General features: G+C 36.4%; 4 protein-coding genes across 6 annotated transcripts in view; 3 read left to right on the forward strand and 1 right to left on the reverse strand.

The window, feature by feature from the left end:
• The first annotated feature begins 3,729 nt into the window (after positions 1-3,729).
• Positions 3,730-26,448, forward strand: LOC110447281 (solute carrier organic anion transporter family member 2A1-like). The gene is made up of 10 exons (XM_021492858.1): positions 3,730-4,088; positions 8,056-8,829; positions 9,678-9,764; positions 10,788-10,955; positions 11,290-11,454; positions 12,520-12,709; positions 20,118-20,244; positions 21,230-21,393; positions 23,971-24,035; positions 25,991-26,448. Exons 2-10 carry the CDS (start codon positions 8,172-8,174, stop codon positions 26,323-26,325), a joined length of 1,959 nt encoding a protein of 652 aa, XP_021348533.1. The 5' UTR covers positions 3,730-4,088; positions 8,056-8,171; the 3' UTR covers positions 26,326-26,448.
• Positions 26,449-43,945: 17,497 nt separating this feature from the next.
• LOC110447282 (galactoside 2-alpha-L-fucosyltransferase 1-like) lies at positions 43,946-48,687 on the forward strand. 3 transcript variants are annotated; one of them, XM_021492862.1, is made up of 3 exons: positions 43,946-43,964; positions 45,257-45,316; positions 47,604-48,687. In XM_021492862.1, exons 2-3 carry the CDS (start codon positions 45,295-45,297, stop codon positions 48,575-48,577), a joined length of 996 nt encoding a protein of 331 aa, XP_021348537.1. In that variant the 5' UTR covers positions 43,946-43,964; positions 45,257-45,294; the 3' UTR covers positions 48,578-48,687. The 3 variants fall into 3 exon arrangements, with proteins under 3 accessions (XP_021348537.1, XP_021348536.1, XP_021348535.1); XM_021492861.1 differs by lacking the exon at positions 43,946-43,964 and adding an exon at positions 43,972-44,245; XM_021492860.1 differs by lacking the exon at positions 43,946-43,964 and adding an exon at positions 43,972-44,094.
• An 8,418-nt stretch (positions 48,688-57,105) lies between these two features.
• LOC110447284 lies at positions 57,106-59,840 on the forward strand. Its single transcript, XM_021492863.1, has 2 exons — positions 57,106-58,326; positions 59,125-59,840. The coding sequence occupies exons 1-2, from the start codon at positions 57,669-57,671 to the stop codon at positions 59,328-59,330; spliced, it is 864 nt and encodes a 287-aa protein (XP_021348538.1). The 5' UTR covers positions 57,106-57,668; the 3' UTR covers positions 59,331-59,840.
• Positions 59,841-62,824: 2,984 nt separating this feature from the next.
• The window catches only part of LOC110447287 (serine-rich adhesin for platelets-like), a 27,244-nt gene continuing 26,658 nt past the window's right edge, over positions 62,825-63,410 (reverse strand). The window contains exon 13 of the mRNA XM_021492866.1: positions 62,825-63,297. Within this exon, the coding sequence (XP_021348541.1) occupies positions 62,825-63,297 (473 nt within the window). The remainder of the gene's footprint in view (positions 63,298-63,410) is intronic.

Consider the following 63,410-nt stretch of genomic DNA (forward strand, 5'->3'; position numbering starts at 1 on the left):
GTTTGACCATAGAGATAACAGTACAGTTATATAGGTAACCTGGGTTTATTTGACCATAGTGACAACAGTACAGTTATATAGGTATCATGTGTTTATTAGACCATAGAGACAACAGTACGGTTGTATAGGTATCCAGTGTTTATTTGACCATGGTGACAACAGTACAGTTATATAGGTATCATGTGTTTATTAGACCATAGAGACAACAGTACGGTTATATAGGTATCCAGTGTTTATTTGACCTCAGTGACAACAGTACAGTCGTATAGGTATCCAGTGTTTATTTGACCTCAGTGACAACAGTACAGTTGTATAGGCATCCTGGGTTTATTTGACCATAGTGACAACAGTGCAGTTATATAGGTATCCAGTGTGTATTTGACCTCAGTGACAACAGTACAGTTATATAGGTATCCGGTATTTATTTGACCTCAGTGACAACAGTACAGTTGTATAGGTATCCTGGGTTTATTTGACCATAGTGACAACAGTACAGTTGTATAGGACCATAGAGATAACAGTACAGTTATATAGGTATCATGTGTTTATTAGACCATAGAGACAACAGTACGGTTGTATAGGTATCCTGGGTTTATTTGACCATAGTGACAACAGTACAGTTATATAGGTATCGTGTGCTTATTTGAACATGGTGACAACAGTACAGTTGTATAGGTATCCAGTGTTTATTTGACCTCAGTGACAACAGTACAGTTATATAGATATCAAGTGTTTATTTGACCATAGAGATAACAGTACAGTTATATAGGTATCCTGGGTTTATTTGAACATAGTGACAACAGTACAGTTATATAGGTATCGTGTGTTTATTAGACCATAGAGACAACAGTACAGTTGTACAGGTATCCAGTGTTTATTTGACCATGGTTACAACAGTACAGTTATATAGGTATCGTGTGTTTATTTGACCATGGTGATAACAGTACAGTTATATAGGTATCAAGTGTTTATTTGACCATAGAGATAACAGTACCGTTATATAGGTATCCTGGGTTTATTTGACCATAGAGATAACAGTACATTTATATAGGTATCCTGGGTTTATTTGACCATAGTGACAACAGTACAGTTATACAGGTATCGTGTGTTTATTTGACCATAGAGACAATAGTACAGTTATATAGGGATCAATTGTTTATTTGACCATAGAGATGACAGTACAGTTATTTAGGTATCAAGGGTTTATTGACCATAGAGACAGCACTACAGTTATATAGGTACCAAGTGTGTATTTGACCATAGAGATAACAGTACAGTTATATAGGTATCAAGTGTTTATTTGACCATAGAGATAACAGTACAGTTATTTAGGTATCAAGTGTTTATTGACCATAGAGACAGCAGTACAGTTATATAGGTACCAAGTGTTTATTGACCATAGAGACAACAGTACAGTTATATAGGTATCAAGTGTTTATTTGACCATAGAGATAACAGTACATTTATATAGGTATCCTGGGTTTATTTGACCATAGAGATAACAGTACATTTATATAGGTATCCTGGGTTTATTTGACCATAGTGACAACAGTACAGTTATATAGGTATCCAGTGTCTTTTTGACCTCAGTGACAACAGTACAGTTATATAGGTATCCAGTGTCTTTTTGACCTCAGTGACAACAGTACAGTTATATAGGTATCGTGTATTTATTTGACCATAGCGACAACAGTACAGTTATACAGGTATCCAGTGTTTATTTGACCATAGGGACAACAGTACAGTTTTATAGGTATGGTGTGTTTATTTGACCATAGAGACAACAGTACAGTTGTACAGGTATCCAGTGTTTATTTGACTTCAGTGCCAACAGTACAGTTGTATAGGTATCGAGTGTTTATTTGACCATAGTGGCATTTTCCAAGCGGTTTAGTCCACCACAGACAGATCCTGACGGTATCGCTGAGATACAGTAGCTGTTATCTCAAATTTCTCCCGCACGCTAACCATGTTATATACAATGTACCTGTACATTCTTGATCACCATCTATAAGCTTTAGCAAGGAGATATCAGCTTGGAGCATAATGTACGAGTTTTATTAGCGAGGGGACTACGTATAAGAATAGGCTCCTGAATTCGATATAATATACATAAGTGTAAGTCATATTTAATTTTTATGAGTTTATGACCATACTAGCTCTTGCTCCATCTTTTCAGACGGGGAGCGAATTCGATTTAAGACACTATCCCATAATGCAAGTGTGGTACGGCGGGTCGCGGTGGCCAAGTGGTTAAGGCGTCTGATATTCTGCTACCACTAGCCATCCACCACTGGGTCGCGGGTTCGAGACCTACGTGGGGCAGTCGCCAGGTAATGGCCGTTGGTCGGTGGTCTTTCTCCGGGAACTCCGGCTTTCCTCCACCACCAAAACCCGGCACGCCCTTAAATGACCATAGATGTTAATAGGACGTAAAACAAAACCAAACAAAACCAAATTAAAAGTATTCATACGTCACAACTCCTGTAGGTTTGGGAAAAGAATGGGCTTACTGTATCCCACTGCACGCTTTCATGAGAGGCGACTAATGTGGGGCCCGGGAATAATTTGGAATTTTCTTTGATATCTTCTACCAAGTGAGAAAACAAAAAATAAAGATCCCAATTATTGCAATAGGGACAGCAGTTCTAAATTGGTTTCTGCGATGTACCCCAAGTAGAGGACGCCGAAGGAACCTCATCAATTCTAAAGGGCCACCATTAATCGCCTCCTTAGACATGCCTTTATGCTCCCATAGACTGCCCGTACATCTATGACCAGGTATTGACACAGCGTAGTGGAATCGATTTACCGATTTGATTACATATTGTACTAGTCATCGAAACGTCACACATATACATTCATTGGTTGCGAACACTCCATACATGCAAACCGGAAGAAAATATTTAGAAGTTTTCTCCTCTGTGTCTTTGCATTCCCGCTGGTCCTTCTTCATTCAGAACTCCCCATTACGTCCATGTGTCCCCGCCGGTCCTTCACACAGAACTCCTCACTACGCTCTCGTGTCCCCGCCTGTCCTTCATACAGAACTCCCCACCACCATCCCGTGTTCCAGCCCTGCCTTCATTCAGAACTTCTCATTACGTCCTTGTGTCCCCGCCGGGCCTTCATACAAATCTCCTATCACGTCCCTGTTCCTCGCCGGGCCTTCATTCAGAACTTCCTATTACGTCCCTGTTCCCCGCCGGGCCTTCATTTAGAACTTCCTATTACGTCCCTGTTCCCCGCCGCGCCTTCATACAAAACTTTCCATTATGACCGTGTGTCCCCGCCGGTTCTTCATTCCGAACTCCGCATAACGTCCTTGTGTCCCCGCTGGGCCTTCATACAAAACTGCCTATTACGTCACTGTTCCTCGCCGGGCCTTTATTCAGAACTTCCTATTACGTCCCTGTTCCCCGCCGGGCCTTCATTTAGAACTTCCTATTACGTCCCTGTTCCCCGCCGGGCCTTCATTTAGAACTTCCTATTACGTCCCTGTCCCCGTCGGTCCTTCATATTATATGTTATCAAAGCAGTAGAGGTCACTTGTCTCCCCGTCCCGGTATCTTTGTGTTTATTTACATATAGGTGACAAAGTCGAGATCATCGTATCGTAAAGGCACGTGCTACACACTTCAAATGTTAAATGTGTCATAACCTTCATTTTAAAGATGATTTACACAAAACATATCACGAGGCATTAATTCTCGCGTCAACTTACCAAGAGACAACCTCAAATTCACATGGCACGCTGATAATTGTGTTAAGACATATTTGACGAAACAATACACATTGAATATATGTTTTTACTATCTTCGCAAATATAACCCACATTATAAAGTCAACGCCAAGAGAAAAAAGTCGAAAAATAAATATTCGCGAAAATTATTTGATTTGAAGTATGATTTCCAACATGCTGCAGGTCAAAATATAATGTACGCTTGTGTAACATTCGGCGATAATAACTAATACAATTTGTAAGGTCGGACAGACGCTTTAATCAAGACGCGAGTGATTAGATAGGAGCATGGCGTTGATCTGCTAGACATTGGACGTTGAAAACATACAACAGGTTTCTATAGAAGGTGAGTGAACATCTATGATACTTATCAATATTTCAATTTCAACTTCAAACATTTATAACGTTCGTTTGTTTCACGATTGTCATTTTTTTATTATCTGGATGCAAAGTTATCCATGTATCTTTTATGCATTTCTAGATCTAAATAATTACTATGTATATCACAGATTATCAGGGCTCTTCCATCGTTAAAGCACCAAATTCCAACGCATGCGCGTAGCCTCATCATGTCGCGACAAAAAAACAAAAGTCACGTTATTTATTGTACTTATAACGCAGACCTGTACACAATGACAAATACATGTTTATATTCACACATATGTGTATATATAATTATTAACTCGTTTTTTGTCTTCGTATTGTTTTACGGTCTATCGACATTGTTATTCATTTCAAGCCAAATAACACTGTAAAATAAGACGTTCACAAAAAAAAGAAATACATGTACGTCTAAAAATAGATTGGTTTAAAGTTTAAAGGATGTTACACTACGGCAATAGCATATATCATATCTTTCTGTAACGATCGTTTGAGTGTGAATCGTCACTTATCAGTTAAACATTAACTATTCATAGACGGTATATTATAGTCAGCGCATTCAATCATAAAGTGTATGACTGTAAATGACTGATCACAAGCATGGCAGTGAGGTTGGTATTCCTAACGTAAATTGCGCACGTATGTAGTGTGTACATATAAAACGATTAACCCGGTTACATACATGTAAATACAAAAACAGACATGAAATGTATTCTTATCAAAGTTAAAACCATTCTGTTGCAAAATCAGGTTTGAATATGAAACATTGTGCAATTAAATACACGCGTCCTACATTCATGAACCGTATCATTTCCTAATTATTCATTTGTAAGGATGAACACATTTAATTAAAATTAACTTTGTACACGGAAGCATAATTATTTGTCATAGTTGAACATGAAACTACATACGGTTCGGCCTGATAGTTCAGAGGTCAAACTTTACACAACAACCAACATCAATTGAATGGCGTGTACTTTTATGTCGCATTTAATGCTTGACCGCTAAATTAATTCTCATCCGAATAGAAGACATATAAAGTTTTCCCTACTCATCCCAAGATGAAATTCAAAAACATAAACAAAAATTGACTTATATAAACACGCCTTTTTCTGTTAAGGAAACAATCCTCCGTTATCAGGAACATTAAAAAGGCCTACTTCCGAATTCCATGATATTATGTAAAAACCTTATGGTTACCGGTAAGGTTCTTGTCAGAAAAATCTTCTAAACTTGAGCACTTTTAATGTAAGAAATCGAGCGTAAATTATGTGTTGTCTGCAGTGATAAACATGGTTTCTAAGTCGTGATGAACAAGAAGTGTTCAGCTACAGGCTAACCCAAACATGTAACAGGACGTTTCTATATTCGTGCACGTGTATTGTTTTATGTCTTATAGTTACCATACTAATATTGATCCAGATTTTAATATAACATTTATAACTTACAAAGCTGTTGACTAAATCGAGTGGATCCGAATTTAACACTGAAATTAGATAACTCCCAGTAATCTTTATTTGCCTTTCCTTCCATGGTTTATTATGGTTTTCCTGATACAAGACTATAAACTAGGATTTCTATCTTGCAGAAACTTGAGATTTTTTTTAAATGCCTCTCCGAAACCACCATGGATTTTGTGCTTTACAGACCCCCGGGAGCAATATGTTGTGCTAGAATGCAACAAGGCCGACTTTTAAATGTAGCAAGTAAAAGTCCAAATAGGAGCGAGCGCCTCTTCCACATCATATCCGTCATAAAAGGCAATTTTCAATGAATATTTGATATGCATAACAACCATTTCTTTCCAGATGGCAATATGATTAATATTCTTATATTAAGCAGCTGTTACGGCACGATTTCTCCCCCCGACACGATTTCTCACCCGGGTGAGAAAACGTGCTAAAATTGCTACGCTCGCAACACGATTTCGCACGATTTCTCCCCCGGGTGAGAAATCGTGTCGGGGTAAGAAATCGTGCCGTAACAGCAGCTCATTAAATAGCATCTATTTTTTTCATACAAATAATTCGGATTTGCTACAAATCTCAAAGAATTTGCTGCAATAAAGCGATATATTAATTATATATGTGACTCCACGGCAAGCTTTATTGTCTCGGGTGGTTTACTTTGCATAAAACTGGAGCGCAAATATGATGTAATATTCATTAGGAAGTGCCTTTTATTCCCTAACACAGATATTAACACAACCATTTTTTTTACAAACAATGCAAACTCTGTGATTTTATGACAATACCCTACCTTACATCCTAGAGGACAGATGTCAGTTCTGAATCTACAGTCATCCACTCCCTAGCACTTCTGTCACCATGGTAGTGTCACTTAGGTACACACATTTTTTTTTTTTTTTTTTTTTTTTTTTTTGTATTTGTCTTCACAGATACATCATGTAAAATATCATATGAGTATACATATATCATGTAAACATATCCTCTCACAGGAGTCACATCTTTGATTTTTTTCCCTTGATTGGGATGAGTTCTGGAGTTCAGTATTTGAGAATATATTTTTTTAACCAAACATTATACTTATAACTAAACGTCACATACTGTATACATTTTCATCACACCACAACGACATAAACTATTACAAGGCAATATATATATCCATATATATATTCTAATTTTATAATAATTTCTATCTACATTGCTATTTAAGTGAACTTCAATTGAACCAAGTATAAAAATTGCATAGATATTTATTGTATATAAGTCAGCTATTTTTTTAATATCAGGATATGAAATTTGTATAAACATGTATAAAAAAGTATATAAGTAAATCCATTTAAAATAAAATTGTGTATCATAAGTAGGAGTTTTTATTGTAACACATTCCTAATGCCTTACCTATATGGAGCTAAGCCAAGCAGATACAATATGTTTACTGAATACAGTGGAACTTGTTAGTCTGAATACCTTCGTTCTCCAAACAATTTTTGTTTCTGTATACAGCGAAACCTCAGCAATCAGGGTATTTTTTTGCTGTGTTAACCTCATTAGTCTGGACACTTTTAAGTTTCAGTGTACATGGGAACCTCATTAGTTTGGACATTTTATTAGTTTCAGTGTACATGGGAACCTCATTAGTTTGGACATTTCGTTTTCAGTGTACATGGGAACCTCATCAGTTTGAACATTTTGTGTTCAGTGTAGTTTGAACATTTTGTTGTCAGTGTACATGGGAACCTCATTAGTTTGGACACTTTGTTGTCAGTGTACATGGGAACCTCATTAGTTAGAACATTTTGTTGTCAGTGTACATGGGTACCTCTTTAGTTTGAACATTTTGTTGGCAGTGTACATGGGAACCTAATTAGTTTGGACACTTTGTTGTCAGTGTACATGGGAACCTCATTAGTTTGAACATTTTGTGTTCAGTGTTCACGGGGACCTGATTAGTTTGGACACTTTGTTGTCAGTGTACATGGGAACCTTATTAGTTCGAACATTTTGTTGTCAGTGTACATGGGGACCTCATTAGTTTGGACACTTTGTTGTCAGTGTACATGGGAACCTCATTAGTTTGAACATTTTGTGTTCAGTGTACATGGGAACCTAATTAGTCTGGACGCTTTGTTGTCAGTGTACATGGGAACCTCATTAGTTTTGACACTTTCTTTTCAATGTACACGATAACCTCATTAGTTTGAACATTTTGTGTTCAGTGTACATGGGAACCTAATTAGTTTGGATATTTTGTTGTCAGTGAACATGGGAACCTCATTAGTTTTGACACTTTGGTTTATGTGTACATGGGAACCTAATTAGTTTGGACACTTTGTTGTCAGTGTACATGGGAACCTCATTAGTTTTGACACGTTGTTTTCAGTGTACACGTAACATATTGGAATTTCGTTTCAAACATATTTCATGACGTGTTCGAACTTTTAACCGTTTAACTTATTCACTTTTCAGGGTTGTCATGTAAATTTTGTGAAAAAATGACATAACAAGACTCGTTTTTGGATCGACCACACATATAAGGAAAAGCTCTCAAAGTTAAGGACACCGAGAAGGAAAAGTTGTGCGGGATGGCGTCATGTCGACCCAAAAGACTGAACTGTTGTTCAAATCTCGCGGGATTCACGTTCCTTTTCGGGATGACAGCACTGATGACGTCGACATGTAGTACGTATATGTCGTCACAGTTGACAACGCTAGAGAAATATTTCGGATTTTCTAGCTCTCAGAGCGGATTCCTTCTGAGTTGTAATGATATTGGATTTCTCACTACCACGTTGATTGTAAGCCATTTTGCAAGAAAAATCCATATCCCTAGAGTACTAAGTGTGTCGACAATGTTTTTCGGAGTGGCTGCAATCGTTTGTTCGATAGCTTATTTTGGATCAATTTCTGAAAAGAATCGTCCAAGCTTTTTGATAAAATCATCCAATGCTGATATACTTGGCTTAAACACATCGTTGTCAAATATGTCGATGTTCTATGGGCAATCACAACAAATATGCGATGGAAATAGAACCGGAACAGGAAATTTAACTAACGCATGCGCGGACGAAATTTCCACAGAGTCTGGCAAAATCGGCGCACCTAACAGGTTTACGAAGACGGCATTTGCAATCATAGCTGTTGGGTTGATCCTTCAGGGTATAAGTAAATCACCCAGATCGCCTCTGATGTCCACCTATATTGATGATAACGGCACCAAAACTAAAACAGCTCTCTACGTAGGTAAGTAGTGTTGCAATCAGTTGTGTCAGAATTATTTTAACTCCTTTATGCATTCAATTAACCGTTAATTATTCTCCCAAAACGAAATTTTAGGGTTTTACATTTTTAGCTCAAATTTGTATTACGTTTACGGCAGTTTTCTCGCAAAACTATTAGGTAGAATATTACGAAACTTTACATGAGTGTTGGTGAATAGACAGTGGTGTGCAGGTGACTTTCCATTTTTTGATTAGTCATCAAATACGGCTGCCATGGCCTCTGATTGGCCGAAATTTAGATAATGACCGATTTTGCTCACATTTGGTAGATAAATGCATTATGGTATTCTGAACACTACTACAACTTATATAGGCATCATTTGTTACAGCAGGGATAGTTTTGGGGACCTTTGCAATGCCCCCACCCCATTGCACTTGTTAAGGATTGAAATTCATCTTTAAAATATTTACGATGGCACTTTTAGTTATGAAGAGTTGTGTCCCCTATCCTGTTTATCATGTTCCGTCAATATATACATTTGTATGTTCAATGATGCGATGGTACCATCGTGATTATAAAGTAATGCATTTTTATTCGTATATTTGATTTAAAAACAACAAAAAAAATTCATTTTATCGTCCTTTATGCTTTCATTTGGTTCACAATTACTAAAACAAGGATCAAACATGACACCATTGTATGGTACCTGGGTCAGCTACCGAAAATGAATGTCAATTTTTGTTTGTTTGCTTTTGTATTTATTATTTTTTCATTTTGTGTTGTAGTTTTTCAGTCTGCGCACAAAAAGAAAAGTTATTATTTTTTGAGATGCAATTATGTCTAATTCTAAACTGTTGACTTTCATTTAGGAATAATTTCCAGCATGGGCATTTTCGGCCCCGCAATCGCTTTTGGTCTCGGCGGTCTCTTCACCAGGATCTACGTCACGCTTGAAGGTAGGTGACGCACGTGGGGTATGGTGTCACGTGTTATATCTTTGTCAGTTATTCTAGCTTACGTATCCGAGGTATGATGTGACGTAGTATACTTACGTCATATTCGACAGCAGTTACAGTATTAAGAAAGTTGAGAATAGTGAATAGACTATCACTAGTTCTGTTTGTATGGAGAGGGGAAAATGACATGGCCCGAGATACACTGAAATTTTATTACATAGTTCAATACGAAGGTCAGGTTTCTTATATAATCATACTTCGGACTAGATTGTTATACTAAGGATAACTCTGTCTGTCTGTCCGTCCGTCCGGCCGTTCGTCTGTTTGATTGTATGTCTGTCTTTGTCTGTCTCCGTCTAGCTCTCTGTCTCTCCCTTTTTCAATCAAAGCCAATGTAAATATATATCGTGAAAATTATATATTAATATAGTGTAGGGAAAGGGCTTAATATAAGTTGTTAAACTTGTGCCAAACTCCCATTGTATATAAATTACAATAAAATATGTTTAAATCAAAACCATGTTCAATGCACATAAAATAACTGTTTCCGTTGTATCTTTTAATGAATGGTTTCTGTTTTTCAAACATAACTACGCATAAATCAAATTCAGTATAATGTTTTAAATGTAATTTTAACTGCGGTATATTATTTATATAGCATAACATATCATATTGTTCTTCAAAGTCTTAGCTTGTTTTGAACACAAACACGAAATGAAAAAACCTTTTGCGAGCTTTCGAAAACGTCTGTTTCCTTTGTCAAGCAAAGAGTGCAAATGACGGGTGTCTCGACTCTTAACCGCTGAAATCATCAGTTAATTCAGCTGTCAAAAATCAGAGAGACATTTCGCCCAATTGCACTTTAATACTGCAGGCAGTCAGGGGGACATGTTTAACCATTCCGCCCCTTGTTTTCTAAAGCTCCCAAAATAAGTTTTCAATTCCTGTTTGTGTTCAAAACAAACTTCGCTTTATTATTCGTACCGAACTTATGAAACTTATTCCGTCTATTGTATTTTGTAGACGTGCCGATCTCGCCGTATCATCCCCGATGGATAGGAGCTTGGTGGATTGGATTCCTCCTTTTCGGCTGTCTGTCTATTCTTGCTAGTCTTCCGCTGCTATGTTTTCCGCGCAGACTCAGACCACCAGTTGTTTTGAAACACAAGAATACGACGTTTAACTTCAAAGGTAGTTTAAACGGCCCTTTCCGACCCTTTTCATCATCATCATCATCATCATCATCATCATCATCATCATCATCATCATCATCATCATCATCATCATTGATCGTCATCGTCGTCGTCGTCATCGTCGTCGTCGAAATTAAGAGTGTTGTCCCCCTAATATGTTCATCATCAAATGCATATCAAGAATGCGATTTAATAGCAAACACATGAGGCTAATTCTCTTTTTTTAATGTTACATTTATACTTTTTTTTTTTTTTTTACAAAAAATCAAAATCGAGCGGTTTCTTGTTTCATTTTCCCCCATTATTTGCTATTATCACATTTTCTGCTTCAGACTTCATGAAAGACCTCTATGAGCTAATTCGGAACCCGGTGTATATGCTGATGATTCTCTGTGGCTGCTTCGATATTTTTGCGGTGTCGGCCTTCATCTCATTTACGCCGAAATATCTGGAGACTCAGTTTGCACTTCCGGTTTGGCTTGCAAATATATTAATGGGTATGTAATAATGGGTGAAAGCCCTCACTATTTCGGGTTTGCAACGTCCGTCTTTTGTTCGTCGTCGGCACTGATAAAGGGCATACGTATATCCTCTATAATCTTTTCTCTTTTTGCAAACGATTGATAAAGTATGAACAAAGGAAGTGCATGGATTATCTCTCTTCGTGAAAACATTATATGTATGATCATGAAACCGGAAGTTTCCATATTGCCTGTAGACATTTTCTATATTATCATATAACCGGAAGTGCACAGATATTCTCTCCTCTTGTCTATACGATGATATTACCGGAAGTATCCAAATTGTCTCTCTTCTTATATAAATTATCTATATGATGAGATAACCGGAAGTGTCCGATGTGTCTCTCTTCTTGTAGACATAATATATATGATCAAAAACTAGAAAGTCCTAATTATCCCTCTTCGGGTAGAAATGATCAATATAATACTATATTACCAGAAGTCAAAATATTGTCTTCCTTCGTGTAGTCATCGACTAAGTGAGCAAAACAATGGAAATGTCCGTATTGTCTCTCTTCCTGTAGAAATTATATGTATGAGCATGTAACAGGATAGGTCCATATTTTATCTCAAATTGTAGACGTTATTTCAATATAGTAATTAGACTTAATATGTTCAGCTTGTATCATTCTTGAGTACTTTCAATACATTCGTTCTTAACTGGCTTTTTAAATAAGTCGATCATTGAATTAACCGTTTGTTGAAAACCAAGTTTATAAAACAGATCCACTATTTCCTCATAAATACTACAGGTGTCACCACAACCAACCCTTGCCTATGTTTTTGTAATATTCGCAAAGAAAACCACCCCAGCACATCCTATGTAACTACGGTTCGTATTATGAGGGAAACATACTATGGAACTCGTACAGTAAGGTCGATTATGATTTAATATTTCTATTCCCATGAGCTGATCCTCAAATATAAACTACTCGCTGAAGGTCTTCTACGTATTTTATTACTAATATCAACGCATATAAAGTATTAATTTGCTGATTAATATTTGATAATTCTTCAGATATTGTTATATGTATCATTCAGGAATGCTTGGAATTTTGTCTGCTGGAATTGGTACGCTGGTTGGTGGAGTTATAGTGTCAAAGTTCAAGTTTTCACCTTTGACCTGTCTCAAGTGCACTATGGTAACAAACGCAATTTTTGCTCTCGCCAATTCTACCACCTTTTTTCTCGGTTGTTCCAATCCACGGATCGTCAACTACAACAACCAGATGTACGTGAGTTTTATGTTTGTGATGTTGAATGAAACATTTCTACAATTTCAAAAGTTCATGTCCTTAGTGATTTCATTAAAAAAAAAAAAAAAAAACCTCCAACTATTATTATTATAATTATTATTATCATCCTCATCATCCTCATCATGTGATTTCATTAATAATATTTGATGATATGATATACTATGAGAGCGCAATGTGACGTTTTCGACTTTTGACATTTCAAGATAAAGGCATTCAATTATGAAGTTACATCCTCTCTAATATATATATATATATATATATATATATAGATGCCAGGATGACTGTGGCGGTGTTAGCCTACAGAATGGCGGTAAACACGGTGGTAGTATGATCCAAACCATAACGGAGGCTGACAGATCCTTCCCCCAGTCATTAATATGTTTTCCCGGTCACGTTACTTTATCCAAGATGTCGGTTCCCATTCTGTATCTGTATGTGGAAAAGCCCTCCTTTCTAGGAGCACCCGAGCTTATCGCGCAGGTGAAAGGATCCTCTATTTGTTGTCATTAATAGTAATTTCGAGCTGTCGTCTGGGTGTATATTTTAGCTCTGGGAAAGGTTACGGGTTATGTAGAGTTCGCTACAAAGTCACACAGACTATACTTTATACAGCATGCACAGTTCCCATATTTATATATATACAAGCGGGCAGGGGTTAATCACAAACTGCGGAATATGGAGAAGCGCACTTATATAGAAAATAAATATTATCTATATAATCACCACACAATTCTGGACTGCAGGTTGGAGAGACTGGCCGCACACATAACCCTGCGTCACATCACCGTATACTTAGAAGTAGTAGAATTCAAATTCCTTTCTTCTTGTTAGCGGGGAGGTTTTGTAATAGTTTCTATCGTCGGCGATGAAGAGAGGAGCACAGTCTTCTTGAAATAAAGTAGACGTTTCTCATAGTTTCTGTTGCTACAACTGTTGCGTTTCATGCATCGAGTATCATACTGGTGCTGATGTCTACGTTGGTGCATAGGCAATGATTCAACTCATGTTACTGTGACCTGTCGAAGCGTAGAGAGTTGCAAACATTCCAGAATAAAGTGTTCCCTGGTTTCTGCAGCCTGTTTGCAGAGGAGATATGTTCGGTCAATCGCATTCTGATTGAATCCACTCCCACTGCTCTGGAGAGGATACGTTCCAGTGAGTAGTCGGAGTTTGGTGTGCAGACACCAAATATCTCCTTTATCAGACAACACTGTGTCAAGGGCGCGGTTCATCCTCCCTGCTCGAAAGTTCCTGCAGTTAAGGTATTTTAAACAGGTGTAGTAGGCTGATTATTTACAGTACAATAGTACGATACAGGAAAGCCTTATTCAGGCACGTGTTTATCTCTTTATTTACCTTATCTGGTACCCAACTTGGTCTGTGTCTTTTAAAAAGTCCTAACTGGCTTCAGCTGCCGCCTTAGTCCGAATTATTCTGACGTTTTATCGACTTTTTTCATATCGGTCTGTCGTCGATTAACGTCAGAACTCTGGCCCTCTATAATATGCGGGAAATATGCGACCCGCGCCCGGAGCGCACTTCAAACTGATATTTTAGAAACAATTCGTCACTTTCATACACATATCGCACATGGATCGAAAGATCTATTCTTTATTCACTAGGTGGTATCAATAACATGTTTCAAAGATCATTACGAAAAGTATTTTCCAACGTTTTCTATACCAACCCATGTTTTTTATGGAAATTAGGCCATGAGAAATGTCACATGACTTGACGAGATCTCGCGTTACCGAAGGTATTTCCCAACGTTATGACGTAGGCCGGCGATATTTTAGTCACGTGGCATTGGAAGGCGGGGCTATCAAAAAACTAGAGTGAAACAGAGTAAGTTTGAAAAAATATGTTTTTAGTGATTGTATTAGTTGTTTGAGGCATGTTATATATGTTCATCTTGTGCATAAAGAATAGATCTTTCGATCCATGTGCGACATGTGTGTGAAAGTGNCCTTATCTACCCCGAGACTGGTGGAAACTAGCGCCCACTATTATAACACCAGTGTCATTAGAACGCTTATAAAACTCCAAGATATATACAATTTACAAGCGTCTGCTTGACGGCGAAAATAATAAACAAAGTGGAAAACGGACAGTCCGGAACGACAGGTAACACAACTGTGGTTCACCACAGTTACAGGGTGTAGAGATGTTCCTCACTATAATCCTTCACAATATTGAGTAAGGCTTGGAGTCCAGCACAGGTATGATCTATTAGTGTGTCGGCGCATGTTTGAGCGGCACAGTTGATTGTTCCTTTTATTGCTCCGATATTGGATTTGACGATCCGGTCTATCACGTTGTTTATATAGATTTTGTAAAGATCTGTGCTCAGAACTCCTCATTGACGAACTGGATTTGTATATTATTGGATGAACATCCTGCCCTTTTGATAGAGGCCTGTATATTGATGTTGATATCGTGAATTAATTCCCAGGTCCTTCTTTGGATCTCCGTCATGAAGAGCTTCCGGTGCAATATTGGTTGACGGTGTCGAATGCTGCTTTGGAATCCAACAAATGCAATAAAGGTGTTCGATGAGACCTGTTGCTGATTACTGCGCGTAGAATCAATTCACTTCAAAGTGGCGCAACACCCTTAGTGAAGCCTCTTTGGAGAGCATTCTGCTGTGTGTCAAACACCATCTGGTCCCTAATGCGAAGGACTGCTTCCAGGGTTTTCAGGATGACTCGAAGAACAGTGATACATCGGTTGTTCTTTGCCTCCTTTTTCAGCCCTTTCTTCTTGTATATAGGGGTTTATAGGCCAGATTTCAAACTAGGACACTCCCGTTGTAGATGTACAGGTTGAAAAGGATGGTAAGGACATCCACAACCTTGGTATCGTCGTACCTGAGGTGCTCCGTGGACAGATCGAAAACATCTGGAGCCTTTTTGTTGTTCAAGGTTGAGATCGATTCTCCTACCTTCCTTTTGGGGTAATCATTTCATCAGATGTTGCCTGTTGACCTTGGCAGACTGATTTGATGACATCGACGTCGTACTGGATGTTTGCCATGCTCTCCACCACCTGCTGGAATTTTGGTGTAGCTGGGGTTGCCAGTCTTTTGAAGTGATGCTGCCACCCTAAGAGGATATCCGAAGGATTGGTGTATACCGTATCGTCGACAACGAGTTATGTTAGAGTTACTCATGAAGACTTCCTTACTCTGTCTATGAGACTGCAGAATATCCTCTTGCTATCCCTCTGTGTCTGCATGACTTCTTCCAGGAGCTCGTCCCTCCTTTGATGATCTCCATCCTTCTTTGTTTTCAGATCTCTTTCTTAGTGTCTCTTCGCATGTCAGCAATTGGGCCTGTCCTTCCATTGTTAAAGGGCTTCTGTGATAGACACTGTGGCCTTGGTGAAGGCTGGGCTTCATACATGTTTCTTTCTCCTTTAAATCTTGCTTGAATGTGGAGAGACCCATTGCAGCAGCACTCCAGAACAGCTCAACAATACAATCTGTAGTGTGATCAGATCGGAAGATGAAACTCCCAAGTCAATTTTCTCAAGGTTTTGTGAGTACTAACTTAAGTGGATGATGATCGGATGTATTAACAGTAGGTCATCGATTCTCATGATGTGTGGGAGACCGTTGTCCTGGGTATATGTGTGGGAGACCGTTGTCCTGGGTATTTGTGTGGGAGACCGTTGTCCTGGGTATATGTAAGGTGAAACAATATATAGTCTATGGTAGATGTATCCCTGCTATTTGCATGTTCGGAGGTCTCCGACGTACTAGTTGTTTGATACCTACACGAGTCCATAAATCGGTCAAGCTTCTTTTGACGAGACGAAGCCATGGTGAGATCGGCATTCATATCTCCAGCAGTGACTATACCATGTGTTACCTTCTAGTACTTCCTTGTAATACTTCCTGTGGTATGAGTAGGCAGTTGGCAAAACCAAACCCATCTCCGAGCTTTTCGTGTTCCTGCTAGGTATGTACATGTACACACAGATAATCAATAGTGGTATAACGTTTCCTTTAATCTCAATACAATAAATCCGTTCGTTCCCTTCGTCATGATTGGTGACCAGGTGATCGATGTCACTGTTCCACAGGATCCCTTCTCCACCATAGCCCCTGGTCTTTGAGTCTAGGGGATACGGTTATTCTGGTCCATATCTTTACTCGACCAATACAATTTCCGTTTGGTGTTGCCTAGTTTTTGCACTTCGTGGTAGTATAACCAATGCCCCTGTGGGCCTATAACTGAGACTCTACTACAGTCAATGGCGTTATTAACGTTTTTGGAGTTAAATGGTATTATGGGAAGTTTATCTTTTTTTGTTAGCTCCGGTGACTTTTCGTTGGGCTGTCGTCTAAAAAAGGCGGTGTGATCGAATTTTCACAAAGATAGTTTTGGTCCATGCGGAGGTTGGCATTTGACTGCCTGGCGAGTTCCTCAGGATCTCAATGACTCCATATATTGAGTGTTACTTAAAGACATCCACCACCATGTTTAACACCGGAAAACACCGGACATTATGGGGTCATCTTTACTTCCGATATCTATATGGATATGAGTAGGGACGTACCTTGCGAAAATTCAGCTTGATAAACTGTTTTGAACATATTTATGCAAAACCCTAACTACATTGAAACAAGTTGTGCATATTGACAATTTGACGTATACAATACGGCGATTTCGAGATAATTTCCTCTCCGGATTCGACCAGATTTTAGTTACTCATGTCACATGACGTGTACTTCCGGTAAATACCGATAATCTGACAGCAACATTCACAATCACTGGCGTGCGGTTCCTGTCTGCTTGAATGACAATCGGGCACCACTCAGTAGAAATCTCTTTGATGACGGTTATAGAATGTGAATCTTTAGCCATTTCCGTCCAAATTAAACAATCGTACATGTCGACTAAATTGGCTTGTTAGGGATCTACCTTCATACCGGAAGTATCCAGTCCCTACCACGTGACCACAATTATATGCTATTTGTTCTGGAAACCTGCATCTTGAAAACAATGGGATTTCCCAACTCTTGTCACATCATCAGCAGAGAAAGGAACCACCCCGGAAGTCAATAATAATTACCTCATACATGTAATTTTGGCATTGACATTTTAATGACGCCATACATGGATTTGAAAACCGCAGTCCTGTTGGTTCTGGTCCGAAAATCAGCAACGTCCTATTGGATATCATAGAGAAGAAATCTAAACTCTGTCGTCTTGGATGACGTCATACTTTCTCCATTTTTTACTGTCATGCTGGCGAACGTCACCGCCACAACAATATCGACCGGAATTTTTACGGTCGTCTTGATGGAGGCGTAACCTCATTACTTCATTATTGGGTGCCGCAATTTTGAAAGGTTAAACGTTTTTGACCTCAAAATATAAGTCAAACGCCTAGGACGTCATCTATGTATCAATACTCATATCAACCCTACCCAAACGTTAGATATATATTTTTACAAACCCTTTAGAGGTTCTTCTGCCTCCTTATTTATCACATTAATCACGCTATTGATACTATTTTTACACAAACAATCAAATTCGAGAATGTCGTTTCAGTGGAAGATATGTTTACACTTGTTTTCTTGTTGAAAAGGTTTATTTTTTACCAACGGCAAACTCCTGTTTGACTTTAACACAGATTACAGTATTGATTAGGCAGAACCATTACATGCCTGTTTTAATGGTCATATCCCGTGCTAGATGTTTCTATCTCATCCGATCTGTCTGGTATCTTTACGTGGCATATCGCGGAATTTGTACACAGCGATGTATTCATCCGCGCGTATACGACTCGGAATCTGCATCAAACATATTCTGTTTTGTAGTTATATGTATTGCTTTGATGTAAATTATGTTGTTATATGTCTGATTTTGTCGATATAATATAGTCTATACTATAAATTACTCTTTCTTCTTTTTAAAGACGGACTACATGTTTACGCGGAAGCATTCAAATGTAGCTTAAGTAGTTAACAGTCCATACTTAGTCGAGGAAAACCCACGGAGGAAAACCACCGTGCCATCGGAAGGATAACAACTAACCCTATCAGCGATCACTCTCTTTTTTTCTTTGGGGATCGAATCGAAATTCTTGGGAGAGCGAGTGGTCTGAAGCTCAAGCCTGATTGCACACAGTAGTACATTGACTGTGCGTGTAGCGATCACGGCTACCGAGGCACAATTGTTTTTATCTTAAATGTTGAAGAGTCGTGTTTCTGATCTTCCTCGATACAAACAGCACCTGTTAAGCGAAATATCACAAGAAATGAAATGTACAAAGAGAAGGCAACAGTGGCACGGGAAGGGATGAACTTAAGAAAAGTATTTTTCCCTTAAGTTTCAGACCACTCGCTCTCCCAAGAATTTCGACTCGATCTCCAGCGGTGGCGGAAAAAGAGAGTTACATGTATGTCTGATCGGGTTAGTTGTTATCCCTCCGATGGCACGGTGCTTTAACTAAGTAGTCTTATCAAAATGGGAAAACAAAATCGAACTAAAAGGTTAGAAAAACCCCACCTATTCCCTGTAACTGAGCGAGATCGGGTTATCTCTGTAATGATATATGAATTCCGGATATTTAGTACGTCATATTTCCGTAATTACTAGTCCTCCTTATTGGTTCTAGTGTTAGTAACTGCAAAAGCACGCTGCCATTTTGTATTGATCATGTTGTACACTCCTGTGCTCCTGAATAAATCACAACTTGAAGAGTTATACTGATTGTTACAATATCAGTCACGGGCTAAGATTCTGTAGCATCCCAACCTCGCCTTTACGCCTCGGTTGGGAATATGTTACAGAATCTTAGCCCTCGACTGATATTGTAACACTCAATATAACTCTTCAAAAGATGAGTTTGAAAGTTGAAGTCGGAAATTAGGTAGAGAATAATTATCGGCATTACGGAGGTTGTATTGTGAATTTTCTGAGACAAGAGGAGACAGTAGCGAAGTAAGATAGGTTAGTGTGAAATTATTGTGAATTTTGTCGAATAGCTGTAGTTTTTTTCTAGATCTTCTCTAAGATAACCCTATCTCGGTCAGTTAGAGGTAATAGATTGTATTAAAGTCATAAGTTTTGGAGGAACACAGTCCTTAAAATAGTAGTTGTTAACCCCGGCTTCACGATGTTCATTTAGAATAAGAACAATGGCGGAGGCGTGATGTATTTACCTCCATGCTATAGCCCATATCTGATGTCGACTTTCGAGTGTTTTTGCAATAAAATAAAATAGCCGAAGACAAAAAGCACACCCTGTCACATGGTACTGACAACGGGATAGCCATCACATACATTGAGACAAACCTTTAAATTGTCTTAACTGCCAATAGGAAGCTAGGCCGCCCAGTAAGCCAACTATATAACTTCACTTTTTTTGTAGGGATACAAACAGTAGTTGTGCTGCGCAATGTAACTGTGACGTCATGGACTATTTTCCGTTATGTGGGTCAGATGGACAGAACTACTTTTCTCCGTGCCAAGCCGGATGTACTGGTAAAGACCAGCTTGTGAGTATTAATGAATTTTATCTTGGAATAAAAAACCTTATTGATATTGAACAAACATAAATATACTAGAGAAAGCGTTTAGGGCCTCATCACAACCCGGTAGGGTAAGCATATCCTGTTCTACGCTGTGGTATAATATGTCTCTGTATGACGCCGCTGTAAATTTTGTTCTTCTATGTTGACGCTGAGTTATATTATATTTTTGTGTTTTGACGCTGTGTTAAATTTTGTCTTTATGTGTAGATGATGTGGTCTATATTGCCATTGTGTCTTGACGCTGTTGTGCATTTTGTCCTTGTATGTTGACAATCTGGTATGTGTTGTCCTTGTATGTTGACGCTGTGGTATATTTTGTCCTTGTATGTTGACAGTGTAGTATATGTTGTCCTTGTATGTTGACAGTGTGGTATGTTTTGTCCTTGTATGTTGACAGTGGGGTATATTTTGTCCTTGTATGTTGACTCTGTTGTACATTTTGTCCTTGTATGTTGACAGTAGGGTATATTTTGTTCTTGTGTGTTGACGCTGTGGTATATTTTGTCCTTGTATGTTGATAGTTTGGTATGTTTTGTCTTTGTATGATGACGCTGTGGTATATTTTGTCCTTGTATGTTGACAATCTGGTATGTGTTGTCCTTGTATGTTCACGCTGTGGTATATTTTGTCCTTGTATGTTGATAGTTTGGCATGTTTTGTCTTAGTATGTTGAAAGTGTGGTATGTTTTGTCTTTGTATGAGGACGCTGTGGTATATTTTGTTTTGTGTGTTGACGCTGTGTAGTATCTTATTTTGTATGCTGACGCTAAGGTTTGTTTCGTCCTTTGATTGACGCGGTGGTATATTTTGTCCTTGTGTGTTGGACGCTGTAGTACACTTCAGCTGAGACGTGTTTTATCTAAAATACATTGTACAAGACCCTAGACGAAAAACTTGTAAAGAAATAACAATCTTGAGATTTTTTTCTTTTCCTCAATTTCTTATTTAGCTTTACACGAACTGCGCATGTGTCAGCGGTAACGCAACAGCCACACCTGGTCTGTGCCCTTCTGACTGTAACACATGGAACCTGTACGGTTTTTTAGCGATGTCTTTTATCGGTTCCTTCGTGGCCTGCATCGGTATAATGCCTGGATTTATCTTTGTGATAAGGTAAATAAATGTTTTTATTACATTTTAACCAGTGAAATATTGGAAACTATTCATTTAAAATGGGAAGATTACAAGTGACCCATCTGGTAAAAGCCCGGTTAGCTTAACGGTACGCAAGTCTTGGGGAAAATCAGTCTGAGACATCAGCTCATTCTACTGCCAGGAATAATCATCTGTTACCTATCATGAGGGAATTATTCTCTGGGGGATGATTGCTTACAGGTGATGGTAATTCTCCATATTGTAACATCCTTGACTTGTAGTCCGTCACTGCTGTCATTCTTGTCGCGAAGCCAGCCGTCTTCAGATGTTTCGACCCTTAATCACTACATCCTCCGAATGGTGGGTCAGTAGTGGTGGCCAAACCACTACTCGTCTATGTCGGCTTCCACATCGGCTCTTCGCGTTTGTGCCATAGCCAGCACGATGCTCTCTCTGCAGCTTCGACCAATCGTTTGATGGCGGTAGCTCTTGCCCTCCCAGTAAGTCATGTCGACTGTTGTGTCCTCAACACTGACTGTGCGGGAAAACCTCTACAGTCAACCTCCACTGGAAAGAGCCATACTGTCCATCCTCTGCTCATGCACTTTTCCATTAGCTCATCATACTTGACTTTCTTCCTCTCGTGAGCTTCCTCGCAGCCTTCCTCCCATGGTACGGTGAGCTCTATGGCGATGAGGTGTCTGGATTGCTTTGTGTATATTACCATGTCAGGCCTCAGTGTTGTTTCCACTATTCCTGGAAACACAAACTTTCTGTCAAGGTCAACCTTCATCTCCCATGTTGGTGCCCATTCCAAGATGGACGACGTGCTTCGAGGCTTTACTCTGGTTTTTCCCCCTGGTTTTACAAATTTGATACCAGCCTGGTTTGTTTTTACACCAGTTCTTTTCTTCCTTCTCTCCACTTCAATGATATCTGCTAGGACCCGCAAGACGTTGTCGTGCCTCTATCGGTATTTACCCCGTCTTAGTGCTTCTTTGCAACCAGACAAGATTGTTCCTCTTCCTCCGCATAGTTTGCAGCAAGGATCCTCCGTAAATCCCCGCTGATGCAGGTTAACAGGAGATGGTAGCGTGTCATATACGGATTGTAGCAAAAAATGATATCCGGGAGGGCTCCGTCCTCCATATTTCAGTCCACGTCATCTTCCTCTCTAGGATATTTCATCTGGTCCACGCTCCCTGTTTGCTGAGTTCCACAGATTTCCCTTCTCTCCTTTCCCCCTCAATCCTTCTGATTTCTTTCTGCACCATTTGCCGTCTTTCTTGGGTTTTGCTTTCTCCCACTGCTGGAAATGAGAGAAGCCAACTCCTTGTCTTTCGACGTAGGTATTCCCGATGATATCAACTCGAGCATACTCTCTACTTCACCAACTGCAGTGCTTGCTGACCACTTTCTCCCTGTTCTTGTCTGTATTCATGCCTCGCTGATTTTCACGTCTTTGGAGTCCCTCAGAGTCATCACCAGCCTGCATTTTGCTACTTTGAACTCTTCAAAGACCGATTTGATTGGTAGTTGTAGTTCTGCCAAACAACTGTACAGCCCAACTGATATGAAACTTTGTGGGAACCAAAGCCACCTCCGCAGGTTCCCATTCACCGTCTTCTCTAACCCTTCTACTGTTGAGGTTGGTATTTCATACAGAAGCAGCAGTCATGTAAGTCTTGGCGCACTTGACTTTGGGTGTTCTTGTGGGTCTGGCTGTCACTGCGTGTGTCATCAAACCATTTCCCTAGGCACTTTACGGGGCTGCCAATGATTGAAGGTATGTCATCAAACAATTTCCCTAAGCACTTTATGGGGCTGCCAATGATTGCGGCCTTTTGGACCTTCAGTACAAAATGTCGGCTGAGTCTGCCATTCCTCATAATTATGCAACGTGATAGCCGAGGTTTGAACTGCATCGATGCCCAAATACAACGTATGATTCCACAGTTACATATAGCTTTCACTGCACACTCGTGAGAGATATCAAAATATTAGCAACACTCTTGAAATACATTTGATATTACTGAAGACATTCTTAGATATCCTCTATTTACCAGAATTAAATCTTCACAGATCTTTTATTTATTTACCGTGGTAAATATGAAATGCATGTCTTATTCAAAGAAATTATTCAGAGGGTTTAATATTCGCAAAGGTAAGTTCACTGTGCAGGGGGAATAAAACAATTTGAACGTAAAAAAAACACACAAAAAAAACGTTCATTGTGATGACGATTTCTAGAGATGGCAAACACACGTATGTGTCATTCTGCAGTACAACAGCTGACCTAAAACATATCCTGTTTACCATATTTCTGCCAGGTGAGCTCAAAGCTGTAGGTCGCGTGATACATGTATGTTTTATGTTATATTGATTATCCTTTTGTAGTTAGTGTATTGTCATCCACGTTTAACTGCCAAAATTATAATTTGATGGTTAGATGAAGATACTGTATGTTCTCAAGGAAGAAGATTACCAAATGGGTCTTACTGTATTTCTTATTATATGTTTCAATCAAATTGTAAAAAATAAAATGAAAACTAAAATAAATGTAAATTTCATATTTCCTAATTGTTTGTGTTTCAGAAGTGTAAATGACAGACAAAAACCACTGGCTCTCGGACTGGGCTCATTCCTGTATTCTATACTCGGTGAGAATGCCTTTTTTAACACTACATATTTGTTGTATTAAAACTGATAATAATACACGTGACCTATAAATTACGTTTATAAGGTAAATATATTTCCTAACTGTATCTACACGAAGGTTATTATTCACTGAGTCGAAGGCAGCGTGTGATATTTTTCAAGGATACTTATTTAAATAATCGTGTTCCCCGCAAAAAGTTCTTACTGATATGTATACCTTGCTTAAATGGCATATGTTGTTGATAGCAAAATTTAAATGTAAATATCAATTTATTGATATCCGAATGTCTAAAATTCAACAAATATCCAGATTGTCTCAAAGTCCACATATATCTACCTTGTCTCAAAGCCAACAGATATGAACCTTGTTTCAAAGACAACAATATCGACCTAGTTGCAAAGTCAAGAGATATCAGCATTGTCTCAAGTTTTAAATCATATCCACTTTGTTTTCAGACAACAAATATCCATTTTGTTTCCAAGTCAACAGATATTCGCTTTGTTTGAAAGTCAACAGAAATCCGCTTTGTTTTCAAGTCAACAAATATCTACTTTGCTTTCAAGTTAACATATATCCGCTTAGTTTTCAAGTCAACAGATATCCACTTTGTTTTCAAGCCTAAAGATATCCACATTGGTTCAAATTCAACAGATATCCACATTGTTTTCAAGTCAAGAGAAATCCGCTTTGTTTTCAAGTCAGCAAATATCTACTTTGTTTTCAAATAAACAGATATCTATCTTGTTTTCAAGTCAACAAATATCCATTTTGTTTTCATGTTAACAGATATCCACCTTGTTTTAAAATCAACAGATATCCATCTTGTCTCAAAATCAACAAATATCATCTGTTTCCAAATTATAAAGATATCCACATTGTCTCAAATTGAACAGCCTTGTCCCAATGTTCTCAAAATATTACCATTTCGTTTCTCAAAGTCCAAAGATCTTCGCCTTGTTCCAAGTCCTCAGATATCCTTTTTTTTTGTCTCAAATTCACCATGAAATATCATCTTCCTCTCATTGACTACAGATTCCATTTAGGAATTCAACTTTTTCTGAAAATCGCAGATATTAACACTGAACTTTTCAAAAGGTCCACCATTCCATGTAAATACAAATTAACGTTAATATTCATTTCAATAATGGGATTGTAAAGGGAAATGTGGAACAAGCAGTTTGTTGTATACCGAAATACCATCCTTAAACCCATTGCAATATCTGGGATCTTTATGTTTCTTGCTAATTCTAATATCATCTTTTATTTCCTAGCGCCTTGCTTGGCAACACCCCACTTTTGGCTTTAAAATTGAACGTTCGCCAAGGTGAGGAAGGCAATGGGTTCTGTCCCCAGGCCGGGACTAATACCAAAGTCCTTGAAAATGGTAGTTGTTATTCCCTATTAACGTTCAGCATTTAGGGTAATGGCAACGACTAGTTCACCCGTTGTCAGTATAATGTGACCGGGCGGAATGCTATGCTGGGTGCCTTTTGCATGGTTTTTCAGTGAGATAGCACTATTAAGTTGGCATCAGATCCGCGCTATCACAAGGAGGCAAGTACACTAACATACCCTGTTTCCGGCACGCTTACACGACATACATGGAGGCACGTCCTCAAATGACCTTAGCTGTTAAAAGGACGTTAAACAATGTAAAATCAAATTAACCATTATTTAACAGTTAGATGCTTTGATGTACATTAAAATAATCGTGCAGCAGCATATCGGTAAAATTATCCAGCTTTGTAGTCGGGTGTCACAATTCTTCTTCAAATGACAGGTATCATTGAAGGGATATTTCGTATGTTTATCTGAAATCCTTCATATAGTTAACTGCGTGCTTTCCATTTTGTCTTGACATATTCCATAGGTGAACGAGGATAAGCTGCATCTTTTGTTTATTTATGGTTGTTTTAAAAGGCGTTTTAAACTTTATTTTCTTCCTATTATGTACAGGGTGGCTGCCGGCGCCGATGATATTTGGTAGCATAGTAGACTCTTGTTGTAAAGTTTGGAGTTCAAGATGCCAAGAGCAAGGCGCATGCGCAAAATATGACATAGAAGACTTCCGGATTAAACGGTCATCATTTGAAATCCTCTGTAACCTCATGGTGATTAGTATACAATGTGTGGTACTCTTTCTTGCCCGGAGGAAGAAGGACTGGAGTACGGAGGACAAATCAGGCGATATTGGTTTACACGAGACAGATGGTCCGATGGGGAATCAACGAAACAATTTCGAACGCGCTCCTTTCATAGACCGAATTTATAAAGTACAGAAAAATCAGTAATTAACAACTGTTTGAACATTAGATGTAAAAGACTTTTTTCGTATTTAACTAGAATTTAACAGTTGAATAATGTACTTGCTATTATAGGCCATTTTGAAGAATAAAAGTCATGGCTCTTTTTCTGGGGAATGCTTGTACATGTATTTATTTTTGTGAGAACAAATTATTCACTATTTTCAATGATATCGTTACTATTGAGGAAGACACAGATTGCTGATAACGTTACTATTGAGGAAAACATAGAAATAGTGATAACGTTACTACTGAGGAAAACACAGAAATAGTGGTAACGTTACAATTGAGGAAAACACATAAAATAGTGATAACGTTACTATTATTGAGGGTGAAAAAGAAATAGTGGTAACGTTACAATTTAGGAAAACACAGAAAATAGTGATAACGTTACTACTGAGGAAAACCAAGAAAATAGTGATAACTTTCCTATTGAGGAAAACACAGAAACTTGTGATAACGTTACTATTGAGGACGACGCAGAAATAGTGATAACCTTACGATTGAGGGTGACACAGCAATAGTGATAACGTTACTACTGAGGAAAACACAGAAATAATGGTAACACAGAAAATTGTGATAAAGTTACTATTGAGTAAGACACAGAAAATAATGATAACGTTACTATTGAGTAAGAGACAGAAAATAATGATAACGTTACTATTGAGGGAGACATAGAAATAGTGGTAAAGTTACTATTGAGGAAAACATATAAAATAGTGATAACGTTACTCTTGAGGAAAACACAGAAATTTGTGATAACGTTACTATTGAGGGAGACATAGAAATAGTGGTAACGTTATCACTATTTCTTTCTCACCCTAAATAATAACGTTATCACTATTTCTGCGTCGTCCTCGATAGTAACGTTATCACTATATCTGTGTCTTACTATTGAGTAAGACACAGATATAGTGATAACGTTACTATTGACCACCACACAGAAATAGTGATAACGTTGATATTAAGGAAAGCACAGAAATAGTGATAACGTTGATATTAAGGAAAGCACAGAAATAGTGATAACGTGATAACGTTACTATTGAGGGGGACATAGAAATAGTGATAACGTTTCTATTGACGGTGACCTAGAAATAGTGGTAACGTTATCACTATTTCCATGTCACCCTCAATAGTAAGGTTATCACAATTTTCTGTGTTTTCCTCAATTGTCACGTTTCCACTATTTCTGTGTTTTCCTTAATAGGAAAGTTATCACTATTTTCTTGGTTTTCCTCACTAGTAACGTTACCACTATTTCTTTGTCACCCTCAATAGTAACTTTATCACAATTTTCTGTGTTACCATTATTTCTGTGTTTTCCTCATTAGTAACTTTACCACTATTTCTATGTCACCGGCAATAGGAACGTTATCACTATTTCTGCGTCGTCCTCGATAGTAACGTTATCACTATATCTGTGTCTTACTCAATAGTAAGACACAGATATAGTGATAACGTTACTATCGAGGACGACGCAGAAATAGTGATAACCTTACGATTGAGGGTGACACAGCAATAGTGATAACGTTACTACTGAGGAAAACACAGTAATAGTGGTAACGTTACAATTTAGGAAAACACAGAAAATAGGGATAACGTTACTATTGAGGATGACAAAGAAATAGTGATAACGTTATTATTTAGGGTGAGAAAGAAATAGTGATAACGTTACTCTTGAGGAAAACACAGAAATAATGGTAACACAGAAAATTGTGATAACGTTACTATTGAGGGGGACATAGAAATAGTGGTAAAGTTACTAATGAGGAAAACACAGAAATATTGGAAACGTTACAATTGAGGAAAACACAGCAAATAGTGATAACGTTACTCTTGAGGAAAACACAGAAATAATGGTAACACAGAAAATTGTGATAAAGTTACTATTGAGGGTGACATGGAAATAGTGATAACGTTAATATTAAGGAAAGCACAGAAATAGTGATAACGTGATAACGTTACTATTGAGGACGACGCAGAAATAGTGATAACCTTACGATTGAGGGTGACACAGCAATAGTGATAACGTTACTATCGAGGACGACGCAGAAATAGTGATAACGTTCCTATTGCCGGTGACATAGAAATAGTGGTAACGTTACTAATAACGTTACTATTGAGGACGACGCAGAAATAGTGATAACGTTGCTATTGAGTAAGACACAGATATAGTGATAACGTTACTATAGAGGAAAACACAGAAATAGTGAACACGTTAATATTGAGGGTGACGTAGAAATAGTGGTAAAGTTACTAATGAGGAAAACACAGAAATAATGGTAACACAGAAAATTGTGATAAAGTTACTATTGAGGGTGACACAGAAATAGTGATAACATTACTATTGAGGGTGACATGGAAATAGTGATAACGTTAATATTAAGGAAAGCACAGAAATAGTGATAATGTTACTATTGAGGAAAACACAGCAATAGTGATAACGTTACTACTGAGGAAACCACAGCAACAGTGATAACGTTACTATAGAGGAAAACACGGAAATAGTGATAACGTTAATATTAAGGAAAGCACAGAAATAGTGATAATGTTACTATTGAGGAAAACATATAAAATAGTGATAACGTTACTCTTGAGGAAAACACAGAAATATTGGAAACGTTACAATTGAGGAAAACACAGAAATAGTCATAACGTTACTATTGAGGATGACAAAGAAATAGTGATAACGTTAATATTAAGGAAAGCACAGAAATAGTGATAATGTTACTATTGAGGAAAACACAGCAATAGTGATGGGGTTACTATTGAGGATGACAAAGAAATAGTGATAACGTTATTATTTAGGGTGAGAAAGAAATAGTGATAACGTTAATATTAAGGAAAGCACAGAAATAGTGATAATGTTACTATTGAGGAAAACACATAAATAGTGATAACGTTACTACTGAGGAAAACACAGAAATAGTGATAACGTGATAACGTTACTATTGACCACCACACAGAAATAGTGATAACGTGATAACGTTACTATTGAGTAAGAGACAGAAAATAATGATAACGTTACTATTGAGGGGGACATAGAAATAGTGGTAAAGTTACTATTGAGTAAGACACAGAAAATAATGATAACGTTACTATTGAGGGAGACATAGAAATAGTGGTAAAGTTACTAATGAGGAAAACACAGAAACAGTGATAATGTTACTATTGAGGAAAACATATAAAATAGTGATAACGTTACTCTTGAGGAAAACACAGAAATAGCGACAACGTATCTATTGAGGAAAACACTGAAATATTGATAACGTTACTACTGAGGAAACCACAGCAACAGTGATAACGTTACTATTGAGGAAAACACAGAAATAGTGGAAACGTTACAATTGAGGAAAACACAGAAAATTGTGATAACGTTACTATTGAGGGTGACATAGAAATAGTGATAACGTTACTATTGTGGGTGACATAGAAATAATGATAACGTTACTATTGAGGGTGACATAGAAATAGTGATAACGTTAATATTAAGGAAAGCACAGAAATAGTGATAACGTTACTATTGAGGGTGACATAGAAATAGTGATAACGTTACTATTGAGGGTGACATAGAAATAGTGATAACGTTACTATTGAGGGTGACATAGAAATAGTGATAACGTTATTATTGAGGGTGACAAAGAAATAGTGATAACGTTACTATTGAGGGTGACAAAGAAGTAGTGATAACGTTACTATTGAGGGTGACATAGAAATAGTGGTAACGTTACTATTGAGGAAAACACAGAAATAGTGGTAACGTTACTATTGAGGAAAACACAGAAATAGTGATAACGTTACTGTTTAGGGTGACATAGAAATAGTGATAACGTTACTATTTAGGGTGACATAGAAAGAGTGGTAACGTTACTATTGAGGAAAACACAGAAATAGTGGTAACGTTACTATTGAGGAAAACACAGAAATAGTGATAACGTTACTATTGAGGGTGACATAGAAATAGTGATAACGTTATTATTGAGGGTGACATTAAAATAGTGATAACGTTACTATTGAGGGTGACATAGAAATAGTGATAACGTTATTATTGAGGAAAACACAGAAATAGTGATAACGTTACTATTTAGGGTGACATAGAAATAGTGATAACGTTACTATTGAGGGTGAAATAGAAATAGTGATAACGTTATTATTGAGGGTGACATAGAAATAGTGGTAACGTTACTATTGAGGGTGACATAGAAATAGTGATAACGTTACTATTGAGGAAAACACTGAAATAGTGATAACGTTACTATTGAGGACGACGCAGAAATAGTGATAACGTTACTATTGAGGGTGACATAGAAATAGTGATAACGTTACTATTGAGGGAAACACAGAAATAGTGGTAACGTTACTATTGAGGAAAACACTGAAATAGTGATAACGTTTCTATTGAGGGTGACATAGAAATAGTGATAACGTTACTATTGAGGGTGACATAGAAATAGTGATAACGTTATTATTTAGGGTGAGAAAGAAATAGTGATAACGTTACTATTGAGGGTGACATAGAAATAGTGATAACGTTACTATTGAGGGTGACACAGAAATAGTGATAACGTTACTATTGAGGACGACGCAGAAATAGTGATAACGTTACGATTGAGGGTGACACAGAAATAGTGATAACGTTACTATTGAGGAAAACACAGAAATAATGGTAACGTTACTATTGAGGAAAACACTGAAATAGTGATAACGTTACTATTGAGGGTGACATAGAAATAGTGATAACGTTACTATTGAGGAAACACACAGAAATAGTGATAACGTTACTATTGAGGAAAACACAGAAAATAGCGATAACGTTACTATTGAGTAAGACACAGAAATAGTGATAACGTTACTATTGAGGGTGACAAAGAAATAGTGATAACGTTACTACTGAGGAAACCACAGCAACAGTGATAACGTTACTATAGAGGAAAACAGAGAAAATAGATTATCACAGTTTTTTTCAGGGTTTGTCGTGAGAGCAATTTTTAACCACTGTGGTCGTCTCTTGAATTTATTTAAGTGTTTTAGACGAACAGATGTTTTCACGACAAACCCTGAAAATACAGTGTGATTGTCTATGACTAATAGTACTTGTTTTGTGAGCTAAGAACTACGATATTGTGTTGATTTTCATGCATTGGCAATAACTGTGACGTCTGCCAGTTTAAATTAATAGTTTACACCCTTTTTCTATAAAAGCTGCGACATATATGACACAGTAAATGTAAATTAATTCTGAAAATATTTCATCCCAGACTTGAAAGATCTTGTTTCATGCTATAAAAACACTTTTGAGATCTCAAAAGCCGATCTGAAACATTAATAAATAGATAACTCTTTTGTCCCCGTTTGGTTACCATATCACCCGGCCTACTGCGGCCTGTCTCCCGTCACCCTCCCTGACCTACAAAGGACCCAGACAGAGTTACGTACGTACAGCGTATATATCCACCTAAGTAAACATGGGCGTTCCCCTGTAGAAGCGGCAATCTTTTGTAAGGGTAGGTTAAAGATTCACATTTCACCGATTCGTTATCCAGACAGCCGAATGACTCGTCGATTTTGCATTACCATGAGGAAGACTTGTCTATCTCGAATTCTACATAAAGGTAATACATTGTATCGTCCACATACAAAGGTGTACATTATTTCTACCCGTGAAGCGGGACGTTTTACACGCAATATTACAGATACAGATTTCAATGGGATGGGGGTTGTGTTGTGTTGTGTCACGGCACCAATGCTTTTTTCTGTTTGAGGTTTATTGCAAAATAACAGTCGTATAATTGAAATACATGTATAAACATCTAAAAGAATTCAATTGGGACAAAAATATGTACATTAAATTAATTTCACTTTTGAATGATATATTGTTTTTAATGTGTTCGTTTTTTTCTACTATACTGGATTATTGTTATCTTATTTAACAGTGCAAATTACCCATCATGTACTGACTCATGAATGGTTAAAATTTAGATATTGTCTGATATACCTCAAATCTGGCATTTAGGTACATGTGTATGATAAAGCTGCGATTTCTAAAATAAAACAACTTTCGTTTAGTTATTGAACAAAATGGCCACCGTAAATAATCTTCCGATTGATTAAATTTTAGATATTGTATGATTTTGCTCAAATTTGCGTATATAGGTGTATTATGACATAGCAAGCTCTTTCTGATGAATCAATTTCGAATATGAGGCAGTTTAGGGGTATTTTGTTACGGTCCCGGCTATAATTAAAACTTGTTTTTAATAATGTATCACCGTAATGAGGAATGGCACTCGAGTGCTGAATTAGAGTCGAGGTATAGCAACAGCCCAGTTGTTTCTGCTCTCTTCATATTCCGAGTTTCCTCTGGCCCTTACACCAGAAAAATTTAGACATTTTGACATATAGATGACTTGTGTGGGGCCAGAGCGCACTGCTTTATGAAAACGTGGAATTCTCCGACACCATTTATGTGTCAAAATGTCTAAGTCTGGTGTTAGGGCCAGAGGAAACTCGGTCTACTCTCTTCAGAGGCCAATTCCGTCTTTGCGTATTGCAGAGTTATCTTCTCTTGGGAGCAGTTATTGATTGTTACGTCATTGGTTTGTGTGAGAAAATTACGTCGTTTTCTCAAAAATTGATGACGTTACTCTCACAAACAAGTGACGTAACAATCAATACCTGCTCCCTAGAGAAGATAACTCTGCAATACGCAAAGACGGAATACAGACAGGCTGGACTAGTAATGCGCTTGTGTTATTTGACCTAATAATCAATAAATATATCCTTATCTTAAGGGTTTGGACGATTTCAGGTGTAAGATATATTGGTTTATAAAATGCACATAGACTGACCCGAGGCGACCTTGGGTAGCGATAACAGAGAATTGACCCGAGGAAGCCACAGTACATAACGATACGTTCCTTTGCGAACTTCTTTCTTTATCAATATACATTTGTACAGGAGTTCTACCTGACCTGACCTAAATACCACAGGCACTGGATTTACTGTCTACAATTTTACGTTGTTGCATACGGAAAAAGCCGATGTGTATCAACTTAAGGTATTTCCGTTTTTGCTGATTCGCCTTATTTGGAATAATTGATATCAATACATCTGTGTACTTTGATGGGATTGGACATTCCTTTATGAAGTTCTTTACTTTGAACAAGATAAGAGACAATGTAAAAGCACATCTTTTATTCTTTTGTAGATGTCATGTGTATCTTCCTTGGAATAAGTGTAGGATTCAACATAATGATGCTTTGGTCATGTGACTTCGCGAAAAGAGGAAGTAGATGTCGTTCTCTAAGTAACAAGCCTGAAGACGGTATCCGGAAATACTATATCTGTCCATTTTTCCGAGGTGGTCTTGGAAATTTAATGTTTCAGTACGCTTCAGTTTACGGGATAGCTAAATCGAATAATATTGAAATAGGATTATACGTCGATAATGAATTGTATGATATATTTGAACTGATACCACCAACACTTACAGACAGAAAAGTGTATTTAACAGCACAACGATTCATTGGAAGTAAGCAAGACTGTGCGTATGACGTCAGAAATTTAAACATCCCTAGAAACAGGAATGTTGTACATTTATCCTTTTTACAGTCTTGGAAATATTTTGTGAGTGTTGAACATGATATAAGAAAACAGTTTGTCTTCCGAAAAGAAATAATGAAATTATCACATGACTTGATCAAAAATACAATTATGAAATCTCAGTTTACACTCAACGTCAAAGTGACGCTTGTTGGCGTTCATGTACGAAGGGGAGACTATCTAGACAAAGAAAAGAAAAACTTCGGCTATCGCGTCGCAACTGAAGATTACTTCAAGAGAACTATGAGTTTCTTCCGTTCCAAATATGAAAACGTATTATTCCTGGTTTTTACAAATCCAGTCGACAAGGATATGACTTGGTGTAAGTCAAATCTAAAATCTAATGACGTTATTTTCATGTTCGGGAACCCTCGGGCAGTGGATCTCTGCATATTGACATTGTGTGATCACGTGATTACAAGCGTTGGAACATTTGGATGGTGGGCTGCGTTTTTAAACAACGGAACGAAAACGTACTTCCGGGACAACGTCAAATATGGATCAGATTACGGAAAATGTTTTCAGGATAACGGTATTGATTACTTTTATCCCGGATGGCTTGGCTTTTAAAAACCCCTTAAATTTCCCTTCAGATTGGATCAAGAATTTGAATGTTGTCTCAAGTGACATAGTGTTTCCGCAGGGTTTGCGAGTTCGAGTCACGTCATGGCACAACATGTGTTGTATATTGAACAAGATACTTTACTCCGCTTGTTCCAGTCTACTCAGCTGTAAATGAGTACGCGGTTGAGCAGTGCTGGAATTGTCGAACGCTAGCTGTGAGCGCCGAAATGGCAGCACCGGCTGTATGCTCCCCAGAGAATTGAGAAAGATATTGGCTGGTTGCAAAACCCTTTAACCACGGATAATAATTTGTGAACCAATTTGAGATGACCTACGAACTAGGTTGCGATAAAGCGGTTTATAAGAACCTCGAATTATTATCTAATATTTACATTTGCATGGCATTGTCATTATATAGCCTCTTTGAAAGCTGTGTCGTTGATGGGACTTTAATTACCATGCGTCACGAGACACATTCTTAGCGTATTAATACAACACTGACCGGAACTACAATATCTAATATAAATAAACATGACGGCTGCTGAAATATCGCTGGGCATTGTGAGATTTGACAATGTCATTGTAAATGTTTGTGCAAAATAAAAAATAAAATAAAAAACACCTTTATTACAAGGAAAACAAGACCAAGGTCTGCAATATCGTACAAAATGCACATCGGTTAAAATCACCAATGCCGGCAATGGAAACAATTTTAACGGAATGCAATTTATCAGAAATAACGTCTTTTACACTGCACTGATCAACAGGGGTTCGTTACAAATGTCTGAAATACACATATTTTATAGATCTACTGACACATATGATACAGACCTACTGATATGAGTCACAGCACACATACACATTTCAGACATTTGTAAAGAACATGTGCTCCGTCGCAAGATCACTCACTTCAGACGCTATCAGTTTCACGCGTCTCGCATCCACGGTTCCTCAGTTTCAGACGACATGTCAAATAGCGACGCTGTTATAGAATCTACCGACTGTTGTCAGGTTCACATACAATCAACAAATACATTCACGCCTGGATTCTTCACAAAATGAGCAAAGAGAAAAGTTCGAATTAACTTCCAAAAATAACTCCCTCGTGGAGGGCAAGGTCGGATTTACGGTGTTCACTGTATTTGTCCATGCGCGAAATTTGTTCCGGGGGAAAATCGAAACAATTTCAAATCTAACTTTCAGCTCAGAGTTCTATTGATAAACTTAAATCACCCTATAGACATATCATACGCAATTGTATTGATACTAAATTGAGGAATAAAATTGAAGTGTTTGTTAAAATTTCAAAGTACTACTTCGTTTGCCAATCAGCACGCGACAATACGTTGTTCAAACTATTGAACGAAATTGGGTGGACTGTCGATAATTTTAAATATAAATTATAAGTTAAAAAAAGAACATAAGAGGCAGAGAAAACGTAAATATAGCGCGCATTATGTTGTTTGCTTGCAAAGCTGTCATTCAAATAGATCATAAATACCATACAAAAACAGTTCAATGCTTAATTATTGTCCTCAGAATTTTTTTTTACTGTTTTGTGAAATATGAAAGTTTTCTTTTTTGTTTGTTTGTTGTTGGGTTTTTTATTGAGTTTTCCTTCGCTTGTTTGCCTTTAATTTTTGAAATAAAAAGTGTTTTTGTTAGAGTTTTAGTTTTGGAAATTAATTCCTTAAGTTGCTTTTGATCCTTGGATTCTTGGATGTTGGAAGAAAAACGTTGTTTTGGTGCGATTAGCTTTTATTTTATTCAAAGTCAATATGTTTCTAAAAACTTTGTTCTTTGGAACTCGATTAAGGTAAATGTTTGAAAGTAAAAAAGTTGTAGAGGTCGAACACTCGGGTCCTTTGCATTGCAAAGCTACACATTTTCCAACGTTGCCTCACAGGGATTATCAGGGCTAATCATCTGAATATGTGTCAAATTTATGGGCTGCAAAGCACATGGACATTTTAGAGATGTTAGTTTAAGCCAGAAAAAAACACTTTTTGGTTTCTTCATTTTCTGTACTCGATGAGTCAATTAAAAAACCATGATTGGAACTCTTCTTTGCCATTATAACTGATGCAGTGGTATCTGTTGCCTTAAGTTTGATTAATTAGTGCCACATTTAAGGTTTGAAATGCATCATTTTAACATTTATGAAGGTATGCAATTCCAGTTCCGTTCAAACATATTCCATGATGCGTGTTATAATTTCAAACCTTTTATTTACGTCCTATTACATCAACTTTTATTATTCAAAATAAAGAAAAAATAGTCTTTTTTCACGTTAAAAGGCAATATACCATCATGAAAACAACATTAATTGAACAGCCTTTTTCGTGGGAAAGATGATGCGTTGTCAACGGTGACGAAATACATAGTTGAGCAAAAACAAAATAGTTCCACTTTGCCTTTTTTTTTAATAATTTAATTTATATTACCTGCATGTTTAACAAGCATTGATTATCTTAAAAATTGACAGTATTAGATCTTAATTTAAAACAAAAATACCCTGTAAAATATTTTAGTTGCAATGAGTCAGAAATTTATTCCGTGTTCGCGGAGATAGCTGACCGTTAAAAAATGGTTGTGCAGCGCCTACGCTCATCAGGCCACGAAGCGGTTGGACTTTCAACGAGATAGAAAGTGCATTCGTGAAATGTGGAGTTTCCTAGGATACCAGATGACGATTTATAAGATGACATTGGCTAAATTCTTGTGTCGAACGACTGTGTCAACAGGACTATCTCAAAGGGACTTGCCGACGAGCCCGGACGATGTCACCTACTTCGCTACTTGCAACGGACGCTAGTGCAGTGGACAGTGAATTATTCTGTTCTGTTGAAAAGGACCTGTTATAGGATCTAATACAAAGTAGCAGACACGCACGGTGGCCCGACATAAACATGTTGTGCCTTGATTCAAAACCACAGATATTCTAGAGACACGTCCGCGACGTCGCTGTCAGAAAAACCGTACATGTATGTTGTACTGTTAATATTATGCAAACATTTTAAGTGTGTACTGTTATCTAGAGGCACTGCAACAGAAATGTAAACATACCGATTTTATTATAACTCGTGATGTGATACATTCTCCTGATTATTTTAAATCTCAAAGCAAAAGAGGTATGCCATGGAATTCAAAATGATCACTGTTGAATAACACAAACACAAATACAAATGATGTGTAATTGACTCGCAGTAGGATGAATCGCTTTCGTGTAGTTTATCTCAAACCTTCGGTGGAAACTCAAGGTTACATCTAATCCATATATCATAAACAGAATACGGACAATGATTCCGGATACTTCTCTGGTGGTCACAAACTATATATAACATATATATAACATAAATATTTTCCATTTTCTTCCGTTTATCTTGTTAAAAGGTGACTAATTTAATGACCCATTACGAAATATGAAACAGAATACCACAGCGTCAAAAATACCACCGTGTTTACACACACTTGTTAACCATTGTCAACAATACATTGAATAAACCATTCTCAAACGTAATTGAGATGCCAATACCGAAAACACTATTTTTTGTCAAATATCAAAGTATGGAATTCACTGAAAGTAAATGTGCACTCTTTTGGATGCTGAAAATGGACAAATCAAAATAAACTTATCGGAATGGAAGTAATCTGGTAAAAACAGCTGTGGGCTGGGGAATAACGCTCAGTCTTCTTAAATAAACCACGTCACGTGCACGCATTTAAGGATTGGCCTTCATTTTGACGGCGTATACGGTAGTATGAACACAATTGGCAACGAACTTATTCTTTATAGAGCGCTGACGCGCATCATAGGATATGTTCGTTTGCCAACTGTGTTCGTTACGCCGTATACGCCGTCAAAATGAAGGTCAATCCTCATATTTACAATATATAAAAAATATTAATAATTATATACAAAGAAAAAACAGCCAAAGCGGGTTGCTACGATGGCAACTACGGTAGCCGTGGTGGCTAGGATAATACAGTTCCAGTGAATCGACATCGATATATGGTTAAATTTAGAAAATATGCAGTGAACAACACTATTTTTCTTCTTTTCATCGCTTTTAATGTTTTGATTAAGTAATATTAGTAGCACTCTGAAGATTTTTATTTATTTATAACGGCCATAGTATTCACGTACAAAGACAAAAGATACCACGCATCAGTTTAAAAAGACCACATACATGCATACGTATCACTATGTCACGCATCCATCTACAAAGGCAGAATATATATAAAAAAGTCCACTTACAAAAAAATAATCTATCATACACCTATTTACAAAGACAAAATGTGTCACAGCGTCAACACATATCAAGGGAATAAATCAACACAATGCCCATGAACGTCAAATCAAAATAATGAATTATACCACAGCGTTAATACACAACAAGATATACCACAACGTTAATACACAACAAGCAAATACCACAGCGTTAATACACAACAAGATATACTACAGCGTTAATACACAACACGATATACCACAGCGTTAATACACAACAACAAGATATACCAGAGCGTTAATACACAACAAGATCTACCACATCGTCAATATACAACAAGATATACAGGAGCGTTAATACACAACAACAAGATATATCAGAGCGTTAATACACAACAACAAGATATACCAGAGCGTTAATACACAACAAGATATACCACATCGTCAATATACAACAAGATATACCGGAGCGTTAATACACAACAACAAGATATAACACAGCGTTAATACACAACAACAAGAAATACCAGAGCGTTAATACACAACAAGATATACCACAGCATTAATAGACAACAAGATATACGACAGCGTTAATACACCAGAGTGTTAATACACATCAAGATATCCCGGAGCGTTAATACACAACAACAAGATATAACACAGCGTTAATACACAACAACAAGAAATACCAGAGCGTTAATACGCAACAACAAGATATACCACAGCGTTAATACACAACAAAATATACCACAGCGTTAATTCACAACAAAATATACCACAGCGTTAATACACAACAAGATGTACCACAGCATTAATACACAACAAGATATACAACAGCGTTAATACACCAGAGTGTTAATACACATCGTGTTTTACCGGAGCGTTAATACACAACAACAAGATAGACCACGGCGTTAATACACAACAAGATATACCAGAGCGTTAATACACAAAAACAAGATATACCAGAGAGTTAATACACAACAACAAGATATACCAGAGCGTTAATTCACAACAATACACAACAAGATATTCCAGAGCGTTAATACACAACACGATATACCAGAGCGTTAATACACAACAAGATCTACCACATCGTCAATATACAACAAGATATACCGGAGCGTTAATACACAACAACAAGACATACCACAGCGTTAATACACAACAAAATATACCACAGCGTTAATACACAACAAGATGTACCACAGCATTAATACACAACAAGATATACCACAGCGTCAATACACCAGAGTGTTAATACACATCAAGATATACCGGAGCGTTAAAACACAACAACAAGATATACCACAGCGTTAATACACAACAACAAGACATACCACAGCGTTAATACACAACAAAATATACCGCAGCGTTAATACACAACAAGATATACCACAGCGTTAATACACAACAAAATATACCACAGCGTTAATACACAACAAGATATACCACAGCATTAATACACAACAAGATATACCACAGCGTTAATACACCAGAGTGTTAATACACATCAAGATATACCGGAGCGTTAATACACAACAACAAGATATACCACAGCGTTAATACACAACAAGATATACCAGAGCGTCAATACACAACAAGACATACCACAGCGTTAATACACAACAAGATATACCAGAGCGTTAATACACAACAACATGATAAACCATAGCGTCAATACACAACAACAAGATATACCAGAGCGTCAATACACAACAACAAGATATACCAGAGCGTTAATTCACAACAACAAGATATACAAGAGCATTTATACACAACAACAAGATATACCAGAGCGTTAATACACAACAACAAGACATACCACAGCGTTAATACACAACAACAAGATATACAAGAGCGTTAATACACAACAACAAGATATACCACAGCGGTAATACACAACAACAAGATATACCAGAGTGTTAATACACACCAAGATATACCACATCGTCAATACACAACAAGATATACCAGAGCGTTAATACATAACAACAAGATATACCAAAGCGTTAATACACAACAACATGATATACCATAGCGTCAATACACAACAACAAGATATACCAGAGCGCTAATTCACAACAACAAGATATACAAGAGCATTTATACACAACAACAAGATATACCAGAGCGTTAATTCACAACAACAAGATATACCAGAGCGTTAATACATGATAAACCATAGCGTCAATACACAACAACAAGATATACCAGAGCGCTAATTCACAACAACAAGATATACAAGAGCATTTATACACAACAACAAGATATACCAGAGCGTTAATACATGATAAACCATAGCGTCAATACACAACAACAAGATATACCAGAGCGTTAATACACAACAACAAGATATACCAGAGTGTTAATACACACCAAGATATACCACATCGTCAATACACAACAAGATATACCAGAGCGTTAAAACACAACAACAAGATATACAACAGCGTTTATACACAACACGATATACGAGAGCGTTAATACACAACAACAAGATATACCAGAGTGTTAATACACAACAAGATATACCACATCGTCAATACACAACAAGATATACCAGAGCGTTAATACACAACAACAAGATATACAACAGCGTTTATACACAACACGATATACCAGAGCGTTAATACACAACAACAAGATATACAACAGCGTTTATACACAACACGATATACCGGAGCGTTAATACACAACAACAAGATATACCACAGCGTTAATACACAACTAGATATACCAGAGCGTCAATACACAACAAGACATACCACAGCGTTAATCCACAACAAGATATACCAGAGCGTTTATACACAACAAGATATACCAGAGCGTTAATACACAACATCAAGATATACCAGAGCGTTAATACATAACAACAAGATATACCACAGCGTTAATACACAACTAGATATACCAGAGCGTCAATACACAACAAGACATACCACAGCGTTAATACACAACAAGATATACCAGAGCGTTTATACACAACACGATATACCAGAGCGTTAATACACGACACGATATACCAGAGCGTTAATACACAACAACAAGATATACCAGAGGGTTAATACACAACAACAAGATATACCAGAGCGTTAATACACAACAAGATATACCAGAGCGCCAATACACAACAAGATATACAAGAGCGTTAATACACAACAACAAGATATACCACAGCGTTAATACACAACAAGATATACCACAGCGTTAATACACAACTAGATATACCAGAGCGTCAATACACAACAAGACATACCACAGCGTTAATACACAACAAGATATACCAGAGCGTTAATACACAACAACAAGATATACCAGAGCGTCAATACACAACAAGATATACCAGAGCGCCAATACACAACAACAAGATAAACAAAGATATCAATACACAACAGCAAGATTGATACAAAAACTACAAAACATTAAGAAGATAAATAAGAACATCTATACACGAGGACAGCAACATAGTCATCAATACAGAAAGTAAAACAAGTCAACAACAGAAACTGAGGAGATTTTAAAATAAAATGAATCCAGGCGTTACGCAAGGTTAAGTGTTCCCCTGCTGTCGTGAAACCTGCATTTAAGCATGGAAAGTCAATGTTTTACTTTATCATATATTTATGTAAATCTATTGCATTGTACCATTACATATATCCTTGTGTATGCTATGTATTTGTGGCACAAAGACATTTGTGTGTATTGCTGAACAAAGATTCTATACATCATATGACACACGTCTGTATGTTAATGACACACGGTGCATCTTGATCCTGTTACCACAGCTATTGAAGTTGACATAGAGAAATAATAAAGTGCACAGAAAGACAGAAATATAAAGTTGAATAGACAGACAGATAGGCAGAAAAAAAATAAACAGATAAACAAAAAGAAAAAAACAGGCAGCAAATCGGAAATATTGGATAACACAAGGGGATAGAAATGTTAAGGTGCACAGACAGATGGACGGAAATAGTGTTGCTGACGACAACAAGTTTAAGTTGGACAGACAGACAGAAATGTTGAGGTCGACAGATATGGACCCCAGTGGCAGTGGATATAAGCTTCAACTCTGTCTGGGTAATCCTGGTTTTAAGGGCAACAGATATTTTAGTTATTTTATTTTTCGTACGAATAACCGTTATACCTACCTTGAAATTTATAAAATTGTTTTTTTAGAGACTTATATAATTTTACATTTATATGTTTTATAATGTAATCAGCCATATAAGTTATTAGTGCCAAAACATGTATTGGTTACTGTATGAAATTGTTATGTTGTTGTACCTTTTTATCAAATAAACTTGAATTGAATTCAATTGAATTCAAGATAGATAGAAATAAAGAAGTGGAGAGACAGAAATCAAAATTGAAGTGGTGTCTTGATATCCCGCTTAAGTCATAAATATTGTTTTAACAATTCGGAGGCCAGTAGACTTTTCCATAGGTTGGCTTTAGGTCAAAGACCAGTGTTACTTTATCTCTGTGATAACAGGCTGAGCCCAGTTTATAATAGGTCTACCTTTATCTTTCTAATTATGAGTCCGTTCAAACATGAATCACCTGCGCCTTACCTGTACAAATACCTGTATTGCTTATCTGGCCAACGACATATCAGTACACACGTTAGAGACGGCTTGGAGTGTATCCCACAATGCATTGCAGTCTGACTGTAACAAGAATCCATTCATGAGTGACCATAATAATAATAACAATATCAAATCAGGAAAAGTCAATACATAACAAAACAATTTCAGTAGGTAATTCACAAAGTTGATATCTGTAAGTTTCGTATTTTGCCCTGGAATAGCTCAGGAAAGTCATATAAAGCGTGTTTCCAATGGAGTCCCCTGTTGTTCACCGTGTCTTTGAATGCGCATGAAACGCTCTGATGTTCATGCATGCTAGTATTTGTAATATCATTAGATAAATTGTATTAAGAACCATATAAAAAAACCTCATTAACTTATTTTTAGATATACATTTTATTTTCAAAATGTTCCGTCACTCTAAGTATATGCAATTCAATAGATATAACCCGATGTCGAAAAATTGGCAAACTATTGTCCCGATTACATTATTATTAAGTTTCATTTTCCTGTTCTGTCATTGTTTAGAAATGCCATGACATCAGCATATCTAATCGTTCGGGGTCTTGCTCTCAAGATCAGATAGTTTATACAGGAGAGGTTAAAGGTCATTCGTCGGGTCACATAGTCGAATCGAGGTATGTCGTTGTAGATAGACCCTTGTGCTACCTCTGCACGCCGCCATATTGCACAATTCCAGGTTTTTTTGGGGGGGTACGGTAGATGTCATTTGAATGGATTGAAGATTAGGATTAAAAATACAAAAAGGTTAGTAAAGAGTCTATCAGCGAGTGTATCGGTTGACGATATTTACGGAATAAAACAACGGGTTTCTGTACATGAAGGTACGTTAATTGGCAAGCATCGTGTATAGTGTTTCCTATTTACGGATTGAAAGGGAAGTCTTCTTTGCCTGAAGGTACGTTCAGTATTATCAGCGTCATAATTAATGCCCGTTTACTGTTTAAAATGAAGGATATTGCCATATCAGTGTTTATAAAAATAGCCATCACTGTAGATATTTTATTTCGTAGCTTCCCACTTGTTAGGTGTAAGATCATGTTTAAAGCTTGTTTTACCCCTAATCTCACTTAAATTGGAAAAAAAGTGTTAAATGTACTTCAATCATAATGATTCAAGTATCATTTATAAAGATTCCTCTGTACGGTAAGGTCATACAGGACCACGTGAGTAGTAACCCGTCTACACAATAAAACCTAAGATAAGGCCACGCGGTTTTCTAAAGGTCTATACTTACTAGTACTATAAAGCCATATAAGGCCATACTTTACTACGAATTATTTTCCAATCATTCAAAAACGTTAAATTCGAAATAATATCAGCTTATAGCAAACTCTTTATTTTTAAAGTATAATATTCAGTAGGTTTGTATCAAAGTTCTATACACATATAATGTAAGTATCAAATGTGCCGAAACGTCGCAAGACCGACTGGTCCCTTTTTTTCAACCTATGATTCAGTGAGCGATTTGTGTTTCTACACAGATGAATCTTATTGAAGACACTAAGAACGTTGTGATTTGAACATTTTTATTTGAGAAATGTTTTGATTTGAGATGTTTAATTTTTCACAATAAAAAGAATAATTTTAGACAAGCTACAAACAGTTTGGTTTTAACATTTAAGCAACGTTTAGATGGAATTGATATGACACACAAGTATGGAAAAACAACCCCAATCTAGGAAAACTGATGAATAAAATCTCGACTTTAAGATGGTTTTAAAGGGTGTGTAACGTTATATCAACAGCTAAGGTAATTTAAGGACGTTCCCGAGAAACGACAAGAGTTATCATTTCTCGCTTAAGCATACGTAACCAGTTATGTTAAATAATATGAACTTTGAAAATGACAGACAATTATGAATGGTGAATATTTTCTAAAAATGTTGTTTTCTTATATCGTATTTAGAATCTTGTACGGACAGGGGACTATGCACAGTTGCAGCTATGAACATTCGGCGTTGTAGTGGTAAGTAAAGGGAAAGTTCTCTTATCAGTTTACCTCGGGGCTAAACAATCTTTTAAATAACGCCAACCTTAAAGGAACAGGGCGTAAACTATTTACAGGTGTGTAGCTACCTTCTAATCAAATCCTTAAATATACTTTTTGTTATGTATTATGCGTGGTCAAAATACTGATTAAATGTTAACACGGGTTAAAAGTTTGCAGTTTGTTAGTTTTTTGCCTATTAAAACAAAGCAAATATTTTAACGACTACCAACGATCAGCATTGCGCTTTAAGAACTAAAATAACTGGGTGCCGTTTTTATCATTAATCTTTACTAATAATTTTCTGTAAAATCAGTTACAATGCAGTATATGTTGGGTTTTTTTCTTTCAGAAAAAAAAGATAGACGTTAATATTGCATAAACTTAACAACTGAAATATAAAATATTGCAGTCAAAAGCCACTAAATAGCACCACCGTTCTTCTAGATTTTATTTTATTTATCATCATTATTATTATTATCAATTTTTGTTTAGGGGGAGGGGGGGACATTTTTCTTTTCTTTTCTCTCATGCCTTCGATTGTTAGTGTTTCTTGGATATTTCCTATTTCTTTATCATAATTACAAACTTTGTTACCATACACATTAAACACTGTCAGTCTACACACTTTGTTACCATACACATTAAACACTGTCAGTCTACACACTTTGTTACCATACACATCAAACACTGTCAGTCTACACACTTTGTTACCATACACATCAAACACTGTCAGTCTACATACTGTGTTATCATACACATTAAACACGTTCAGTCTACACACTTTGTTACCTTACACATTAAACACTCTCAGTCTACACACTTTGTTACTATACACATCAAACACTGTCAGTCTACACACTTTGTTACCATACACATCAAACACGGTCAGGCTACATACTGTGCTACCATACACATAAAACACAGTCAGTCTACACACTTTGTTACCATACACACCAAACACTGTCAGTCTGCACACTGTGCTACCATACACATAAAACACTCTCAGTCTACATACTGTGTTACCATACACATTAAACACTCTCACTCTATACACTTTGTTACCATACACATCAAACACGGTCAGGCTAGATACTGCTAACATACACATAAAACACTGTCAGTCTACACACTTTGTTACAATACACATCAAACACGGTCAGGCTACATACTGTGCTACCATACACATAAAACACAGTCAGTCTACACCCTTTGTTACCATACACATCAAACACTGTCAGTATACACACTGTGCTACCATACACATAAAACACTCTCAGTCTACATACTGTGTTACCATACACATTAAACACTCTCACTCTATACACTTTGTTACCATACACATCAAACACGGTCAGGCTACATACTGCTAACATACACATAAAACACTGTCAGTCTACACACTTTGTTACCATACACATCAAACACTGTCAGTCTACATACTGTGTTATCATACACATTAAACACGTTCAGTCTACACACTTTGTTACCTTACACATTAAACACTCTCAGTCTACACACTTTGTTACTATACACATCAAACACTGTCAGTCTACACACTTTGTTACCATACACATAAAACACAGTCAGTCTACACACTTTGTTACCATACACATCAAACACTGTCAGTCTACACACTGTGCTACCATACACATAAAACACTGTCAGTCTACACACTGTGTTACCATACACATAAAACACTCTCAGTCTACATACTGTGTTACCATACACATTAAACACTGTCAGTCTACACACTTTGTTACCATACACATTAAACACTGTCAGTCTACACACTGTGCTACCATACACATAAAACTCTCTCAGTCTTCACACTTTGTTACCATACACATCAAACACTGTCAGTCTACACACTGTGCTACCATACACATAAAACTCTCTCAGTCTACACACTTTGTTACCTTTCTCTTGTAAGGCAAGCATTATATCGAAAACCAATTTAGAAATTTTACAAATACACAAAAACAATCAAATGACGAAAAGTCAATAAAAAACAAAGAAACTCTAGAGACACCAAAGCATGAAAATAATTAATGAAAAACTGTTACAGATATCGTAGGCTGGCATCTGTCAAGGTATAAAACTAAGAGCATGTTCCTGTCTTATAAGTTCCAGTACGAGATTAATTATCTTAATAAGGATATTATTGTGTAATTATCCGGATGACTGGACAAGTTATGTTAAGGAAACATGTAACGACGTAATATTTTATATTTTGTATTATATATCTTTTATTTTATTTTTCCAGAGTTTATACTACCAGCATTTGTCTGCAGTGTATTTCTCAATGCATTTTGTCTCCTCGGGAGTTTCTGGCAATTTTCGGAAAATACATCTGCCTCCAAATTCCTTCAGCCAAAAGGTTATAGCTACCTATGTCCCTATTTTAGAGGAGGACTCGGCAACCTCATGTTCATGTATGCTTCAATCTACGGCATGGCGAAAGAAAAGAGTATGGGCATCGGAATATACAAGGATATGGAGCTGTATAAACTATTCAACATAACGGAAAACGCCATAGAAGATCAACAGATTTGTAATAAGGCTGTGGAAATATTTGAATACAGACCGTGTGCCTACGACGTAGAAACGACCGGATTTACGTCATCAAAGAATATCAAACACAGTTCGTATCTCCAGTCTTGGAAGTATTTTCAGCAAGTTGATGATGATATACGAGCGCAGTTTGTTTTTAAAGATTCTATACAATCTAGGGCAGGTGATGTTCTCAGACAGGCAGTTAAGAGTTATTTTAATACATCTTCATCATCACGATCCAACGATAAGACTTTAACAATCATAGGTGTTCACATCAGGAGAGGGGATTACCTGAAAAAAGACAAAATAAAGTACGGGTATGCGGTAGCTAGCTCGTCATATGTAGATAAAGCCATGGACTATTTCAGAGATAAATATAATAACACGTTGTTTCTAGTGTTCACCAATCCAAATGCAGCAGATATCAAGTGGTGTAAAGAGAATGTGAACGGAAGTGACGTTCTACACATGAAAGCAAACATACGTGAAGTTGACATGAGTGCCATTGCACAATGTAACCATACAGTTATGACGGTGGGAACATTTGGCTGGTGGGCCAGCTGGCTTAACAAAGGAGAAACTGTTTATTACAAACATGTCGCAAGACCAAAAAGTTCATTATTGAACGATTTTAGTAGTGATATGTCGGATTATTTCTATCCCGGTTGGAAAGGAATGGTTTAGAATATCAACTGACAATATAAAATCCCGTTGTCTTTTATTTTCGTGCTTTCATGCCTCCTAATTATACGACTACATGAACGACCTTACAGCAGCAAAGGGCCATGATTAAAAACAGTTTTTCTAGTTCAGCAGTTATATTGTTATTTCTGTTCACAGTTAATAGGTGTCATACATTACAAACATTGGATCTTTTACTCTTGTTTTTGATATCGAAATCGCATTTCAGTTTAATACAGATGCATAACATAGACATATGATCCGCAAACAAGCTTAGAAAGCTTAAATAATCTATTATCTATGGGAAGTGCTAAGCCTTATAGAAAAATATTTAAAAAAAATGATAAACCACAAAAAACACAAAAAGAAACAATAACTCGTTCAGTTATGAAAAATAACGATCAAACAAATAAGTAAAGGTTTAGAAAAGGGGGAAAATGAAAACAGGGGAAACGTTGTCAACGTAAATCTTTGCTGTTTTCATACTATGCATGCTTTAAACATGTTTTGTAATCTGCAAGAAACACAGATACATGAAGCGGCTTATAAATTCAATATTAAGTGTGACAATTCGCAGCTCTCCAGGCGAATACATCTGCAATGCTGTTTTTACCATGAGTAAATTAGATCAACCAAGTAAAATTTCCGACACCGAAGTGTAATAACCTACTCTCGGTGACTTGGTACGGGTTGAGTTGGGTAAAGTGTGCTTAAGAAATAAGAAATGTACATTTATTTCATACATACATCACAAATCAATTCGTCTTTTCTTTTTGAGTTTTAAAGAGCTGCATTCCATCATGGTTTCCTGAAAAGTAAACACGACAAAAAGAGGGGTATACATGGATGTTTTGAATATGTTGTTTTCGAGAGGGGAAGTTTCTGGAATAAAAAGTCACGTGATTTGGCAGCCACGTGGTACATTAGGAGGGAATGCCTACTTCCGGTGTAAAGGTTATTCAGAAGCACGCAAAATTCATCAAACTGTCAGATTGATAAATCAAAGAAGGAAATGACCGAAATTTCACAAGTTAGACATGAAAACCCGATCTACGCGCCAATATTTTAGCATTTTGCTGTGACATCTGTCATAGTATCTGTGCACCTTATCCCTAATCACGTGACTTACGTATCTAATCTTGGGCTATCCATACCGAAAAATTATCTCGAAACGATTTAAATTGTTAAAGACGGGTTTATGTTTAAATTTTTAAATAAGAAGGGTGGAAATTCCATTTTTTGACCGATAGTAAAAGTTAGTTTTGGTAAAATTGCGATTAACATTGATTATACATGTAGTATCGTACGAAATCTTTTGATATCATGATAATGCATATCAGTGTTTGTTCTATTCAGGATGTTTTGTAAATAGTATGGGACTATGTCATGAACTGTTCTGTGTTATTAAATAATTTTGTGAATATAACGCTTATGTGCAAGATATTGGGTGTGTTTTGTAAAAAAAAAAATCATCTGGTTATGAAAAAAAAGGGTTAAATATATAAAGTGTAAATAAATTTCACAGCCAGGCTTAATTTTAGCTCACTTCTTACCGAACGCTCTTTTGATATCAGTAGGCACTATAAATAAAACAAAGTAAAGTAAAAGATATCTTTTTTGATTAATAGAAAAAATACGAACAACAATTAATCAACACCCAAGGACAAGCAAATAAAACGTCGGACAATAGCAGGAATTGAGGGAATCTCAATACACAAAAACAATCAAATGACGAAAAGTCAATAAAAACAAAGAAATTCAGGAGACACCAAAGCATGAAAATAATTTGTGAAAAACTGTTACAGATATCGTAGGCTGGCATCTGTCAAGGTATAAAAATAAGAACATGTTCTTGTCTCATAAGTTCCAGTACGAGATTAATTATCTTAATAAGGATATAATTGTGTAATTATCCGATTGACTGGACAAGTTATGTTAAGGAAACATGTAACGACGTAATATTTTATAATGGTATACGTAATATCTTTAATTAGAGAGTACATCAAAAAACAAAAGTTGATGTTTAAAATGATCTGAACCGTGTCGGCTGATGTTCTGAATGTAAAACTTCATTTCTGTGCGATATATAAAGCTATGTAAATGTCATATTTTTTCAGTGGAAATATAGCTATCCAAACGGAGTTGACATGTAACATTGCTCTTCGGAAATAAACAATTACTTAAGCAACTGTTTTGACATTCGTATACCATACTATTCCTGCTCTATATTTGTTCATCTAGAAACTCTACTGAATTTAATGTTAAATTGCAGTGTCATCGTAGAATCTAATCAAATTTCTGGTTAGGGGGAGGGGGTTTGGGAATCTTCCCTCGGATGTAGTTTTTGAGAGCCCGGGTCTGACCCAAATACTATACCCCAGGTAGACTGTTCCTGTGCTTCATACCTACATGTACACACCATCGACTTCAGCAATCAAAGCTATGATTGTACTTTGTGTTGAGAGCTGTCCCATATAATTCTCCGGCCCACCCTTAAAACATACATGTGAAGAATTTATTTTTACTGTTTCACGGGGCATACCACCTTAAACACGCTAATATATAATGAAACAATCTCAAGGGACAATCAATCAACTTTGAACCATATATATCGAACCTTTTTAAACGTTATAAATAGTCCGCCATTTTTAAAAAGCCCACTACAAGATTAGTCAGCAGTATGGTAAGCCACAATGGCGTCTTAGACATATACACAGTGTTTGATTGAGGACAACCAAAAACACGGTTATCGTGAGGATGTAGTTTAACATGTGGATCATACGGACAACCATTTATGGGTAAGTAATATATATTCTTCCATATCAACAGGAAGGTTCGTGGGGTATTTTATTTAACCGTCCTATATGTTATCTAGGTCGAGGTGGCAAATCAATCGAATTGCATAGTATGGCGATTTACTATAGGTCTATAACCACAACCTGTTAAATACCCCATTCTGTATTTCATTACTCTGCCATAAACTACTGTGGTGTTAAATGCTGGTGACGTTTTATTCTTGGCAATCAGTACCACCCATAATAAACCGTTTAACTCCTGACTATCTTTATAATATTATTGTACCTTTTATTAATAATGCTAATAACCCATATGGATTAAGACATACTAGATTCTTTAATGTACCTCAAGCTCGAACTCATATCTACAACACTAGTTTCTTTCCTGATACAATGAACTTATGGAACTTATTAGATTCTTCTATAACATCTGCTAATTCCCTTACTTCGTTCAGATATAAACTTAATAACTGTTATAATAATCAAGTAGGTAATATCTCCCTGATCTTTAAACAGTGCAATCCTAGGAATCTTGGTGTGTGTGTGTGTGTGTGTGTGTGTGTGATTAGAAGTATGTATGTTGCCAGTGTGTGTAGTTTAAACGTTCATCCATATCATTAATTCAAACATATATACATATTTTCCATACAAATGTCTATCTATTTCAATAAGTAATAATTATCTATAATTTTGTAAATATATCTTATTATTCTGTGTAAATGTATAGATGTTGTACCGGTTCAGGAGAAGACTAATATAGGCACTGCCTGTTGTCTAATCCTTTTGTAAATACAATAAAATTTGTTGAAACCAAAATACCACCCTTACCGTTATCAGTGTAAGACAACACTGTGTTAAATATCTGGGCTTTGAACTAATTTCAAAACAACTTGTGCGAGTTTAAGGTGTATCAACGATAATGATACAATATACTTCAGTATGTCGAAGAAGCATGGCGTGTAGGAAGGGTTTGAATCGGATCGTAATAAACATAGAGTTCATATTTAAACTCTCATGAGTAAACATCAAACAGTATTTTACATAAAAAGGTGACATTAATAACACGGACAACTATAGAGGTATCACTTTGTTAAGTTGTGCTGGTAAACTTTTTACTGCTATCATAAATGAAAGACTCATATCGTTTGAAATGAAATATAATAAAGAAACAGACGCCCAGTTTGAATTTAGAAAAAAAACGCTTCTACTGTAGAAGCCATTTTCGCTTTACAATCTTTAATTAATCGTACTTTAAAAAGGAAAAAAAACCATCTCTATTATTGTTTTATAGATTATACAAAAGCGTTTGCTTTTATTAACAGACAGAATTTATGGTATCAAACTATCAAAGAAGGTGTAGAAGGTAAACTTCTTAAAGTGATCAGATCATTATATAAAAGTGTGAAATGTTGTGTTAAATATAATGGTTCTCTCTCCGAATTTTTTGATATTGAAAACGGATTATTTCAGGGGGAAATATTATCACCCCCTTTGTTTGCTATATATGTAAATGATTGTGAAATGCAGTTTTTATCAGATAATTGTCCATCTATTGAAATACAGGATATCAATATGTTTTTACTTATGTATGCAGATGATGTGGTGACTATATCTGAAACACCAGAGGGTTTGCAAACAATGTTAGACTCTCTTGCAAATAATACCAAAAAATGAAATTTGACCTTAAATACTGGGAAAACAAAAATTGTCGTGTTTAGAAATGGAGGGATATTAAGGGGAAATGAAATATGGTTTTACGAAGGAAATAAATTGGATGTTGTCGATCAATTTAATTACCTTGGTGTACTATTGAATTTTAATTTTAATTTAGACAAACTCAAAAGCAAGTTGCTGACCAGGGGAGAAAAGCTTTGTTTGCATTATTTTAAAAATGTTTGTAAGAAAAATTATGTTGATATAGAAACTCAATTGTATGTTTTTGATACTTAGGTAAATAGTGTTTTAAGTTATTGAGCAGAAGTATGGGGCTTCCATGCCGCGCCAGATATCGCAAAATTGCATGTGAGATTCTGCAAACAAATATTAGGACTACATAAAAAAACTAGTAATGGTATGGTGTATTATGACCTTGGAAGATAATCCCATGAAACTAGTTCGAAAATTACGAATATTCAAATATTGGATAAAACTGAGAAATGTAGGAAATTGTATTCTAAGGTCATGCTATGATGATATGCTTTGTAATAATGACATTTGGTTAATGAGTGTAAGAAATATTACGTAAGACATACAAGCATGTATAAATTAATTCAACTACTTACTTGTGAGAATGTATCCGACATTCGAAATCTTTGCAATTTTTTAATACAAGCAAACAAAAGAAGATCTGAGCTGATTGCTGGTTAGTGTTCACTCTCCACGGTATGTGTGTGTGTATGTGTGTGTGTATCATATTGTATGTTGTCTCTGTATTGTTTTGTATATATGTTATAACTGATAAGTCAACCGACTTAAAGTAATAAAGAACTTGAACTTGAACATACACACATTAATCGTTACAAGTATATGAGTGTGGTGTAGTATAGCACGGTATGGCATAGCCTACAGTATAGCAAGGGCTGTGATGAATACAGTATACATTGTACACTGTAAAATGTTAAACATGACATACAAAAAAAAACTACTGCAAGGCTTCAATGACATTTAATTTAGTATGAGATAAAAATATGTATTATGACGTATAATACTATAAGTTATAGAATGACATACAACATATTTTTTTTTTTTTTTTTTTTTTTATAAAATATAACAAGAAAAATATCATACAGAATTGATCATCACCTGGTATTTATTATAAAGACATTCAATATATCTATATAATGATATACAACAAGATCTCGTGCTATACAATATTATATAATTATGGACTTCAGGTGAGGTCTATCCCTGATTTACGAACCTGGTCTGAACAATATTCACAGAGGCCGAAGGCCGAGGTGAATATTGTACAGAGGTCCGTAAATCAGGACTGATCAGAGTGAAACTGAAGTCCACAATTGTTTTATTATATGACATTTTACAATGAGATTAATAATTCTTCTGTCATAAACACATGGATGGCATGGACAATTTTGGAATCACAGAGTGAAGGACTTCAAATACAAAATAACATACACAAAAGTTGAATTTCAGATTCAATTCATGTGAAATATATGTTTTTAGTGATTGTATTGGTTGTTTGAGGCATGTTATGTATGTTCATCTTGTGCATAATGAATAGATCTTTCGATACATGTGCGACATGTGTGTGAAAGTGACGATTTGTTTCATAAATATCAGTTTGAAGTGCGCTTCGGGCGCGGGTCGCATATTTCCCGCATATTATAGAGGGCCGGAGTTCTGACGTTAATCGACGACAGACCGATATGAAAAAAGTCGATAAAACGTCAGAATAATTCGGACTAATGTAAGAGGATTTTCAACAGTTAAGTAAAGTTTGGTATTGTCAGCAAATAATTTTATTATTGATTTTATATAATAAACAACAATGGTCCTAAAATTGATCCTTGGGGAACCCCGGCTTTTATAGCTGCTATTTCGGAAAGAATGTCATTTATTACGGTCCTTTTGTTGCCTACTTGGTAAGTAGTTCTCAAACCATTTTTGAGATAACCCTGTATACCTAACCAATTCAATTTATAAAGTAAGCCTAAATGCCAAACCCTATCAAAAGCCTTACTAATGTCACAAAAAACATCCCTAATTTATTTTCCTGAGTCAAGTGCATTGCAAAAATCGTTAGAAATCGGGGATGAAGCTGGCTTGACAGGAAGTTATAAGTGTATTTGTATTAAAAAGTCGAATAAGTATTTAAATAAGCACCTTTCTATTACCTAGCCAATTAAGTTAAGATATGAAATAGGTCGATATTTAATTACATCACTGCGGGCATTCTTTTTTGTAAAGGAATTACATTGGCAAGTTTCCACATATTTGTTAAATACAATATGTAACGGATGGCAAAGTTCATTAGCAGCCTCTTTCAATAGACGAGGGTTTATCATATCTGGCCCCACTGCTGTAGAGACGTCAGGATATAGTATTATATCTTTTATATCATTTATACTTATATGGATGGTATTAAGGATAGACGTCGGTAATGGAGAAGGAGGAGGAGGAGGAGAAGGAGGGATTACAGCACTATCGTCAATAGTCTCGTTCAACCAGACTCTTGTTGTCAGCGCAAGCTACGTCATAGTGATCAAGCGTCTGGTTGAACGAGACTACTATATATCATCAATAGAGGACTGCTCATTGACATATTTGTCCTGTGTCGTGAAGATGGGCAAACACTTTTAGTGACGGAATTTCATTATTTTGTGAAGATCGCTGCATGAAGTGATTGATAGTTTGCCACCAAGATCGTTTATTACCATTAGAAGTGTTTAATAAATCAGAGGTGTTTTTATTGATGTAACTGAGTTTAGCTTGTCTAATGGTATTAGAACATTGTTTACGTATTTGTCGAAATCTTAACCCGATCTTTATCAGATCTCTTATTTCCTTACATTGCTGCACATCCAAGGTGTATCGTTTCTAATTTATTTCAGATAGGGTATTTCTATATTTATTGTAATCACAATGTTTAAATAACCACAATTTCTTTGAAAGGGAATTGATTGACAATTTGCCACATTGAGTATTCGGAATATCGGACAGTGATATCGCATATTTTGTGCTAGAAAATGCTCTCCTATATCAGTGCGAGTAAAGATATTGTCATTACTTGATATAATGACGTCTAAGAGAGATGCAGACTTTTCAGTGTAATACGTGGGTTCCTTGATCAGCTGTTTCATATTATACAGACGGTTAGTGTTATCTAAATATTAAAATGGCGGATTGGTAACAATATTATTTGCATTAAAATCACCTGTAATTATTATATTGTCTATTCCTGTATTATAAACGATATTAACATAGTGTTGATATTGTTTATAATGTGTCAATATATAATATTTACATGGTGTTGGTATTGTTTATAATGTGTCAATATATAATATGTACATGGTGTTGATATTCTTGGTTGATATTGTGTTTTATTAAACGTTTAAATTTAGATATCATTGATATTCTGTTCATACATATGACATGTACTAGTTATATTGTAAATATGTATACTTTTTGGATTCTTTTATTCAATTTCCAGAACGAATACATTGTCCACGCTTAAATAGCAAAGACTTATTTGTACTTGTTAATTTTTAGGTGTTGAATCAAGAGATAACGCTGAAAGAAGAATAACAGCTATCCTCTGGGAAAAATTCCTTTGTGGGATTTAAGTATTGTGACCGGATTTCAGCAAAGAAAAGGTGTTTCTGTACTATGTTCCAACGGCTAAACGACTGCTCTTATGGGATGTGAATTTATCAAAATACAATTTATGCCACTATCATCTGTCAATTAAAGAATTTGGCGTGTATGATTGACAGCTATGGTCATTTAAGGACGATTCAGGTTTTAGTGATAGGACCACCGGTGTAACCGGAAGAAAAACCTGCGGAAGTAGGCCTCGAACCGTCAAGTAGAAAGTCATAAGACACAACTCAAACATTAAACATAAAAGTCACTCTTATCAACCAGTGTTAGTTTCCATAAAGTTTATTATTACTATATTTTATACAATAATAACTTTGTCTTCAATAAGATTCATTCGTTTGGAAATATGTAATATCAAAGTTTTACCTGTTAATACTTACATTGTTTGTGTAGAAAGTAGAACTTTGATATCAATAATAACTTTTGTTTTCAACAGGGCTTGTTTGAAGTATAAGCATACGTCATATTTTAACATTACTCAGCTTGACAGATGAAGTTCTAATGGAACGACAACTGTCGTTCATTCAGGAAATACATGCAAACCAATCACGAATACACGGGGAAAAAGTTTCAGTTCAAATAGCACTTGGATAAGAATACCCTTCTACCAGGCTATCAGTCAGATTTAAATTATATGCAATTAAGATAAAGAAAATGTTTCTGTTCCCTCTAACATTCGACTAAAATAAACCGTTACAAAATACGTTTAAAATTAAAAAATGAACCTAAAGTAAGAAACCCACAGCAATGAAGCATGAAATAAAGACATCGCTTGAGTAATAACAAATTATTCATATTTTCTAAATATAGAAATTCATAAATACGGATAATGTTTAAATCAGACCAGTCTGAACAAAAATGAACAGGTGATTAGCACTAACTTACGATAAAGGACGCTCATAAACAAGCATTTCATGTATACATACTGGGCTGTATCCTGATAAAAAAAATAGTTTAATATGGCACAGGTGCACGCGCCACATCCTTTTGTGTGTAGTTATACCAATGACAAGTGTGCATGTATAGCCTGTCAGAGAAATATCGACACGGGTTGTCTCAGAATAGGCAACCTCCGAGGTCAAGTCTCAGACTGGTATCACCCTCCGTGTTTTTGGGAGAAGTGTCCTTATAAACATCATGGACGAGGGACAAACCTTGACCGTTTGACACTTGTGGAGCTGTTCCACGGGTTTGAAAGTATGTTATCGCATGACAAACTGAGACTTGAACAAGAGGCCTGTAAGCCACCAGAGAAATTCAAACGAAACCATCGCCATAATGGATTGGTCGCCAGTGGAGACCATGAGGTCAGTGCTGATGGTGGGGACTACGAACTAGACGACAATACGTTTGATTTAACTAACTTAATTTGCATACACGTGTTCAGACATAATCTTGATGTGTATGTAAGCATTCGGGAATATTTCAAACCTTCAGGTGCTGCGGTAGCAAAGGCGACAAAAGTAGGAATCTGTTTGACGGCAAAGCAATGGAACAAAGTTTGTCGAAAAAGATTTGGAATAGACAGTGCACTTAAAGCGATAGGAGACAAGCCGACAAAAAAGAAAGCGAAAGGAAACACTGATGAAAAAGACAGCGATGACGATGATGAAGAAGGTAAGTGCCAAAATCATCAAGTTAATGCTAATACCACACAATAGCTGACGATATATCCACCATACCGCTCGTCTCCCCCTTACTGTGCAAAAGAGCTCAGGTTTTGCCCCCTTACTACATCTTGTAACACTGCGCAACGGCTGATACAATGACAAAGCTGAGGTCATGTCCCGTTACTAACACTGCAATAACGTCGAGGTAAGCTTTACGTCCGAACACTTTACAGCAACTGAGGTTATCTCCCCTGCATAAATGTTACCAAGTAGTACAGCTGAGGTTATCTCCCATGTCGAACTTTACAATACAGCTGAATTTATCTCCCCTTTACAACACTATACAAAAGCAAATGTTATTGTCCTATGAAAGAATGAAATACATGCTTTTGATAAGAGTTATAAAGTTTTTCTTAAACCATGTATGTGAGTGTTATCAATATTTGTATCAACATGTCTCATGAAATTAACTTATTAATTAATTAATTTAATCCAAATCAAATAATTACACATACAAATTAACACAAAATCTTCATTTTTATGGTAATTTTGCTTTGTTTACATGTTATGGGGAATAGCATATATAACATTTAATTCATTGACTGAATTCCAAATCGGCCGTTTGACATCAGTCAATCTTCTAGTGATATATACTGTAACGATTATTTTACCTGCCCACTGTTGTTAAGCAATAAGACGCGCTTCCATCTTAAACTTGCGGCGCAGTAAAAATAATTTATTAGTATTTTGGAAATTTTTGTACAATTATGATAAAATAATTTAGCGTCTTTTATTCAATTTTTAGGTCAAGTGGTGTTTTCACTGTCATGGAAACGAAGAATAAGTATTTTCCGAACGAACAAGGAAGCTGTTGTTGACATTCGGGACTTCTCGGAAGAAAAACCATTTAAACCCGGAAACAGGGGAATAACTCTATCCAAAATCCAGTGGAACAAAGTCAAATCACTGATCGATTGTGTTAATTGTTCAGTGCTTTTGTTATCCAAGTAAAATGACATCAGATGTGAAATACCGCTTCTTTTTCACCACAATAAAGCTACAAACATGCAGTAATGAGAAACTTTTTTTTTTATTAATAAATAAATTAAAACACCTGGGTATTATAACCTAGATAGTTAAGTAACTGAACAAATGACCCTACTATTCTGAAGTATTAGCTGGAGAATACCAAAAAGACAACAGAACAAAAAAAAAATGGCCGCTTTCAAATATCACCTTCGAAACGAGACCACAGGTTGGATCAGATTTGTTTATGAAACGGGACTGACCTAATGATTTGACGTTACTTCTACAAAATAAGTGGTGGGTCTCGGCGAGTCTTTTTGAGGAAATCTCAAACAGACATTCTCTGCCGCATTTCTCCATCAACCATGAAATCGTCATTCCTTATATGCGTCATTGCACATGAATTGATTTCTTATTTCTGCGTTCCAAAATAAAACCGTACTGTTTTCCTGTATACATATTGCCAAATATCAGTTCTCTTTGTTAATGGAATGCCACGTGTTCCAATGGGCTGACATGTTCAACTCAAAGGATTTGTCTTGTCCTCTTCTGATATTTTATTGGGTCTGTAGTATAATTTACCAGGCTCCTTTATAGTTCTTGTTGAATAGCTTTTTCAGACAAAAAAGCAAAACGATTATTGAGTTGATGAATCGGATGTTGAGTACCTTTTTGTATGCGTAGATAATCTAATTTAGTAGGGAGGGTAAGCAGAACCCGCTTATCCTACCGGAACACCTTGTCCAATTCCGCTTGTTCTTTTCAAGGGTCTCCATGTCAATCTGAACCTGGTTCATATTTTGCCCCCGTTTTATCGATTTCGAGTTCGAATTATAGTTTTGTGAACATTTTCGTATTGCAGAGTTATTTCCTCTTGTGAGCAGGTATTGATTGTTACGTCATTAGTTTGTGTGAGAAAATAACGTCGTTTTCTCAAAAAATGATGACGTTACTCTCACAAACAAATGACGTAACAATCAATACCTGCTATCAGGAGCAGATAACTTTGCAATACGAAAAGACGGAATATACAACAATTTTAAAACTACCACATTGTAAGGAGGGAGTCCTTTATTCAAAAAAGTAAACAAAAATTAGTAATAGCTGTAAATTCTTTTGCGGTGTGGGATAATCTTAAAGGTTCTTTTTTATCTGAGGTCGAACTAAGCATTCAAAAATCCTCGTAGCTGCTTCATGACCTTGGACCTGTGTATATCACTTCAAGGCAAAGTGAGCCTACTGGACAGGGTGTATGTTTACACGTCGACCACAGCAAATGCAGGAAGAAACATCCGATGTAGCACAGGAATTACAAACGATCTATATTTAAGACATGTCAAATCCACACTCGTAGTTTTCACAGATCTCACAACGACGGCAGTTGTGTAAAAGTTCCTCCGAAAATATTTCAATTTTTTGTTCTGGGTTGCATCGAATATATCTAAATAGGGCAGAAAAAGGCAAGTCATACTGCAGCAAAAGGTTCCCTGTATATGTAGGAATTTTTGGTAAGCCTGCCCGCCATGTTCTGAGGGTGTACATCTTACATTAAAGGAGGATTTCGCCTTTTAAATCAAATATCGTGTTTAGGTTTGTGTTTTACTACTTGAAAATACCTTAAAATAAAAAGGGCAGAAAAAGGCAAGTAATACTGCAGCAAAAAACACCCTGAATATGGTACATGTGTATTATTCCGGCGTATCACTGGATATTTCTTATATATTTTGGTGTTTGTATCCTGATAACAATGTACATAAAGCATAGCAAAGGACATCACTGAAAGGAAAAATTAAACAATATTTGAAATTAAAAGATAACAAAACGATGGCAGAGAATATAATATTTTAATGATTTCTTTTGAAAGAATACACAAGGAAGCCCATATTTTACCGCATCCCTTTGATATGTTCATCAACAATGTTTTCTCTATCTAGCTCCGAAATTTCTGTTTATTGGTTTCAATGACCCATGTGAGCAATTCAATTTCCTAGAAACATATGTTAAGTTCTATTGTAAAAAGCCAATCTATGTATCATTGAAATATTTCTCTTTTTATATGCAGTTAAAACTCGACATTTTGCCAAACAATTTATTTATTTATTCGTGTATCAACAACATATTTTAATATTTCCTTAATTTGTTTTAAGTTATTTTGTATGTCTCCCCAATTTATCGTAGAACCCTTTAAAACGCTCTATGGACGATGTAAGTTTAACGAGACTTATCAAAATGCATCCAAATAAAATATAGCTTTTTTTCTTTTTTTCTTTCTTTCATGAAACGACAAGAATCTTGAATCGTGTGATTCCCTATATTACTTCCGAATGTTTACGTGTAAAGCTGTGAATTTCCGTTTGTTTCCGCGTGTGAACAACTCGTTATTTTGATACCAAGGATTGAAATATAATAATCATGTTTTTTTGTGGATTGAAAATAAATCTTTTTTGCTTCCTATTTTATTATCATTAGTACAGTGTCTTCAGAAAAATGCGCTATTTTATAATTATCAATTCAGATCTTGTGGTGCTTCCAATCGAGGCAAAGTTGGTTCAGCTCTATATGGAGAGATAATTTTACTCTGGTACCGAGTCTGTGGTTTTATTAGAATCTTAACCTGGTACTGAGCCTGTGGTTTGATTAGATCCTTAACTTGGTACTGAGCATGTGGTTTTAATTAGAATCTTAACCTGGTATTGAGTCAGTGGTGTAATTAGAATCTTAAGCTGGTACTGAGCCTGTGGTTTTAAATAGAATCTTAACCTGGTACTGAATCTGTGGTTTTAAATAGAATCTTAACCTGGTACTGAATCTGTGGTTTTAATCAGAATCTTAACCTGGTGATGAGCCTGTGGTTTTAATTATAATCTTAACCTGGTACTGAGCCTGTGGTTTGGATTAGAATCCTAACTTGGTACTGAGCCTGTGATTTTAATTTGAATCTTAGCCTGATTCTGTGCCTGTGTTTTGGAATTTTATACTGGTACTGAGCCTGTGGTTTTAATTAGAATCTTAACCTGGTACTGAGTCTGTGGTTTAATAAGAATCTTAACTAAGTACTGAGGCTTTGGTTTGAATCAGAATCTTAACCTGGTACTGAGTCTGTGGTTTTAATTAAAATCGTAACCTGACACTTTCATAAAATGAAATGCATATCATCGCCAATTGCTGAACAAATACAGCTGGCACTCATTGCTATTTTTGAAAACACTTTCACATGAGGAAAACAAACAGCAAAATGCTAGCCAATTCTTATTATCAGATGAGTCTGGTGTTCGTTGTAAAATCGAATGATTCCGTGTATAATCATGTGATGTCTGCATATTTAACAGTTTTGTTAAAAAGTATGATAACACTTTTCTTTACCAAAATCATTTGAAAGATATATCGGAAAACCGGCTAATAGAGAAATCAATTAATATATTTGAATACTTATATAAATGAAGGATCATTCTACGGTTATGACGATTGGCTAATATAATTTAAAAAGAATCGACCTTGCGATCGTCAGAAAATTCTTTAATTCTCGATAGAAATCGGTTACTTTTAGGCTGAATTTGCTGTGCTTCATTATACTGTGGCATAAACATTCCTATGCCAGAAAGATCCATCAATTTTGACATCATGCTAAAGTCCATGGGGTTTTCCTCCTCCTCCTCTTCTTCTTCTACTTCCTCTTCTTCCTCCTCTTTGTCTTCAACTTTCATTTTGTTTAAACGAGCTGTGCTGATTGGTGCCTCGTATTTCTGAGGCGCGCCTCGCCTGTTCCGTGACCGATAATTAGGCCTGGATCCAGGGGGGCCTGGATAGGGAGGGTGCGGGATTTTACGACCAGAGCTGGGCTTGTAATCAGGAGAATAAGGATCAGCCGTGGGGTAGGGATTAGGACTTGGATATGGATCGTTTGTTGGGTAGGGATCGCCCGTTGGATATGGATCGTTTGTTGGGTAGGGATCTGAAGTTGGAAACGGCCTTGTTGGGGGATATGGGCCTGGGGGTGGTGGCCTTGGTCCGGGGGGACCAGGAGGCATTGGAGGTTTAGGAGGCATAGGTGGGGGACCGGGGGGA

The sequence above is a fragment of the Mizuhopecten yessoensis genome, unplaced genomic scaffold (assembly GCF_002113885.1).
Source record: "Mizuhopecten yessoensis strain PY_sf001 unplaced genomic scaffold, ASM211388v2 scaffold3279, whole genome shotgun sequence".
NCBI classification, from domain to species: Eukaryota; Metazoa; Mollusca; class Bivalvia; order Pectinida; family Pectinidae; genus Mizuhopecten; species Mizuhopecten yessoensis.

What these genes read in the sequence shown, in the direction of transcription:
- LOC110447282 (XM_021492862.1), top strand. Translation starts at nt 45,295, where the DNA reads ATGAACATTCGGCGTTGTAGTG. An exon ending in GAACATTCGGCGTTGTAGTG is followed by an intron (nt 45,317 to 47,603) that starts GTAAGTAAAGGG and finishes TTATTTTTCCAG; the next exon opens with AGTTTATACTACCAGCATTT.
- LOC110447284 (XM_021492863.1), top strand. Translation starts at nt 57,669, where the DNA reads ATGGCACAGGTGCACGCGCCACATCCTTTTGTGTGTAGTTATACCAAT. An exon ending in CGATGACGATGATGAAGAAG is followed by an intron (nt 58,327 to 59,124) that starts GTAAGTGCCAAA and finishes TTCAATTTTTAG; the next exon opens with GTCAAGTGGTGTTTTCACTG.
- LOC110447281 (XM_021492858.1), top strand. Translation starts at nt 8,172, where the DNA reads ATGGCGTCATGTCGACCCAAAAGACTGAACTGTTGTTCAAATCTCGCG. An exon ending in TAAAACAGCTCTCTACGTAG is followed by an intron (nt 8,830 to 9,677) that starts GTAAGTAGTGTT and finishes ACTTTCATTTAG; the next exon opens with GAATAATTTCCAGCATGGGC. An exon ending in ATTCCTGTATTCTATACTCG is followed by an intron (nt 24,036 to 25,990) that starts GTGAGAATGCCT and finishes TATTATGTACAG; the next exon opens with GGTGGCTGCCGGCGCCGATG.